At 41.8% G+C, this 60557-nt stretch overlaps 2 protein-coding genes across 2 annotated transcripts; both read left to right on the plus strand.

Moving 5' to 3' along the window:
* The first annotated feature begins 2042 nt into the window (after positions 1 to 2042).
* Positions 2043 to 49558, plus strand: LOC121582463 (myosin-IIIb). Its single transcript, XM_041898265.2, has 30 exons — positions 2043 to 2386; positions 5960 to 6025; positions 6362 to 6492; positions 13848 to 13950; positions 22966 to 23068; positions 23301 to 23457; positions 24751 to 24853; positions 25150 to 25275; positions 28402 to 28510; positions 29061 to 29177; positions 29308 to 29408; positions 34907 to 34993; positions 35723 to 35788; positions 35897 to 36010; positions 36625 to 36736; positions 37153 to 37196; positions 37386 to 37451; positions 37652 to 37771; positions 38958 to 39043; positions 39182 to 39229; positions 39371 to 39418; positions 41436 to 41527; positions 42325 to 42504; positions 44046 to 44167; positions 44477 to 44670; positions 44774 to 44863; positions 45022 to 45187; positions 45435 to 45806; positions 48808 to 48880; positions 49177 to 49558. Exons 1-30 carry the CDS (start codon positions 2285 to 2287, stop codon positions 49182 to 49184), a joined length of 3306 nt encoding a protein of 1101 aa, XP_041754199.2. The 5' UTR covers positions 2043 to 2284; the 3' UTR covers positions 49185 to 49558.
* A 154-nt stretch (positions 49559 to 49712) lies between these two features.
* ccl27b (chemokine (C-C motif) ligand 27b) lies at positions 49713 to 52328 on the plus strand. Its single transcript, XM_041899494.1, has 3 exons — positions 49713 to 49887; positions 50087 to 50204; positions 51880 to 52328. Exons 1-3 carry the CDS (start codon positions 49833 to 49835, stop codon positions 52001 to 52003), a joined length of 297 nt encoding a protein of 98 aa, XP_041755428.1. The 5' UTR covers positions 49713 to 49832; the 3' UTR covers positions 52004 to 52328.
* The last annotated feature ends 8229 nt before the right edge of the window (positions 52329 to 60557 follow it).

Below are 60557 nucleotides of genomic sequence, written 5' to 3' on the forward strand. Positions count from 1 at the left end.
ACCTCCACAAGTCTGGTTCATCCTTGGGAGCAATTTCAAACGCCTGAAGGTAGCACATTCATCTGTACAAACAATAGTACGCAAGTATAAACACCATGGGACCACGCAGCTGTCATACCGCTCAGGAAGGAGACGCGTTCTGTCTCCTAGAGATGAATGTACTTTGGTGCGAAAAGTGCAAATCAATCCCAGAACAACAGCAAAGGACCTTGTGAAGATGCTGGAGGAAACAGGTACAAAAGTATCTATATCCACAGTAAAATCAACTCTCAAACTGGTCTCAGAGTTATATACTGTGTATATATATATATATATATATATATATATATACATATATATATATTTATTTATTAAAAAAAAAAAATCAACAGGCAATGACCCAACACACCTCCAGGCTGTGTAAGGGCTATTTGACCAAGAAGGAGAGTGCTGCATCAGATGACCTGGCCTCCACAATCCCCCGACCTCAACCCAATTGAGATGGTTTTGGATGAGTCGGACGGCAGAATGAAGGAAAAGCAGCCAACAAGTGCTAAGCATGTGTGGGAACTCCTTCAAGACTGTTGGAAAAGCATTCCAGGTGAAGCTGGTTGAGAGAATGCCAAGAGTGTGCAAAGCTGTCATCAAGGCAATGGGAGGCTATTTAAAGAATCTCAAATAAAAAATATATTTTGATTTGTTTAACACTTTTGTGGTTACTACATTATGTGTTATTTCATAGTTTTTATGTTTTCACTATTATTCTACAATGTAAAAAATAGTGTATATATTATACATACATTGTAAACTGTTCAACTCTCTTTTTCAAGAAAATCTACACACTTATATCCCTTTCATACACAGACCAAAATCCCACTAATTTACCATGCCTGCTTTTTTTATATCAGCTTTTGTGTATATCTGAAAGCGGTAGGGGGTTAAAAACCATGGTAAATTAAAAGCCACCTAAAGACCTAGTCATGATTCCTGCATTTTCACAGACCCTGTAACCAAAATACAGGTATCAGGTCTGTGTGAATGGTTCTCAGCTTTTTTTACAGGTAAATTCATTAACCTTTCCATTGTTTAACACCTCCCTAACTTGAAATGCAAACAGCCCCCATGTTTTAACAACACCTCCCAATTTGCCAGTTACCCACTGACATCTATAAAAGGGGTATACCTGCAAGAAAGTGGTAAATAAGGCTCTGTTCGAAAGGGGGTCATATAAATATTGCCTTATATTTTTTACAGGTAATATACCGCATCATATGTCTAAAATTGGTATTATTCATGTTCACATTACAATGTCATGTTTCAAATTCATTATTTTTCAAACAAACATTTGGTATGGACATTTTCTTGCAAATTATATGAAAAAGTCAACTGTTTGCCTCAGTTTGCTTCAGTGATTGTTTTGCTCCGTGAAATCTAAAAAAATACAATTTACGATTTTTGTGCTCCCAAAAATCCCTTGCAGATTATAGACAGATTAAACAAAATATGTACTTTAGGTCTCTAAATATACAAACACAGACAATATTCCCCAGCTCAAAGGTTTCATCGAGGCCCTGGTAGTGTGGTGGCCCATGTTTTTAAGTGTTTCTACCCCCCACCATGAACTGTTTCACTGAGCCTCATCCCCCAGCCATACAAGGTTCATTCTGCCTCAGTGGACAATTTCATTGCTTTGTCCTCAGTGACGTGCACACGATGGCAATTACTATGTACAAAATGGAGGTGACATAGACATTTTCGTTATATGAGAGAATATAGATTTTATATAATGTTGTTATGTAATGCTGTAAGCAGCTTTGGTCATACATGATTATCATCTATAAACATTTAATCTGGAAATATATCCAGATATTCTAACATGTTAACTCTACTGCCATGCAGTATGGTATCACATATAAACTACATGACTGCATTTGAGTAAATCTCAAATAATAAAAAAGTCACTTTTAATGCTGATGACTGACGCATGCAGAGCATGGGTGTGGAGAGGCAAGAGTTAACTTCTCTCTCTAATAAAGGGGAGGGGAGAGGGAACCCTTGCTTTGCAAGCCTTTTAATTTCAGTACTCCCCTGGGAATAGAGTAAACTCAACTCAGATACGCTGTGTGCACTGCTGTCATAGTGTTTTTATTGTATTTTTTACGGCACAACCCTGTCGTTTTTAGTATAGGTTGGATTTAAACGCCAGAAAAACACGGAAGTCAGTTGGTTTTATCAAGCTTCAGAATTGTCCAGTACATATAATATTCCACCCACGTTTTATTGAATAAACACGATTTAGAAAGACATGGAGGTGCTCCTCCACGATGATTTGGCAGCCTTGTCAGATTTGGATGAACAAAGTTTGTTGGAATCCCTGAGTCAACGGTTCAAACAAGATCGCATCTATGTAAGTAAAAATTGAGATTTATGTGCATGTGACTGCTGTGAAAAAGATACAAATATCCACGTAATGGGTGGACAAATTGGATCTGAACTATGATTAAATGTAAACACTGATATTGTTTTGTTATTGTGATGAGGCCATTGCTGTGCTTCAGGTTATATCACTTTGACACTACAGTACAATCCCTGGAAAGTACAACCCCCCATATTCTACCACGTCACCCATGTGTACACGGGACTCTGCACTCTGTAAAAATCCCTGTAATTTCATGTATCTTATTCAGCAACAAATCCCAACCAATCAAATACCTCAACATACAGACAGAACAGATAGATTATCTAAATCTGTTTCAATTTATTTTATTGCTTGACACAGGCAGTACACTCAACAATGTTGAAGGGTTGGGATCTATGAACAACACAAATATGCAGTCCAGTGGAGGCTGCTGAGGGGAGGATGGCTCATAATATTGGCCGGAATAGAGGGGATGGAATGGTATCAAACACTTTGATACCATTCCATTCACTCCATTCCAGCCATTGTACACCATTCCAGCCATTATTATGAGCCGTCCTCCCCTCAGCAGCCTCCACTGATGCAGTCATATATCAACATGCCATTTTCATTCATGTCATTGTTGGCTGTCAGAACAAATACCTTTGTGCAGTGACACTGGAGTGGTGTTTGTCTTTGAATGTACAGTACAGTACACATGAATTAATGACTGCTTCTAGAATAAATGAGGCCAAACAATCAGTCAGCCTCAGCTCTTCATAATACAATCTCCACAGTTTTGCTTATAGTTTAAAGAGTAGATTACGATAGAAATTGCCAGATTTCTTTTTTTAAAGATGTTTCCATTTCCAAGTAAGAAAAACAGGTTTACTCTGCTAATTTGTGAGGGAGGTTTCGTTAACAGTGGAGGCTAACAACATGAGTTCACTCCATGTGGCGATTGTGGACTACAGGAAAAAAAATAGGACTGAACACGCCCCCATTCTCATCGACGGGGCTGTAGTGGAACAGTTTGAGAGCTTCAAGTTCCTTGGTGTCCACATCACCAACAAACTATCATGGTCCAAACACACCAAGACAGTCGTGAAGAGGGCACGACAAAGCCTATTCCCCCTCAGGAGACTGAAAAGATTTGGCATGGGTCCTTAGATCCTCAAAAAGTTATACAGCTACACCATCGAGAGCATCCTGACTGGTTGCATCACCGCCTGGTATGGCAACTGCTCGGCCTCCGACCGCAAGGCACTACAGAGGGTAGTGCGTACAGCCCAGTACATCACTGGGGCCAAGCTTCCTGCCATCCAGGACCTCTATACCAGGTGGTGTCAGAGGAAGGCCCTAAAAATTGTCAGACTTCAGCCACCCTAGTCATAGACTGTTCTCTCTGCTGCCGCACGGCAAGCGGTACCGGAGCGCCAAGTCTAGGTCCAAAAGGCTTCTTAACAACTTCTACCCCCAAGCCATAAGACTCCTGAACAGCTAATCATGGCTACCCGGACTATTTGCATTGTCCCCCCCACCCCACCCCCTCTTTTACACTGCTGCTACTCTCTGTTTATTATCTATGCATAGTCACTTTAACTCTACCTACATGTACATATTACCTCAATTACCTCGACTAACCTAGGCCCCCGCACATTGACTCTGTACCGGTACCCCCTGTATATACAGTGAGGGGAAAAAAGCATTTGATCCCCTACTGATTTTGTACGTTTGCCAACTAACAAAGACATGATCAGTCTATAATTTTAATGGTAGGTTTATTTGAACAGTGAGAGACAGAATAACAACAACAAAATCCAGAAAAACGCATGTAAAAAATGTAAAAAATTGATTTGCATTTTAATGAGGGAAATGAGTATTTGACCCCTCTGCAAAACATGACTTAGTACTTGGTGGCATAACCCTTGTTGGCAATCACAGAGGTCAGACGTTTCTTGTAGTTGGCCACCAGGTTTGCACACATCTCAGGAGGGATTTTGTTCCACTCCTCTTTGCAGATCTTCTCCAAGTCATTAAGGTTTCGAGGCTGACGTTTGGCAACTCGAACCTTCAGCTCCCTCCATAGATTTTCTATGGGATTAAGGTCTGGAGACTGGCTAGGCCACTCCAGGACCTTAATGTGCTTCTTCTTGAGCCACTCCTTTGTTGCCTTGGCCGTGTGTTTTGGGTCATTGTCATGCTGGAATACCCATCCACGACCCATTTTCAATGCCCTGGCTGAGGGAAGGAGGTTCTCACCCAAGATTTGACGGTACATGGCCCCGTCCATCGTCCCTTTGATGCGGTGAAGTTGTCCTGTCCCCTTAGCAGAAAAACACCCCCAAAGCATAATGTTTCCGCCTCCATGTTTGACAGTGGGGATGGTGTTCTTGGGGTCATAGGCAGCATTCCTCCTCCTCCAAACACGGCGAGTTAAGTTGATGCCAAAGAGCTCGATTTTGGTCTCATCTGAACACAACACTTTCACCCAGTTCTCCTCTGAATCATTCAGATGTTCATTGGCAAACATCAGACGGCCCTGTATATGTGCTTTCTTGAGCAGGGGGACCTTGCGGGCGCTGCAGGATTTCAGTCCTTCACGGCGTAGTGTGTTACCAATTGTTTTCTTGGTGCCTATGGTCCCAGCTGCCTTGAGATCATTGACAAGATCCTCCCGTGTAGTTCTGGGCTGATTCCTCACCGTTCTCATGATCATTGCAACTCCATGAGGTGAGATCTTGCATGGAGCCCCAGGCCGAGGGAGATTGACAGTTATTTTGTGTTTCTTCCACTTGCGAATAATCGCACCAACTGTTGTCACCTTCTCACCAAGCTGCTTGGCGATGGTCTTGTAGCCCATTCCAGCCTTGTGTAGGTCTACAATCTTGTCCCTGACATCCTTGGAGAGCTTTTTGGTCTTGGCCATGGTGGAGAGTTTGGAATCTGATTGATTGATCGCTTCTGTGGACAGGTCTTTTATACAGGTAACAAGCTGATATTAGGAGCACTCCCTTTAAGAGTGTGCTCCTAATCTCAGCTCGTTACCTGTATAAAAGACACCTGGGAGCCAGAAATCTTTCTGATTGAGAGGGGGTTAAATACTTATTTCCCTCATTAAAATGCAAATCAATTTATAACATTTTTGACATGCGTTTTTCTGGATTTCGTTGTTGTTATTCTGTCTCTCACTGTTCAAATAAACCTACCATTAAAATTATAGACTGATCATTTCTTTGTCAGTGGGCAAACGTACAAAATCAGCAGGGGATCAAATACTTTTTTCCCTCACTGAAGCCTCCCTACTGTTATTTTATTTTACTGCTGCTCTTTAATTATTAATGATTTTATTTTTTACTTATCAATTTTTTACTCCACTTATTTTTCTTCTGCATTGTTGGTTAAGGGCTTGTAAGTAAGCATTTCACTGTAACGTCTACACCTGTTGTTTTCGCCGCATGTGGCAAATAAAATTTGTTTTGATTCTGTTTGAAAAGAAAACACTTGTAAACCAGTTTAACCTCGTCATTGATGGTAAAATCTCTCACACTCTCTCTTTCTTCCCCTGCCTATCTCTACCAGACCTACATTGGGGACATCTTGGTGGCCATAAATCCATTTAAATATCTTCCTCTCTATGAGAAAGAGGTAAGTACTCCCACAAGACAAATAAGCATTCAGCTGTGCTGGCAGACTTAAAAGCTGCCCTAGCTATCCAATGACTCACTATGACCTGGCAAACATAAAAGTTGGCAAATCAAAATTAATACAGTCACTTCAACCCAGAATAGAACTTGTTTTCTTGGAATAGAACTGGACACTGAAACTACATTGTTTTTTGGACTTTAGAAAAGCTCCACCAAGCACTTAAGCTTGCCTTACGGACTTAACCGACATAACTTACCAGTCATCTTTAGAAAAATCGACTAAACTGTTTGTTTGTAGACAGTAGCTTTAGAGATGTTCCTCATTGTATCTGTTCAGGTATCAGAGAGCTATAAGTACCATGAGAAGACCAAGCTACCTCCTCACATATTTGCTGTGGCAGACAGGGCCTACCAGTCCATGCTGGGACGGTTGGCCACAGGACCCCGAAACCAATGCATTGTGATCAGGTGAGTCCATTAACAGTCTACTGTAGTACTTTACTGAGCCAAGCTGCACTGCACCAGCCTGGTCACACATCCACTATAATAGTTGCTGGAAACATGTTGTAAAGGACAATGTGAACAAAAAATATCCATGCCAGCACAGTTCAGTTTGGGTTGGCACGATTGTGTCTAAAGGGTATAAGGTTTCCTGAACACCACCCCAACAAACGGCAACAAACACCAGTGTCAGGTGTGTCTGCTTTGCTCAGGTCAGCGGTTCTCTTTTCTCTCACATTGACATGCCAGTCCCAGTCCAGCAGCAGTGCAGCTGCTTAGCTGTGTTAGCCTGTGTTTGTTGTGCCTGCAGACTAGCAGGCCCAGGCTTGCGTCATGTCAGCATGACCCTGCTGCTTCACACTGTAACAGTAAATAGGTCTTGTGTAGCCACCTGGTGAGAACAGTTTTCCTTGTCTGCCTCTGGTGACCTTCATCTAGCGTGGAATATGGCACCCTTTTATTGCAGAGGGAAGAAAATCATACACATCTCATTCCAAAATCATGGGCATTAATATGGAGTTGGTCCCCCCTTTGCTGCTATAGCAGCCTCCACTGTTCTTGGAAGGCTTTCCACTAGATGTTGGAACATTGCTGTGGGGACTTGCTTCCATTCAGCCACAAGAGCATTAGTGAGGTCGGGCACTGATGTTGGGCGATTAGGCCTGGCTCGCAGTCGGCGTTCCAATTCATCCCAAAGGTGTTCGATGGGGTTGAGGTCAGGGCTCTGTGCAGGCCAGTCAAGTTCTTCCACACCGATCTCGACAAACCATTTCTGTATGGACCTCGCTTTGTGTGCATGGGGGCATTGCCATGCTGAAACAGGAAAGGGCCTTCCCCAAACTGTTGTCAAAAAGTTGGAAGCACAGAATCATCTAGACCAGGGGTGGGCAAACCTTTTGGCTCAAGGGCCACATTGAGTTTTTGAAACCAAGTGAAGGGCCACATACTATATGCGTGACAAAATACGCCTTTACTCATTTTCACATTGACACGCAACTACGAGTGTACTGTAGGTGTACATATGCTTGCAGAACAATTCTACCCTTGTACCATCTCTACCCTTATTTTTTGTGAACACATTTTCCACACATTTTTCACCAAATTGATATAATTTATAACATCACAGACACAGTCAAACACACACAGATCCTGCATCTCTACCCTTGTAAAGTACAATCAAACTTAGTCACAATATGCAAACTTAAAATATATATATATATATATATATATATATATATATATCATATATATTATATATATATATATTATATGATATATATATATATATATATATATATATATATATATATATATTATATGATATGACTGGAGACATGCAAAATGTAACAGCAAAAAAACAGCAAAAAAACTATTCTAAAATTTGAGTGAAACATATGGCAAGAGCATCCGTTTGGAATGGTCTGTTTTTTTAAAGCATATTAAGGAACAATTTTCATCTCCATTGTGAGCCATATTTACAGTTATCCAATCTCCTCAGCCTAAATCTGACGGATTAGTTATTACCTGTATCCAAGTGCATTGCTGGATAATTCTCACTGCATAACAGTCACCATGAAAAAGCATAATCCTTGCCTACTCCAGACCGTTATTCGAGTCTTAATGTGAACAATGGGTCTGGTCACCTCTCTTGGCAAGGGCATCAAAGTCTGGTGTCATCTTTGATGTAGGGATTCTCAGAACAGCTGACAAGTGGTCATTTGTTAAATTTGACCTGTGACGGGATTTGTTGTAATTCATGACTGAGAACGTTTGTTCGCACACATATGTGGACCCGAATAAAACAAACATCCTTTGGGTGTGCTTTTTAATGTTTGGAAACTTTGTTTCATTCAGTGAGCCATAGAACTGGTCTATTGTTGCTGTTTTGTACTTCTCCTTCAATGTCGATGAGCTCCAATTGTGTGTCTGGTGGTGCTTTCTCACTGTCGAAAGACAGGGGGCATGATACAAGCTCCAGCTCAGTCTCAATCTTGGTGTCTGAGAAGCGGCGGGAAAACTCAGCATGCAGGTCGATCAAAGTGCTACTGTATGTCTCAGTGCGGTACTGCGATGTGGGCACGTTCAGTGCGGCCAGTGTTGGAAAATGAGCGAGAGACCGGCTTCTCATTTGTCTGGAGAACAACATAAGTTTGGCCTTGAATGCTTTCCGTTGGAATACAGTTCATGCACAAAAACACAATTTCCTTGCAGTTTCACATTTAGACCGTTCAGATGCCCCAATATGTCCACACCGAAAGCAAAGTCGCCCAGCCAGTCTGTGTCTTTCAACTCGGAGAAGTCATTAGCTTTACCAACCCTATCAAGGAACATACCTATCAAGGAACATACCTAATACTTTTCCCAGGCTTAGCCAGCGCACATTTGAATGGTACAACAAGTCCTGATGCTCTGCCTCTGTGTCATTGAGCAGCTGAATGAACTGATGATGGTTAAGCCCCCTTGCCCATATAAAGTTGACAAGTTTTACAATCACTTTGACAACATTTTCCAGCTTTAACACACTTATAGCATGCTTGCTTGAAAAATGACGATTGAGATTATATTCCTTAAAAACGGCAACACTTTCTTGCTGTCCATTCTTCTTTAAACACAAGACATTCAGAGTCCACTTTTCTCATTTTCTCAGCACTCATTTTTCACGTCAAAAGTCGTCAAGCAATGAAGTGGCTATGATGACTGAGCGCATTCTGAATCTGACTGTAAGCCCAAATACAGAGCACGCCGCTAGGCTACAGTGCCATCTATTGGAGGTTGTTTGTATATCATGAAATGAGTAATTTTAGGCCAAAAATCGTAACTAAAATATAATCATATTTAATACATTTAAAAAATGTATTGCGGGCCGGATTGAAGTGCCCGGCGGGCCGCGGGCCGTACTTTGCCTCCCCTTGATCTAGAATGCCATTGTATGCTGTAGCGTTATGATTTCCCTTCACTGGAACTAAGGGGCCTACCCCGAAATATGAAAAACAGCCCCAGACCATTATTCCTCCTCCACCAAACTTTACAGTTGGCACTATGCATTCGGGCAGGTATCGTTCTCCTGGCATCTGCCAAACCCAGATTCGTCTGTCAGACTGCCAGATGGTGAAGCGTGATTCATCACTCAAGAGAACGCTTTTCCGCTGCTCCGGAGTCCAATGGCGGTGGGCTTTACACCACTCCAGCTGATGCTTGGCATTGCGCATGGTGATCTTAGGCTTTTGTGTGTGCGGCTGCTCGGCCATGGAAACCCATTTCATGAAGCTCCCAACGAATAGTTATTGTGCTGACGTTGCTTCCAGAGGCATTTTGGAACTCTGTAGTGAGTGTTGCAACCGAGGACAGACAATTTTTTATGAGCTTCAGCACTCGGTGGTCCCGTTCTGTGAGCTTGTGTGGCCTACCACTTCGCAGCTGAGCCATTGTTGCTCCTAGAGATTTCCACTTCACAATAACAGCACATACAGTTGACCGGGGCAGCTCTAGCAGGGCATAAATTTGACGAACTGACTTGTTGGAAAGGTGGCATCCTATGACGGTGCCACATTGAAAGTCACAGAGCTCTTCAGTAAGGCCTAGGGTTGAATGGTGGAACCCGGTTACCGAGATTTACCGGGATTTACCGCCCAAAACCACTCTCTTTTCCCGGGATAAATAGCTACGAGAAACCGGTAAATGATAATAAATGTATTTATATGAACAGCATGGCGTGAAATGGAACTGTTAAATTATATGCAATGTCTAAATCTGGCTTCTCTACGGCCTCTGCATGATGAATCATCAAAGCTCAGAGTGGGAACAGACAGCCCATCTCAGTATGGAGCGCAGTTCACAATGCATCATGGTGACTTTATTTATTGTGACAGGTAGGCCTGCATTTGCTGCAGTATAGTCTATGCTACAGTAATATAATGACTGAATGCGCGTCTAATTTACCCATCTCTATCTGGCTTTCAGGGGTCACCTTATTTTTTTATTGTAAAGAGATTTTTTTTTTAATTGCAGCTGCAGAGTTTTAAAAACAGCCTGTCACTCGAATATTGTTGCTTTAATTCAGTGCACGCTTGAGCACTCTCTCGCAGTCGCTCTCTCTCCATCAACTCCATTCAAATTGAATCCAAAATAGATAATCCTGTTCTAGATTGCTATATAGGCCTATATATAGATGTCCTAGCCTACCTCTTTCAGGTAATAAATTCAATGCAGTATTTAGCTTATATTTAGCTAATTAATTATGGATTATGCATAATAAGCTTCTAACTTACAGTATAGCCTCTGTCTCTTGCACAATACGCACGCACCTGTGCTCCGCAGGCCTCTCTCCTTAAAAAACGATCCTTAGCTCTTGGAGTCCCATGCAGGAAAAGCTAGACTAGAATAGCTTGCTGGACATAATGTTTGTTTTTTAGCATTTCTTATACCAATAGACTATTAGAAGAGGGACGCAAGCTCTTGTTTTCTGAATGTTAAATACAGCAGCCAATAGACCTCACAGGTAGTGTGAAAGAAGAGCGAACACGCGATGATGGTAGGGAATAGCAATTATTTATTCAGACCCATAACCATTCAATCTTCGTGAAGAGAAGTGAAATCCTTTTGCATCTAATGGTGAAGATAAGAGAAACAACTTATTTCATTTAACTGTTGAACGTGACGAAGGAATGAAGCAACAATCGAGGGAAAGAGGTAGGCTAATAACATTAGGGGAAATATTGTGAAAGGTATATATGCGTCACCCTACTAATTATACAAATAGGAAATATTATATTTCCAAATTAAAATCAAATTCGCTAGCCTATATTTGTAACTTTGTAGGCCGCATGTGCTGCACCAGAATTACATGTTCTCTTCTGCTTTATCATGGTTTGAACGATGTGCGTAATTCCAGTCCATATAAAACACTATAATACAATACAGTACAGTAATACAGTTCTCACTCAAAGATTAGCCTACTGGAGATGGTTTCATGTATTTACCCAAGAGAGCATATTGCTAGTTACATCTATGGGCTTTTATGCTTTTCTGTCGTGCGTAATATGCAGTAGCCTATATCATATGTGTATTGGATAACGGCACAATCATTTGGGCTTGGGCTCATTAAATGTCTTTAATGTAGGGCTCATAAAATTTATTTAATGTATGGCTCATCAGGCTCAGGTAGCATCAGGCTTGAATTTTCGATCAAAGCTCTAATCAAATCCAGACATGGGCCTATTTATATGCTTTATAATGCTTTTGAATGACACTTCCGGTTTTGGCGGGAAATACCGGTTTACCCGGGAGAAAATGTATTTATTCTTTGGATGGAACATTTGCAAAAATACCAGGAAAATATTCAACCCTAGTAAGGCCATTCTACTGAGAATGTTTGTCTATGGAGATTGCATGGCGGTGTGCTCGATTTTATACACCTGTCAGCAAAGGGTGTGGCTGAAATAGCATTTGAATGTGTGACCACCTACTTTTGTATATATAGTGTATTTCTGTTTCATTCGCTCTCCGTTTCTTTCTTTCTCTCGCTCCCTCTCTCTCTCTGCAAATCCCCTCATCAGAGTATTTCTCATAACACCCTCTCCGCAGGAGTCCTATGTGGTATCCTAGATTTCTGTAGTTATCACAAAACAATCTCCTGGAAAAGATTTTTGAGCAGATTTGGGATCCATAATTACAATACCACTATAGCAATGGAGCATGGTCAGATCACTGCAGCCTGTGGTATCAAGCTACAGAGGTTTCCACTACAGTAATGTGGATCGCTCCGTAAGGAATGAACTTACACTGAAGGTCTGCCCCGGCATAAACCTACAGTAAACTGGATTCTCCTCAATGTGTTTAGCAGAAGTTTAGGAGTTTAACTGTAATGTAGTCCTGTCAATCATTCCAGTGGAGGATATTTTGTACTGTACTTTGCGGATGTTTGCTCTCCACTGCTGCAGGCTACAGCGTCTCCCTGTTTTTTTTAATGTAGGTGTAGGGATTTTAATATTGTAATTTCAAACACTTTGTCATTTCCATCAAAGTGAAACATATGCAACCTTTGTGTTAATGTTTATCATTTAAAACTTTTCAAAAGCCACTTTTTATCCCTTTTATCTGAGATAAAATGTTCTTGAAATTTCATAACATACAACTTTAGACTGAAAAGTAACATCAGCAAACCGGACCATGGATTCTAGTATTGCAGACATCTACAGGATGTACACGGAGTGTACATAAAATTAGGAACACCTTTCTAATATTGAGTTGCACCCTCTTTTGCCCTCAGAACAGCCTCAATTCGTTGGGGTAAGGACTCTACAAGATGTCAAACGTTCCACAGGGATGCTGGCCCATGTTGACTCAATGCTTCTCACAGTTGTATCAAGTTGGTTGGATGTCCTTTGGGTGGTGGACCATTTCTTGATACACACAGCAAACTGTTGAGCATGACAGGTTGATGGATAAACTTTTGTTGAAAACATATAGAACCTACAATAAAAGTGAGATGTTGCTCTGTTTTACATCCACAGAAGCTTGTGGATCCATCTGGAAAGAGGGGTGCTTATATGAATGGAAGGACTTGTGTACTTTTCCTGATCCATGCGGTTGTTGGTTGTATAGTATTTGGCCATTTGTTTTTTCAAGGGCATGCCTTCCCAGCAGCCTCCGCAGTGGTTGAATGGGGCCAGTCGTCCCGGGTTACAGCGCTGTCACTGATGAATGAGCTGGTCAGCCAGTCGGGGTGGGAGGGGCTGAATGAGGCCGATAGTTGCTTGCGGCAACAAGGAAAGAATGTGAACAAGGAAAGACAACCTACTATACCATGACCTATACAATGACAGGGAGAGAAAACACCCACCTAAATGCGTAGGTATACCCACACAATAGCATGTAAATAACACGTCTATTTTTAACAATGAGAAAGGGTCAGACAAAGGGGAGGTACGTCTCATAGGTAATATATCTATTAAATTACATGGGCGTTTGTCTTGCTTCATTGGAGGACAATAAACATGCTATAGAGTTGCAATGGAGCCTAGACTCTGTAAATGGGGATAAGAAAGAAATTCATTCAACAGCCAGGCCTTATCAGTTCTCCCAGGATTTTGAACTATGAATGTTGTTATTGGACTTGCAGTTGGTGAATGTAGAGAGTTCTGAAGCAAACATCATGCAGAAAGTCAAGACTGATGGTATAATGGACTATAATGCACTGCTTTTTTTTTCTTCTATTAATTTGAGAAATTGATAAAAGGTCTATATTCAATGTCATACTACAGCCATAGCTCAAATGATACACTGCCAGTTATTTATAATGGACTCTTTTACTGTGTCCGTAGTGGGGAGAGTGGAGCAGGAAAGACTGAGAGCACTAAGCTGCTGCTCAGACATATCATGGAGCTGTGCAGAGCCAACTCTCAGCTGGAGCAACAGATACTACAGGTAAGACCGCATACCTACCCCAACATATGTCATGAAAGAAATCTGTCATTCTCATATTATCTAATGCTACCAGGGAGCAACAGATATTGCCAGTAAGATAGAGCTCTATTATATCTATAATAATGCTCACTTACACTGAGTATAGCAAACATTAGGAACAACTTCCTCAGAACAGCCAATTCGTCGGGACATGGACTCTACAAGGTGTCAAGTGTTCCACAGGGATGCTGGCCCATGTTGACTCCAATGCTTCCCACAGTTGTGTCAAGTTGGCTGGATGTCCTTTGGGTGGTGGACCATTCTTGATACTACACACAGGAAACTATTGAGCGTGAGAGACCCATCAGTGTTGCAGTTCTTGACACAAACCGATGCACCTGGCACCTACTACCATACCCCGTTCAAAGGCACTTAAATCTTTTGTCTTGCCCATTTACCCTCTGAATGGCACACATACACAATCCATGTCTCAATTGTCTCGAGGCTTAAAAATCCTTATTTAACCGGTCTCCTGCCCTTCATCTACACTGATTGAAGTGGATTTAGCAAGTGACTTCAATAAGGGATCATAGCTTTCACCTAGATTCACCTGATCAGTCTATGTCATGGAAAGAGTTCTTCATGTTTTGTATACTCATTGTATATCAGACAAATGACTAATAACAAATTGGGTTGGGTGCTGCAGGTATGGGAGACTGATACTGCAGCTAACAGAGTAGACTGATTTCGACACAAGCCTTCTACCACACCTCAGGCTTGCTCTCATACCTCAATTTTAATCAACATGGAATGGAACATTCGTCTTATTGCCACTGCCTCAAGCATAGCTGAATGGGCGTTGGATGAAGTTACCCCTAGACACTGATCCAGTTTGTCAACTTACAGTGCATTCAGAAAGTAATCAGACCCCTTGACTTTTTCCACATTTTGTTACGTTACAGCCTTATTCTAAAATGGATAAAATAAAATCCTCAGCAATACCCCATAATGACGAAGCGAAAACAGGTTTTTAGAAATGTTTGCACATTTATTAATGAGACTCGAAATTGAGCTCAGGTGCATCCTTTTTCCATTGATCATCCTTGAGATGTTTCTACAACTTGATTGTAGCCCACCTGTGGTAAATTCTATTGACTGGACATTATTTAGAAAGGCTCACACCTGTCTATATAAGGTTCCACAGTTGACAGTGCATGTCAGAGCAAAAACCAAGCCATGAGGTCGAAGGAATTGTCCGAGGTGCTCCAAGACAGGATTATGTCGAGGCACAGATTTCGGGAAGGGTACCCAAAACATTTTTGCAGCATTGGAGGTCCCCAAGAACACAGTGGCCTCCATCATTCTTAAATGGAAGAAGTTTGGAACCACCAAGTCTCTTCCTAGAGCTGGCCGCCCGGCCAAACTGAGCAATCGGGGGAGAAGGGCCTTGGTCAGGGAGGTGACCAAGAACCCGATGGTCACTCTGACAGAGCTCTAGAGTTCCTCTGTGGAGATGGGAGAACCTTCCAGAAGGACAACCATCTCTACAGCACTCCACCAATCAGGCCTTTATGGTAGAGTGGCCAGACAAAAAGCCACACCTCATTAAAAGGCACATGCTAGCCGCTTGGAGTTTGCCAAAAGGCACCTAAAGACTCTCAGACCATGAGAAACAAGATTCTCTGGTCTGATGAAACCAAGATTGAGCTCTTTGGCCTGAATTTCAAGCGTCATGTCTGGAGGAAACCTGGCACCATCCCTACGGTGAAGCATGATGGTGGCAGCATCATGCTGTGGGGATGTTTTTCAGCGGCAAGGACTGGGAAGAGTAGTCAGGATCGAGGCAAAGATGAACGGAGCAAAGTACAGAGAGATCCTTGATGAAAACCTGCTCCAGAGCGCTCAGGACCTCAGACTGGGGAGAAGGTTCACCTTCCAACAGGACATTGACCCTAAGCACACAGCCAAGACAATGCAGAAGTGGCTTCGGGACAAGTATCTGAATGTCCTTGAGTGGCCCAGCCAGAGCCCGGACTTGAACCCGATCTAACATTTCTGGAGAGACCTGAAAATGGCTGTGCAGCAATGCTCCCCATCCAACCTGACAGAGCTTGATCGAGGATTTGAAGTGAAGAATGGGAGAAACTCCCCAAATACAGGTGTGCCAAGCTTGTAGCATCTGAATAGGGGTCTGAATACTTATGGGTCTGAATACGTATGTAAATGGGGTCTGAATACTTATGTAAATGTGATATTTCCTTTTTTTTATTTATTATAAATTAGTAAAATATTCTAAAAACCTATTTTTGCTTTGTCATTATGGGGTATTGTGTGTAGATTAAGGGGGGGAAAAAAACTTTTAGAATAAGGCTGTAATCTAACAAAATGTGGAAAAAGTCAAGGGGTCTGAATACTTTCCGAAGGCACTGTATATGCAGAGTGTGCAGCAACAGTAGCACTGGCACATGAAGAATGTGTGATCACACCTTGATGACATCACCACCTTGATACTCATTACTGTGTGCAGTTAAATACAGGGGTGGCCGGGGACTCGTGACCTGCTCATAACACTCATTCCAACGTCTGTGAGTCAGCCATTTCTGTGAGTCACAGAGTGGAAAACGGGACATTTATCGTCCTACTTTGTTCTTTTATGGTCCCACCTTCAGGTTGACATGGCTTTTATGTGAGAGAAACAATTACATGTAATGATTGCATTAAAGAAAGGGTCCGGCTTTTCTAAAAATAAATGCCTTGATTGTTATATTCCCATAGGTCTGCCCACTGCTTAGTCAGAAGATGTAGCAGTGATAAAGACGTGTGTGTGTGTGTGTGTGTTCTAGAGGGTATAATAATCTCGAACAGGTTAGATTACCTGAGTCCCAGGGTTCACCATTCAGTTCCAACAAACAGAGCACACCATGCTCTATGCAGAGACCCACACTTGGGAAAATAACCAATTAGCATAGACCTCAATTCATTGCACACCTCTCGTAGGCACTAGTCTCGGGTTGCTTATTATTTGCCGCAGGCAAGACTCGGCAAGTTCAGTTGGCCCTAAGGCTGCGTTCACACACGCTGCCCAATTTAGACTTTTTTTTTCACTAATTGGTCTTTTGATCAATCAGATCAGCTCTGAAAAAGATCTTATGTGAAAAGACCTGATGTGATTGGTCAAAAGACCAATTTAGTGGAAAAAAATGAAGAATTGGGCTGCCTGTGTAAACGCAGCTTAAGTCAAAGACATAACTCAATAACACCAAACCATGTTTTTCTAGATGGACGTGATGAGACAACACAGTGGAGTATAAAGATTTGAACCCACCCATGGTAGCCCAGTCAAGAAATGCTACACATTTTGACAAACCATAGGACCTTTTCTTTGGATTGTGTATAGAAATGAAAGGAGGAAACCCTCGAAGTCAGAAGGAAATGAGGCACTATAGAGATCCCTAGATAAAACTGGACTGTCTTTTATCTGTCTTGTCTGGCCTGTATTAGCTCAAGGTTCGTTCCAAGGCTAAAGAAACAAACTCTGAATTCCCCTATTCCTCTACTATTATCTTATTCCTTTATATGAGAACATAAGTGGAAGAGCTGTGTAATTTCTCAATTTCAGCACAGTTGACTGTTTAGGCAGCTTGAGGTATAGGGGACAGGAGTGATGGTCTCTCTCTCTCGCTCTTCGCTGTTGTATCCCCTCATACAAAGTAATGTTCAGCAACAGATACTTTGAAATTATCATATAGCATCAATCAAACATTACTACCATAACCCGATCTAATGGCTACAGGATGATGGTTTTGGACTTTCATTCATCAAGGCCAAAGGTCATTATCTGCTTTGATGTGATTGATATTGGAGTAGTAGGCTGTAATGCTTCCCTTTGAAATGTCATAAGACACATTGAGGACGGTCCTTTTGAAATATGATTGTGACATAGTGCTGCGCTTGTTCTTACTGTAATACAGAATGGTATTCTGTATTGCAGTGGTTCCCAAACTTTTTAGCATTGTGAGACACCTAAAAGCTTTCAAACTTTCTCATGACCCGCCAAATAAATGAAACAATTTTTCTGGTTTTCTGCCACAACCCAAGAGAAACGTCCTTCCCACCATTTTGGAAACACAAATGAAATATCATAACACCATGGATGTTTTACTTTTTCCTGCTTGTGTTAAATCCTCTTGGTATTCCGACTGTGATGAGTATTATGGTAAACAGACGTGACCGATGTCTTTCTCTGGTCTCTCCTGTCTCACGGCTCGAGAAGCTCTCTGTGGGAGATGAGAAGAGATGTATTGAGACCGACAGTCTTGAGAAACTCTAGGAAGTGTGGGAAATTCTGCCAGCCTTTCTAGGGAATTGTATCACTGGGACTTGGTGGGAGTAATTGGCTGGCTCCTTGGCTATGAGCTAGGGTTTAGAGAAAGCCTGTGTTTGACAACACTTTATATTACACTGATGCTATTTCAGGGTACATACAGTATGGATGTGATTAGAGTAGATATGGAGTTGATTATCTTGTATGGCTTAAGTCAGTATTCTGTAATGTACTATGTCCATGTACATTCACTACTTATTCTCTTACAAAAAAGTGTTACAGCTGCATGTTCTCTCTCTAGTATTCTACACCTTTTTGGAACAGTGGAAAATGTAGTTTAACTGACCACTACTAGACAACATCCAGTAAGAATGGAAATATGCTTTGCAAGACATGGCCACATGTTCAAAGTCACTACTTTCTCTATGCCAGCAGTGTCTGCTGAGCAGAGCAGGGAGAACTGTGAGCGCCAGAGAGGGAGCAGTCAAAACAACATACAGTTGAAGTCAGAAGTTTACATACACCTTAGCCAAATACAGTGGGGAAAAAAAGTATTTAGTCAGCCACCAATTGTGCAAGTTCTCCCACTTAAAAAGATGAGAGAGGCCTGTAATTTTCATCATAGGTACACGTCAACTATGACAGAAAATCACATTGTAGGATTTTTAATGAAATTTATTTGCAAATTATGGTGGAAAATAAGTATTTGGTCACCTACAAACAAGCAAGATTTCTGGCTCTCACAGACCTGTAACTTCTTCTTTAAGAGGATCCTCTGTCCTCCACTCGTTACCTGTATTAATGGCACCTGTTTGAACTTGTTATCAGTATAAAAGACACCTGTCCACAACCTCAAACAGTCACACTCCAAACTCCACTATGGCCAAGACCAAAGAGCTGTCAAAGGACACCAGAAACAAAATTGTAGACCTGCACCAGGCTGGGAAGACTGAATCTGCAATAGGTAAGCAGCTTGGTTTGAAGAAATCAACTGTGGGAGCAATTCTTAGGAAATGGAAGACATACAAGACCACTGATAATCTCCCTCGATCTGGGGCTCCACTCAAGATCTCACCCCGTGGGGTCAAAATGATCACAAGAACGGTGAGCAAAAATCCCAGAACCACACAGGGGGACCTAGTGAATGACCTGCAGAGAGCTGGGACCAAAGTAACAAAGCCTACCATCAGTAACACACTACGCCGCCAGGGACTCAAATCCTGCAGTGCCAGACGTGTCCCCCCTGCTTAAGCCAGTACATGTCCAGGCCCGTCTGAAGTTTGCTAGAGTGCATTTGGATGATCCAGAAGAGGATTGGGAGAATGTCATATGGTCAGATGAAACCAAAATATAACTTTTTGGTAAAAACTCAACTCTTCGTGTTTGGAGGACAAAGAATGCTGAGTTGCATCCAAAGAACACCATACCTACTGTGAAGCATGGGGGTGGAAACATCATGCTTTGGGGCTGTTTTTCTGCAAAGGGACCAGGACGACTGATCCGTGTAAAGGAAAGAATGAATGGGGCCATGTATTGTGAGATTTTGAGTGAAAACCTCCTTCCATCACCAAGGGCATTGAAGATGAAACGTTGCTGGGTCTTTCAGCATGACAATGATCCCAAACACACCGCCGGGCAACGAAGGAGTGGCTTCGTAAAAAGCATTTCAAGGTCCTGGAGTGGCCTAGCCAGTCTCCAGATCTCAACCCCATAGAAAATCTTTGGAGGGAGTTGAAAGTCCGTGTTGCCCAGCGACAGCCCCAAAACATCACTGCTCTAGAAGAGATCTGCATGGAGGAATGGGCCAAAATACCAACAACAGTGTGTGAAAACCTTGTGAAGACTTACAGAAAACGTTTGACCTGTGTCATTGCCAACAAAGGGTATATAACAAAGTATTGAGAAACTTTTGTTATTGACCAAATACTTATTTTCCACCATAATTTGCAAATAAATTCATTAAAAATCCTACAATGTGATTTTCTTGATTTTTTTTCTCATTTTGTCTGTCATAGTTGACGTGTACCTATGATGAAAATTACAGGCCTCTCTCATCTTTTTAAGTGGGAGAACTTGCACAATTGGTGGCTGACTAAATACTTTCTTTCCCCACTGTACATTTAAACTCAGTTTTTCACAATTCCTGACATTTAATCCTACAACAAATCCCCTGTCTTAGGTCAGTTAGGATCACCACTTTATTTTAAGAATGCGAAATGTCAGAATAATAGTAGAGAGAATGATTTATTTTATTTCATTCATCACATTCCAAGTGGGTCAGAAGTTTACCTACACTCAATTAGTATTTGGTAGCATTGCCTTTAAATTGTTTAACTTGGGTCAAACGTTTCAGGTAGCCTTCCACAGATTTCCCACAATAAGTTGGGTGAATTTTGGCCCATTCCTCTTGACAGAGCTGGTGTAACTGAGTCAGGTTTGTAGGCCTCCTCGCTCGCACACGCTTTTTCAGTTCTGCCCACACATTTTCTATAGGATTGAGGTCAGGGCTTTGTGATGGCCACTCCAATACCTTGACATTGTTGTCCTTAAGCCATTTTGCCACATCTTTGGAAGTATGCTTGGGGTCATTGTCCATTTGGAGACCCATTTGCGACCAAACTTTAACTTCCTGACTGATGTCTTGAGATGTTGCTTCAATATATCCATATAATTTTCCTTCCTCATGATGCCATCTATTTTGTGAAGTGCACCAGTCCCTCCTGCAGCAAAGCACACCCACAGCATGATGCTGCCATCCCCGTGCTTCACGGTTGGGATGGTGTTGTTCGGCTTGCAAGCAAAACCCTTTTTCCTCCAAACATTATGGTCATTATGGCCAAACAGTTCTATTTTTGTTTCTTCAGACCAGAGGACATATCTCCAAAAAGTATGATCTTTGTCCCCATGTGCAGTTGCAAACCGTAGTCTGGCTATTTATGTCGGTTTTGGAGCAGTGGCTTCTTCCTTGCTGAGCGGCCTTTCAGGTTATGTCGATATAGGACTTGTTTTGCTGTGGATATAGATACTTCTGTACCTGTTTCCTCCAGCATCTTCACAAGGTCCTTTGCTGTTGTTCTGGGATTGATTTGCACTTTTCGCACCAAAGTACGTTCATCTCTAGGAGACAGAACGCGTCTTCTTCCTGAGCAGTATGATGGCTACGTGGTCCCACGGTGTTTATACTTGTGTACTATTGTTTGTACAGATGAATGTGGTACCTTCAGGCGTTTGGAAATTGCTCCCAAGGATGAACCAGACTTGTGGAGGTCTACAATAATTTTTTTGAGGTCTTGGCTGATTTCTTTTGATTTTCCCATGATGTCAAGCAAAGAGGCACTGAGTTTGAAGGTATGCCTTGAAATACATCCACAGGTACACCTCCAATTGACTCAAATTATTTCAATTAGCCTATCAGAAGCTTCTAAAGCCATGACATAATTTTCTGGAATTTTCCAAACTGTTTAAAGGCACAGTCAATTTAGTGTTCTGACCCACTGGAATTGTGATACAGTGAATTATAAGTGAAATAATCTGTCTGTAAACAATTTTTGGAAAAATGACTTGTGTCATGCACAAAGTGCATGTCCTAACCGACTTGCCAAAACTATAGTTGGTTAAAAAGACATTTGTGGAGTGGTTGAAAAACGAGTTTTAATGACTCCAACCTAAGTGTATGTAAACTTCCTACTTCAACTGTATTTTCCAGACTTTCACATCTTCCCTTTCCTCCTGCTGTTCTCTTGCGTTCTTCTGATGAGTTTAAGACTAACTTCGGTTCACTGAGTCCAAATAAACATGCATAATGCAAATTATACTAATAATGCAAACTCTTTTTCATAAATCACTGTTCACACCATACAATTATGTTTCATAAAGGTGCTCCCTGGAACAACTAAATGGTATTGACAATGTCACTTGACTGATCCAAATATAGTACAGTTTCTACCCTCTGACTGTCCTCAACAGTTGGCCGTGTAGTTGAAAGGATGGGGGAAGTGAACATTTAGAAGTAAAGTTATAAGGGTGACATACTGTATGTTAAGAGGATATCCTGTGTCATTGACTATAACTCATATCTCAGCATGCGATCCCTTCAGTGTGGGGACAGCCAGCCAGGACATTGGTTGCATTAGAATTTGTTTTACAATGTTGTCGAAAAACAAGTATATTGCTCTTACTGCATTCTTCTGTATGTTTGCAAATGTTGACTGTTAACTTTTGCACACAGGTTGATAAGTCATCACCACCACATCAATTCCAATGGCCTGTTAGATTTCAACACACTGACATGACTTGTAATATCAAGTAGAAGGAGATGTAAAAAACAAAAAACAATGAGCCTGCTGTTTGTCCCTGAATAAGAGCATGCATTGTCTTCCTCTTTCAACGTCCACTTCCGCTATTCTCCTGAGGTGTCAGATATAATTAATTTCCTAATTAATCCAATGACCTTTGACTTGGGTATTAATTTCCTCTATGCAAAGTCTGGAACTCTTAATGTTGCTCTGATGTAATGTCGTCAGGCACACGGCTAGTGAATTACTCTAATACTGTAGATGCCTCATGGAAGGTTGCACATTTATTAGATGTCAAGAATCTATTTATGTCTTTTATGATTTGGGCTTGGTCACATAAAACTCCTGGCCCCATTTAGGATCACCATCATGTAAGTTATGGCACTGTACTAATCTTGTACTTAATGGTATTTCAAGGTGAATCCTCTGCTGGAGGCCTTTGGCAATGCCCAGACTGTGATGAATGACAACAGCAGTCGCTTTGGGAAGTATATTCAGCTGCGCTTCCACAACTCCTCAGGTGTGTGTGTGTGTGTGTGTGTGTGTGCCATTTATTCATCATCTACTGTGTGTGCTTATGTTAATTTATTTATACACTTGCAAGATAAAGTATTTCCTGTGAATTACGTGATGATTACATTCATACGACAAAGACATTAGATGCAGCATGACTTATTTGAGCGTTTAATGTGTTGTAACACTGAACCTGTGTGTGTCTGCATGTGTATGTGTGTGGTGCTGTGATCTAACAGTAAAAGGAGCTAAGATCAATGAGTACCTCCTGGAGAAGTCTCGTGTGGTCCACCAGGATGAGGGCGAGAGGAACTTCCATATCTTCTACTGCATGCTGGCGGGTATCTCCCCGGACGACAAAGACATGTATGGACTCCTGGACCCCACGCAGTACAGGTGGGTCCCACTGTGATGTCATCACTTTGCAACGTTTCCTCAACAGGTAGCAATACAGTGGCTGTGGTCTGGGAATCAGTTAGAAAATACATTTACATTTTACATTTTTGTCATTTAGCAGACGCTCTTATCCAGAGTGACTTACAGTTAGTGAGTGCATACATTTTCATACTGCCCCCCCGTGGGAAACGAACCCACAACCCTGGCGTTGCAAGCGCCATGCTCTACCAACTGAGCTACAGGGGACTACATTCCACTCTAGACTTGACATTGTTTACAATGCTGACAGATGGGTCTATAAAGAGGTACAGAATACATATCTAGCTGAACCAACCACAGAACCACTGAAAGCTCCTGCGTGTCGGTATCTTCACTAGTTGTTCCTGGCACCAAACCTGTAAACAATCATGTTCAGTTGAACTTCAGATACCCACCTGGATACCCTTCTGCTGGAAACTTGGCAAGAAGATACACACAAACACTAAATGTTTCAACAGAAGTCAAGGGGTACATTTAAATGTGGTAAAGGAAAAACAAGGTCTGAATAGTGGTTTCTAAAAATCAAAAGTAAGGAACAAGTTGTTTATCACATTGAATATGAACTTTGTAGTAGAGTGCTTGTTAAAAATCATACAATCATACCACACTGTCATCAAGGTGTCATAGGTCACACACTCTCTGTAATCACTAATAGTGTGATGCCCTCTTACTGTGACAGTCTCAGCAGGGTGAGATACTGACTTGCTCTGTATCTTCCTGTAATAACCCGTATAATATTATGCAATATGCCGTATTTTCCTCTTGTCACTTCCTTATCACAGTTTCAAGCTGTAAGTAGGTGTGTCTAAGTAATTCATTACCTTTCCTGGCATAAACCAAGGTGTTTGTTTTGGAACTCTGCTATCTAGGCCTAATGTTCCTGTCTTTTTTGGTTCTTATGGCTTATACAAGTAGCGACCACATAGTTCTCAGTGTATGCTACTTGTATTTCACTTCTTCTTGACAGTTGAACAGGCCTGGAGTGAAATGCTAGGTATTTAAACAATGTGGTGTTTGTAGAGCCCTACCATACAGTGCAGTTGTTGTGCCGTATGATAGTGGGTGCCCTACTATGTTGTAGAGCCTTTACGATACAGTGCACCAATGTAGAAGCCTCAAAGTGTTTGTCTATCAGATATGCATAATGTGTTGACCATCATGCCTCCTTCATATGTAGCCTGTGTGTGTGTGTGTGTAGTTATCTGTGTTCACCCATTAGATCTGTATAAATGTGTTTCTGTGGCTGTCTGTCAGGTATCTGAATGGGCGGTACGGCTCTGAGGACATAGTGAGGAAATGGGGGGAGAAGTACAGTGAGGTGTGTAATGCCATGGACATGGTGGGATTTGAGGAACAGGTAAGACCTCTCATTGGAAAACTATCTTTCTCATCCTCTTACAGTATGTCAGTCATAAAAGCAAACTCATATTGTCCCATATTGTCCTGGGATTTCACATGTTCTCCAGGAGTAGAACATCTGAATGTACTTTAATGTTAGACTAATTGGTTGGTTGACTGATAAACGAATGGGTTGATGGATAAACTGATTAACCAAAAGATAATTGACCAATTTATTTGATGACGGTATGATTGATTGACAGATGTATTGACTGACAGATGGACTGATGTATACTGTATATGTTGTGTCATCAGGAGAAGGTAGACATGATGACTATCCTAGCAGGAATCCTGTCTCTGGGAAACATCATGTTTGAGCCCACAGAGGCCGACGCTCTCAGGGTCACCGAGAAGTCCATGGGCTGGCTCAAAGCCACAGCCGTGAGTCTACTCTACAGCCTTCTCTTTCATCCTTATTTTACTTAACAAGAAAATGGTTTAGATCAGAGCTCTCCAACCTTGTTCCTGGAGAGATACCCTCCTGTAGGTTTTTCGCTCCAACTCCAGTTACTATGACCTGATTCAGCTTACCAACCAGCTAATTATTAGAATCAGGTGTGCTAGATAACCTACAGGACGGTAGCTCTCCAGGAACAGGGTTGGAGAGCCTTGGTTTAGATACTGTGGCAATTATTACCAACATTAGGCGATCTCTTTTAAGCTTATGGATTGATGAATAATCAATGAAAATTCACCTTTGTCCTTTTTATCAATTTATTCACTTTTGTCCTTGTTTGTTAACAGTTCCCATTATCTGAAGTACAGTAATTACAGAAGCAACATCTGTTAACATTTACAATTTCCTTATTGACCTGTGGGTGTTTTCCAAATAGGCAATTAACATCTTGCTTGCTTTCCAACAGTAGAGGAGTCCGTCTGTTGGAATAATAATCATAATAGAAGTATACTGAACACGAATATAAACGCAACATGCAACAATTTCAAAGATTTGACTGAGTTACAGTTCATATAAGGAAATCACCCACTTGGGAGCCAGGTCCACCCACTGGGGAGCCAGGCCTAGCCAATCAGAATGAGTTTTTTTCCCACAAAAGGGCTTTATTAGAGACAGAAATACTCCTCAGCACCCCCTCAGACGAAGCCGCATGTGGAGGTCCTGGGCTGGCGTGGTTACACGTGAGGCCGGTTGGACGTACTGCCAAATTCTCTAAAATGATGTTGGAGGTTATGGTATAGAAATGAATATTACATTCTCTGGCAACAGCTCTGGTGGACATTCCTGCAGTCAGCATGCCAATTGCACGCTCCCTCAACTTGAGACTGTGGTATTGTGTTGTGTGACAAAACTGCACATTTTAGAGTGGCCTTTGATTTGTCTCCAGCACAAGGTGCACCTATGTAATGATCATGCTGTTTAATCAGCTTCTTGATATGCCACACCTGTCAGGTGGATGGATTATCTTGGCAAAGGAGAAATGCTCACTAACAGGGATGTAAAGAAATTTGTGGTCAACATTTGAGATAAATAATATTTTTGTGCATATGGAAGATTTCTGGGATCTTTTATTTCAGCTTATGAAACATGGCACCAACACTTTACATGTTGTGTTTATATTTTTGTTCAGTATATTTTATATAGTGCCTTTCATTACAATTTTTTACAAAATAAACAAATATAGCATTCTGGCAGTTATTGGACGATGGTCTTCCACAGCTTCAGATGAAAGGGTGAGGCAGTTCAGAAGGGCAGTAGGCCTAGCTTGAGTGGAGGGAGCTGCGATGGTAGCGAGACGGAGGGAGATCAGTCCGGTCTGGAGCTCTTCATCAGGCACCTTGTCTCTGCTCCTCCTCCTCCTCCGTAGGTAGGCTGGTTTGTTAACTAACGAAAAGATAGCAACCAGCTGGGTGATGCTTCGGCAACTGTTAAAGCGGCAGAAGACTAGGCGAGCCTCATCTCCTCACACCGCAGGCCACAACCTTCCAGAAACCGGGGCAGATGGCACATAAAGCCGGTGCTGTGTTGTTGCATCATTTAAAATGATTGCGTAGCCAGCCAGCTAGCTAGGCAATCCAAACAAACAAACTGATTTGCCATTAGTCCAGCAACTCCATTAGTCAAGACCACCTGTCAGATATTTTAACTTGACAACAGTCAAGAAGTTATATATTTACATATGTACAGGAGCTCTCTGCTTAGGCTGCTTCACGGCTCTATTATAGCGGTTTAAACAGCAGAAGAGAGGGGTTCAATGACTAAGGTTGGGGGAAAACCTGTAGTGCTGCCAGTCCTGAGCATACATAGTAAAATAAACAAGGGGATTGTTGAGCCAATTGCTACAGTCCTCTCCTCACACAATGACCATTGACCGTTCTAATGTGGGCAGCTGCTTGCTCCTGGAGACACAGTGTAGACACTTTTAGCAAAAAGGTTGTGTGTGTGTGTGTCTTGGTGTGCTATTCAACTAGTTTGTGTGTGTGTGCATGATATTTAAACGTTCTACTGTGTCCGTTCGTTTGTGTATGCATAGATCCACAGGTGATAGTGTATGTATGTATGTGTGTGTGTGTGTGTGTATGTATGTGTGTGTGTGCATACATGTGCCTTCTATTTAAACAGGTGAATGATTGCCCCTTCCTCCACAGTAACTCCCCCATAAGCAGGCCTCCCAGGCAGGCAGACGGTGGTGATGGTGGGCTGAGCCAACATCTGGCCAGCTCAGATAAGACACAGTGCCTGTAAAAGGTCACGAGGGGCTATATTTGGAGTTCAATGGAGAGGTATTGCTCACAATGCTAGGTGTACTTCCAACTGACGTAGGTTCAGCTGCCCTTTGCCCTGTTTTAACCGTTATCATTATGAGCAAAACAACGTCACAGACCCTGGTCATTGAGGTGATTGGCAGGGGTGATTAGAGCATTCTGGCAGCAGGGGTGATTAGAGTATGCTAACAGCAGGGGTCCAACCACTGTAAGTGTTTCTCCTTTAGTGATGCTAATGCTAAACTGTTGCTAATATAGACAAACCCAAAATGTTGTGTTGCTGACTCTGGTCCACTGACTACTACTGGGTATACAGCTATGAGCCAAATGTATAGTTTGGTTGAACTATACCTTTTTGAGGGCTAATAGTAGTAAAGTAGGACTCAATTGTGAAATCTATAGCACTAGGTCGGTTTCCCCTTTTTTGACATTGATTAATTGAAAGTATCGCTGTCTGAGGATGGCCTTTGTTTGATGTGTGGCAGGTTTTTGCATGCCTAGCATTGCCATGACCTTAGCTTTGTATGTTCAGTAGGGCCATGTCTGGGTTAAAGGAGCCTTGGGGCTGGGTTAGCATGGAGGTTGTTTTTGGTTGAAATGTGAGTGTCACTCACTATACTTTATACCAGTGTATCACTTTATATCAGTGGTCTAAACGTTTAAGCGTGGATTTATGAACCTGGCAGTGATTTTGTGTGTGTAAACTATAAGCTTGTGTGCTTTGTGCGCTTTCTGTGTAGGCCTATGCTTTTGTGTGTTAATATTTGTGTGTGTTTGCCTTCTCAGGGTCAGTTTGGGGTGCAGGAGGAGGAGTTGCTGAGGAGTCTGACCTGTACTCTGTCTGTGACGAGAGGAGAGGCCATTCGCAGGCTGCACAACCAGCAGCAGGCTGAGGGTAAGGAGAAAAACACTCAAGCACTGGTCTTTCCCTACCACCATCACCTTAGCCATTAGGAAGAAGGGCATGGGTCAGTATTAACCACCATGGATACTAACTGTTCCATGGTGGTTAATACTGGGCCCAGTTTCCTCTTTCATTGAGTCTTTCCATGAAACTGGAGAGCACAATATTTATGTAGCTACATACCTGACAATGCTAGAACACAAGTATGAATGAACATAACAGGACACGGTTGCATACAGTAAATGTGCTGTGTCTTTAGCGCTTATTACTAGTGCCAACCAGGCATGTCCTTGAGGTACTTGGACAGGTTTGAGTTTTCACCCTAATGGTTAAGGTTTGGATTTAGGGAGGGTAAGCTGACCACAACTTCCTCCTAGAGTTTAAATAAGGCCCATGTCTGGCTGACCAACTAGTGCAAATAGAGACTGCTTTTAGCATCAATGGGTGAGAAAAAAAGGAGCGGAAGCTGAATATGGAAATGCTATTAATAATGTTTTCAAGAGCGCTTGACTCCATTAATATGTTGTGTGTTTATCTGCAGATGCCAGGGACTCCATCGCCAAAGTGGCTTATGGGAGAGTATTCGGCTGGATCGTCAGTAAAGTTAACGAACTGCTGGCTCCCAACGTTGACTTTGACATTGAGCTCAGTGAAATAGGTGAGTTTCAAGGGAAACTTTAAGGCTTCAAAAGTAATACAATTCCTAAACTCTTCATATGTTTTCTTCCTCGCAAGCAGAGATGGTCGATGTCAGATTGACCATTCGATTTTCTTGTTCTATAATACAGGTATCCTCGATATTTTTGGGTTTGAGAATTTCGCTGTGAACCGTTTTGAGCAGCTCTGCATCAACCTGGCCAATGAACAGCTGCAGTACTTCTTTAACCATGTAAGTGTAAATATCAGTGCCACAAGGAAGTACAGTGGGGAAAAAAAGTATTTAGTCAGCCACCAATTGTGCAAGTCCTCCCACTTAAAAAGATGAGAGGCCTGTAATTTTCATGATAGGTACACGTCAACTATGACAGACAAATTGAATTTTTTTTCTCCAGAAAATCACATTGTAGGATTTTTAATGAATTTATTTGCAAATTATGGTGGAAAATAAGTATTTGGTCACCTACAAACAAGCAAGATTTCTGGCTCTCACAGACCTGTAACTTCTTCTTTAAGAGGCTCCTCTGTCCTCCACTCGTTACCTGTATTAATGGCACCTGTTTGAACTTGTTATCAGTATAAAAGACACCTGTCCACAACCTCAAACAGTCACACTCCAAACTCCACTATGGCCAAGACCAAAGAGCTGTCAAAGGACACCAGAAACAAAATTGTAGACCTGCACCAGGCTGGGAAGACTGAATCTGCAATAGGTAAGCAGCTTGGTTTGAAGAAATCAACTGTGGGAGCAATTCTTAGGAAATGGAAGACATACAAGACCACTGATAATCTCCCCTCGATCTGGGGCTCCACTCAAGATCTCACCCCGTGGGGTCAAAATGATCACAAGAACGGTGAGCAAAAATCCCAGAACCACACGGGGGACCTAGTGAATGACCTGCAGAGAGCTGGGACCAAAGTAACAAAGCCTACCATCAGTAACACACTACGCGCCAGGGACTCAAATCCTGCAGTGCCAGACGTGTCCCCCTGCTTAAGCCAGTACATGTCCAGGCCCGTCTGAAGTTTGCTAGAGTGCATTTGGATGATCCAGAAGAGGATTGGGAGAATGTCATATGGTCAGATGAAACCAAAATAGAACTTTTTTGGTAAAAACTCAACTCTTCGTGTTTGGAGGACAAAGAATGCTGAGTTGCATCCAAAGAACACCATACCTACTGTAAAGCATGGGGGTGGAAACATCATGCTTTGGGGCTGTTTTTCTGCAAGGGGACCAGGACGACTGATCCGTGTAAAGGAAAGAATGAATGGGGCCATGTATCATGAGATTTTGAGTGAAAACCTCCTTCCATCAGCAAGGGCATTGAAGATGAAACGTGGCTGGGTCTTTCAGCATGACAATGATCCCAAACACACCGCCCGGGCAACGAAGGAGTGGCTTCGTAAGAAGCATTTCAAGGTCCTGGAGTGGCCTAGACAGTCTCCAGATCTCAACCCCATAGAAAATCTTTGGAGGGGAGTTGAAAGTCCGTGTTGCCCAGCGACAGCCCCAAAACATCACTGCTCTAGAGGAGATCTGCATGGAGGAATGGGCCAAAATACCAGCAACAGTGTGTGAAAACCTTGTGAAGACTTACAGAAAATGTTTGACCTGTGTCATTGCCAACAAAGGGTATATAACAAAGTATTGAGAAACTTTTGTTATTGACCAAATACTTATTTTCCACCATAATTTGCAAATAAATTCATAAAAAATCCTACAATGTGATTTTCAGGAATTTTTTTCCTCATTTTGTCTGTCATAGTTGACGTGTACCTATGATGAAAATTATAGGCCTCTCTCATCTTTTTAAGTGGGAGAACTTGCACAATTGGTGGCTGACTAAATACTTTTTCCCCCCACTGTAGCCCTATAATCTAGGGTGTTTCTCTATTTAAGTTCCCTAAAATGACAGCCTGTAAGATTTGTTAACTTAAGATCCAAACACTTAAAAGAAACACGTGGCCAGCTTGTTTCTTTATTTAGTATTAGTAGAGGAACAGGAAAATTGTGAACAAAGTCTACAATAGGTTCTGCTTTTTGAAATGGCTATAAATGCCTATTCAGTGAAAGGCTTCAGAAAAATAATGAATTAGGTCAGAAAGTATTCATACCCCTTGACTATTTCCACATTTTGTTGTGTTACAGCCTGAATTTAAAATGGATTACATTTAGATGTTGTGTCACTGATCTACACACAATACACCATAATGTCAAAGTGGAATTATATTTGTGAATTTTTTTAATAAATGAATAAAAATAAATTAAAACGTTTAAAAACTGTTAGTTTAATGGCTGTGATGGGATAACTGAGGATGGATCAACAACATTGTGTTTACTCCACAATACTAACCTAAATGACAGAGTGAAAATAAGTAAGCCTGTAAAGAATACAAATATTCCAAAACATGCATCCTGTTTGCAATAAGGCACTAAAGTAAAACTGCAAAAAATGTGGCAAAGAAATGTACTTTATGTCCTGCATACAAAGCCTTATGTTTGGGGCAAATCCAACACAACACATTACTGAGTACCACTCTCCATATTTTCAAGCATAGTGATGGCTGCATCATGTTATGGGTATGCTTGCAATCGTTAAGGACTGGGGAGTTTTTCAGGATAAAAAAAGAAACGGAATGGAGCTATGCACAGGCAAAATCCTGTGAAAGCTCTTAGAGACTTACCCAGAAAGACTCACAGCTGTAATTTCTGACAAATGTGCTTCTACAAAGTATTGACTCAGGGGTTGTGAATACTTATGTAAATGAGCTATTTCTGTATTTAATTTCTAAAAACAATGTGTTCACTTTGTCATTATGGTGTATTGTGTGTAGATGGGTGAGAAAAAAACATATTTAATCAATTTTCAATTCAGGCTGTAACACATCAAAATGTGGAATAAATGAAGGGGTATGCATACTTTCGGAAGGCGCTGTACATATGCATGTGATGCTGGAGTTAAAGACAGCCTATTTTTACTAGTCATGCTGCTGTGGTTTGGAGCACCACGCTCTACTAGTTAACATTACACAATTTACCTTGTGATCACTGAGTATATTGATTCAAAGATACTGTCCACACGTCCAACAAACATCCACAGGTATTTGGTCAAATGCCATAGGAAGAACAAAAACCACAAATACCCACAAACCTTTTTGAGTATATTTCCTGATATACTTGACTTGCACATTGATACACATGACACCAGATCAGGAAGAGCAGGCTTTACTTTCTCCCTTAGGCCTGAAACGTGAGGCCTCATCACCGCCAGCCATCAAATGTCCCTGTACCGCTTTTCTTTTTGGCATACAACATTTTTATAGGAAAGGGGATCTGTTTTTAATCTCTTGTTCCGCTTTCTCAAAAGGCAGCACATTTTCCACTCTCATTTGCAGCTTTTGAGTGCTTCGGTGGGGTGGGGGTAGAAATCTGCTTCTGATTATTTACCATTGTCGGATCACTACACTGCATTATACGCTGAGTGTACAAAACATTTAAGAACAATTTCCTAATATTGAGTTGCAACCCCCCCTGCCCTCAGAACAGCCTCAATTCGTCAGGACATGGACTCTACAAGGTGTCAAGCGATCCACAGGGATGCTGGCCCATGTTGACTCCAATACTTCCCACAGTTGTGTCAAGTTGGCTGAATGTCATTTGAGTGGTGGACCATTCTTGATACATACGGGAAACTGTTGAGTGCCAAAAACCCAGCAGTGTTGAAGTTCTTGACACAAACCGGTGTGCCTGGCACCTACTACCATACACCGTTCAAAGGCAATTAAATATTTTGTCTTGCCCAATCCCCCTCTGAATGGCACACATACACAATCCATGTCTCAAGGCTTAAACATCCTTCTTTAACCTGTCTCCTCCCCTTCATCTACAATGATTTGAAGTGGATTTTAAAAGTGACATCAATAAGGGATCATAGCTTTCACCTGGATTAATCTGGTCAGTGTATGTCATGGAAAGAGCAGGTGTTCTGAATGTTTTGTGCACTCATTGTATAGTCATTTTATTGGAGTGGACTACATTATTTACACTGAACAAAAATATAAACGCAACATGCATCAATTTCTAGTTTTTAATGAGTTACAGTTCATATAAGGAAATCAGTCAAATGAAATAAATTCATTAGGCCCAAAGCTATGGATTTCACATGACTGGGAATACAAATGTGCATCTGTTTGTCACAGATACCTTTAAAAAGTAGGTGCATGGATCAGAAAACCAGTCAGTATCTGGTGTGACCACCATTTGCCTCATGCAGCGCAACACATCTCCTTTGCATAGAGTTGATCAGGCTGTTGATTGTGCCCTGTGGAATGTTGTCCCTCTCCTCTTCAGTGGCTGTGCGTAGTTGATGGATATTGGCGGGAACTGGAACACGCTGTCGTACACGTCGATCCAGAGCATCCCAAACATGCTCAATGGGTGACATGTCTGGTGAGAATGCATGCCATAGAAGACCTGGGACATATTCAGCTTCCAGGAATTGTGTACAGACCCTTGCGACATGGGGACATGGGGCAGATGAATGGCACGACAATGGGCCTCAGGATCTCGTCATGGTATCTCTGTGCATTCAAATTGCCATCAATAAAATGCAATTGTGTTCGTTGTCCTTAGCTTATGCCTGCCCATACCATAACCCCACCGCCACCATGGGGCACTCTGTTCACAACGTTGACATCAGCAAACTGCTGGCCCACACAATGCCATACACACTGTCTGACATCTGCCCGGTACAGTTGAAACCGGGATTCATCCATGAAGAGCACACTTCTCCAGTGTACCAGTGGCCATCGACGGTAAGCATTTGCCCACTGAAGTCTGTTACGACGCCGAACTGCAGTCAGGTCAAGACCCTGGTGAGAATGACGAGCACACAGATGAGCTTCCCTGAAACGGTTTCTGACAGTTTGTGAAGAATTATTCGGTTGTGCAAACCCACAGATTAATCAGCTGTCCGGGTGGCCGGTCTCAGACGATCCCGCAGGTAAAGAAGCCGGATTTGGAGGTCCTGGACTAGCGTGGTTACATGTGGTCTGTGGTTGTGAGGCCGGTTGGACGTACTGCCAAATTCTCTAAAACGACGTTTGAGGCGGCTTATGGTAGAGAAATGAACAGTCAATTCTCTGGCAACAGCTCTGGTGGACATTCCTGCAGTCAGCATGCCAATTGCACGCTCCCTCAAAACTTGAGACATCTGTGGCGTGTTGTGTGACAAAACTGCACATTTTAGAGTAGCCTTTTGTCCCCAGCACATGGTGCACCTGTGTAATGATCATGCTGTTTAATCAGCTTCTTGATATGCCACAACTGTCAGGTGGATGGATTATCTTGGCAAAGGAGAAATGCTCACTAACAAGGATGTAAAGTAATTGGTGCACAACTTTTTAGAGAAATGGAGACTAATAATATGGAACATTTCTGGGGTATTTTGTTTCAGCTCATGAAACATGGGACCAACACTTTAAGTGTTGCATTAACATTTTGGTTCAGTGTAATTAAATGCATAAGGCTTCAGGGCTTCTTATGGCGATTTTGTGACTGAAGGCCACACAATTGATTGTGCCATCTTCTAATGAAATTATTGGGCAAAGCAGATTGATCCTATGAAAGATGTTCTCCTGTGACCAAAGCACTTATGAAAGAAAATGTGAATACCTGCTGTAATTTTGTTTTTTGTTCATACGTCTTCGTATGCATTTGTTGTCCTGCAGCACATCTTTCTGATGGAGCAGAATGAATACAAGGAGGAGGGCATCGAGTGGGAATCCATTTCCTTCAAAGACAACAAGCCTATCCTGGTAAAAATACATTTCCTCTCGTTTTTCCTCATCACTTAGTACTCTTTTTCTCTCTCAACCTTTTTTTGTCCCCCTTTTACACCCGCTGTCTCTCCCTTTTCCTCCCCTCTCGCTCAGTAATAGCACAGACAGGTTGTTTAAACACAGTGTGAGTCTGCCAGACAGAACAGAACAAAGTGACCGAGACCCCAGGAAGGGGTAATGCTGACAGGGCAGTGTTCAGTCACATACCAGGAGCTTAATGGGCACTTCTGCTTTTAGCCTGTGGCCACTGGTTTCATTTGGCAGAGAATAGTGTCCCTGTCCATGACTGAAGGTATGAGTAGAGCCAGTCTGTAAGCTATGGGATAAGATGGACATATTAGGAATTGTGGGAAGGATTCTAACGCGAGTTAGGATTGGGCCTAGGGCGAGTAATGCACAACCTGGATCCACAGGTCCTGTTCTGTGTATCCACTCAGTCCTAATGCCTACAGAGAACTATAAAACTTCTAGAGCATTTTACAGTGTAGGGGCCATAGTCAATAAAGATCGGGGAACATGGTTTTCAGGATAGGACTGTGAGAAGGCATGTTTTAAAGTCATGTAGTTGTGTACCATGTTTCACCCAGTTAACAGTTGGCGAGATTAACCCAAATATGCATTTTCACAGTAGAAGAATGTATTTGTTTAGGTGTTTTTCCTTGTCTCATATACAGCTGATTAATTTGATGTGTTTCTCTCCTGCAGGACCTGTTCCTCACTAAACCCATTGGAATCCTTTCTCTCCTGGACGAGCAGAGTGCCTTTCCTCAGGTACCTAAGTGGTCTCAATACAGTTTTTTTAAAAATTCCCCTCCCCTACATCTTTGTATTAATGTATATGTATTCATTCTAATCTCTTTTCCCTATTTGTCCCCTCAGGCGTCAGACAGAGACTTTGTGGACAAGTTGAATAGTAAATTTAAAAGCAGTCCCCATTATGAGGTGGTCCGTAGTCATAGCCCCCTCTTCACTGTGGTTCACTATGCTGGGAAGGTGAGGTTACATTCATACATGCCTTTATAACAATACTTAATGTAACTGTCCAGTGTTACCAGTTTTCTATTAAATATGACCTATAATTAATTACAATGAGTGAAATAGTTTTCCTTCCACATTTAGTAAATTAAGTATGTTAAAAAGCAGCTTTTCTGACAACAGAATGGTGTGGGCGTACCCCAACAACAGAATGGTGTGGGTGCACACTGGTCTTTAAAAATAGTCATGCAAATATTCAGGTCGACCGCTGATTGGCCAGCTCATCCTCCTCAGGAGGATGACATCGTCCTCTATGAGGACATAGCAATCATTTTTTTAACTGTCTGTTTGAGATACACGTTTGAGATGGGTTTTTTGAAGGGTACCCCCCCACAAATACTAGTATATGATGAGTCAACAACATTATTTGGGTATGAGTTAACATAATATTAACTCTTAAAAGTTAGATTTTCACTGGACAGTTACTTGTATAATGCATTATGAGTTATTATGTGTGTTTATAACTACATCTATACTACATCAGGACTGCATTATAACTCATTATGAGTGTGGTTAGGAAGCATATGGGCTTCAAATAAAGTGTAAGTTAATTCTCTCCTTTGTGTGTCCAGGTCCAGTATAATGGAGTAGGTTTCCTAGAGAAGAACAGAGACACCATCCCAGCCAGCATCAGAAGCCTCTTCATCAACAGTGTCACCCCCCTACTCAGTCTCCTCTTCGCAGGTACATGAGGGAATCTGAATGTTTCTGTATTCAACAGCTCTGCACTTTGCCAGAAATGACCTACGTTTTTATCACTGCACAATCGTCGATTTATGTACGTCTGTGTACACAGTGATTTGTTAAACTGTAGCTATTAAATCAGTTCTGTAAACATGCGTAACATGGATCAGAGCTCATACACAATGACGTGGGCTGGTTTCCAATGAGGATTTGTGGACAAATACACCCCCTGACCTCTTCTTAGAAAACAATGTAGGATTTTAAAAATAATTTAATGGTTACTGTTATCTGAACACACCACCATAACATTCACAGACTCTGGTCAGTTTGAGAATTGTTCTAGTTTAAAACATTGATCACTGTCTGGCATCTCGCATCTAATATTCACATATGATTCATATTTGATGTCTTTTCAGCCACAATCTCCAGGACAGGGACCTTGATGCCACGCAAAGCCAAGGTAGGCACTGTAGATCATAGTCCAGTTTGAAATAAATTCACGAAGTGCAACAGAATATGATATACAGTAGATTCTGTAGAATAAATTACTTTTGGTTCCAAACAGCCAGGGTCATATTTGGACCTTTCTTACAGGGCAAATCAGAGCCAGAATGTGGGTTTAAACGATGTTTAATCATTTTTCTTTTAGCTCATGCAAAAGGCAGATGACAACTTTAACTCAACTAGGAAACAGTCTGTGGGGGCCCAGTTTAAGGTAAGGCATACGTTGACTTTATGTTACACATCTGGATTTATAAACCTCTTATTTCTGAGCGTTAGATTTCATAATGATGTCTGAGTACTAAATATGAACAATACTGAAAATATGCCTACCAATAGACTGAACTGCTGTAAAATAAAGATGCACAGATAATGATTAGTAATCTCCACTATGTGTATGTGTCATACGTTCAGCACTCTCTGGCTGTACTGATGGAGAAGATGTTTGTGGCCAGTCCTCACTTTGTCCGCTGCATCAAACCTAACGGTAGCAAGCTTCCTGACCAGGTGGACAACAAAATAGTAATGGACCAGGTGAGAACCAATATTTAATATATTATTTTAGATGTACTGTACTGTACTGTAGGCATGTCTACCTTACATTGGAGATGAAAAAGGTAGCAGCCAAAGCTTCAGTATTTCCCCTAGCTAGATTATTTCCTAGGCAGGGTGCACAGGCCTGAAATAATACCAGTCCTTTTGTGCATTTAACGTTTGACCCCTTTTTCAGAATAATCAATGCTTTCAAAAGCTAAGCAAATGGTGCATTACAAAAGCTATGTGAACAGTGCATAGTTGTCAGTGCTGAAAGTTATATGTATAACGCAGTATCAATACATTGTGGGGATTGGGCCAACTTCAGAGTCAGGGTTGTGTTCAATAGGCACGAAATGGAAGAAAACGGACTGAAACTATCTGAACTTGACCAATAAGAAACGCTTGTTTTCCTTCTCCTTTACAAAGCGTTTTGCTTCAGTGTGCCCTAATGAACAAGACCCAGTCCCCAGTATGCTAATCAGTGGTTGGCTAAGCAGCAGCATCTAGGTACTAGTTTAGTGGGTCAGTGTCTGACTGACTGACGGGGCGGTGTGTTCATAGGAAGTGGATTTGGCCCCAGAAGAGGGTTAGTATGAAACAATGAAGCTGGTTAATACCCTGTCGTCAGTGAACACTGCTGTCTAGTCTGACAGTAGGGGGCTTTCTTCCCTCCCCTCTCCTCATCCACAATCAATGCTTTTTAAATGTGATTGTCTAGGCCTGAACTGATATAACACTGCAATGCAGTATTGGCGGGTGGGTAGACAATGGTTTAACTGGAACTATGGTTAATAACTGTGAAATTGTGCTGGATAGTCTATGTTAAAGCTGTGCTGTAGCTCTATTGCCCTCCATAAGCAAGACTAGGTTAAGACTAGGTTAAGACTAGGTTAAGATTAGGTTAAGATTAGGTTAAGACTAGGTTAAATAGTTGTCAATCCAAAGCTTTTTGACCATCCATATGTGCTTTTTAAACAATCCCGCCCCCTTATCATCATCATCATCATCATCATAACTGTGCCTTATGCTACATCGCCACCTGCTGTTCAGCTTTGACATTGCATTTAGTTGTTAAAGTAAGTCCAGTAGGTATCTGATATGGGCATCAATTACACCTGATTCTGCTTGGGGTATGTGGAACATATTTATATGATAGCAAAGGATTATTTTATTTTTTTTCCAGCTAAGATACAACGGCCTGCTGGAAACCATCAGGATACGAAGAGATGGCTTCTCCTGGCGACCATCGTTCAAAGAATTTGCTCAGAGGTGTGTGTGTGTATGCATTACTTGTAACATGGCTACTGTAATCTTGGCCAACACACAAACGTGGATGCATGATATTGCTGTGCACTGCAGTTTTATTTTCAGTGCACCATGCTAAAATCTTCTGTTTCCCCTCTTCAGGTACAACATTCTGCTGATAAAGCCAGATTTACCACTAACCAAGGAAAGGTATAAAGACACTTGCACTCATTCCTGCAATTAAAAAAAGATGACATACACCAACATCATGTTGAGTGATTTCATAGACATTTGTACAGCACTTTGTTCCATCTTATTAAATGTAACCTGTGTGGTTTGTGTCTTTTTCAGCTGCATGTCTATTCTCAACACAACTGAGATACATGGCTGGAAGTGTGGGTAAGGCTTCATTAGTTGCTCTTGTTGTGTTAAATGAATTGGCTAAGAAAATTATTTGCCACAATCAGTCTGAGAAGACGAATTTCCTTACTGCTGAATCTTCCTGTAACAAAGCTTTCATAACTTCATCAAAGCATGTTTTTATGCTGGAAAGAACAAGTCAGTGAATAGTTATAATATAATATAATAATATGCCATTTAGCAGACGCTTTTATCCAAAGCGACTCACAGTCATGCGTGCATACATTTTTGTGTATGGGTGGTCCCTGGGATCGAACCCACTACCTTGGCGTTACAAGCGCCGTGCTCTACCAGCTGAGCTACAGAGGACCACAGTTGATTTAGATTTCAGTTTCAATACATTTGGATCGCTGCCTCCATTGAGACATGGGAACACTCATCACTAATAATTATCCCAGGTTCCAACTCGCCTAGTTCAACATTCAATTTGAAGTCTTCTAAAACTATCAACTGCTAATCAGTCTGCCAAAAACAGCTCATTCTTCAGTTAACAGCTCAGTGTTGTCTTTGGCTTGTGAGGACAGCTCAGGGTTTATATTGAGTAAGGATCTTTATCTCAATTGCACTCTTTCACCCTCTCGGTCCCTGCTCTTGCTTTCTCCTGCTGTGTGGCTCTTTAGAAATGTCCTAAAATTACACTACATGACCAAAAGTATGTAGACACGTGCTCGTTGAACATCTCATTCCAAAATCATGGGCATTAATATGGAGCTGGTCCCCCCCTTTTCTGCTATAACAGCCTCCACTCTTCTGGGAAGACTTTCCACTAGATGTTGGAACATTGCTTCGGGGACTTGCTTCCATTCAGCCACAAGAGCATTAGTGAGGTTGGGCACTGATTTTGGGCGAATAGGCCTGGCTCGCAGTCGGCGTTCCAATTCATCCCAAAGGTGTTCGATGGGGTAGAGGTCAGGGCTCTGTGCAGGCCAGTCAAGTTCTTCCACACTGATTGCGACAAACCATTTCTGTATGGACCTCGCTTTGTGCATGGTGGCAATGTCATGCTCAAACAGGAAGGGCCTTCCCTAAACTGTTGCCACAAAGTTGGAAGCACAGAATCGTCTAGAATGTCATTGTATGCTGTAGCATTAAGATTTCCCTTCACTGGAACTAACCATGGAAAAACAGCCCCAGACCATTATTCCTCCTCCACCAAACTTTACAGTTGGTACTATGCATTCAGGCAGGTAGCATTCTCCTGGCATCCGCCAAACCCAGATTCGTCCGTCGGACTGCCAGATGGTGAAGAGTGATTCATCACTTCAGAGAACGTGTTTCCACTGCTCCAGAGTCCAATGGCAGCGAGCTTTACCCCACTCCAGCTGACGCTTGGCATTTTGCATGGTGATCTTAGGCTTGTGTTCGGCTGTTCGGCCATGGAAACCCATTTCATGAAGCTCCCAACTAACAGTTATTGTGCTGACGTTGCTTCCAGAGGCAGTTTGGAACTCGGTACTGAGTGTTGCAACCGAGGACCGATGACTCAGCGGTCCCATTCTGTGAGCTTCTGTGGCCTACCACTTTGCGGCTGAGCTGTTGTTGCTCCTAGACGTTTCCACTTCACAATAACAGCGCTTACAGTTGACCGGGGCAGCTCTTGCATGGCAGAATTTTGACGAACTGACGTGATGGAAAGGTAGCATCCTGTGACGGTGCCACGTTAAAACTCACTGAGCTCTTCAGTAAGGCCATTCTACTGCCAATGTTTGTCTATGGGGATTGCATGGCTGTGAGCTCAATTTTATACACCTGTCAGCAACGGGTGTGGCTGAAATAGCCAAATCCACTAATTTGAAGGGGTGTCCACATACTTTTGTATATATAGTTTTATGAATATGGCTTAATGACAGTACTGAAGTTGATTGGAAATCTTTCTTTCTCGAATGTTCTCTCTGATTTAATAGTGCTGTATGCAACAATTCCCCTTGCAAATACCGCTTAATATCTATAAACATTGTTTTTAAACTGTCTCTCTCGCTGTCTCTTTCTGTGGCAGTTCGTCTCGTATGTTCTTTAAGTATTGGCACCAGGAGGAGTTGGCCAGGCTGTTAGAGAGACTTGGCAAGGCAGCACTTGTCATCCAGAAAGGTAAGGGCCACAAACCATAGTATCTGGAACATAATCTCTCAAATGTCTGTCAAAGTAATTTATTTGGCCTCTGTGAGATGTTGCTGCTTTTAAACTCAGGCCTGAGGGTAAAAACCCTCTCAGGTAGGTAGACTAGGTTATAATCATCGAAGTAAACATTGAAATAAATCACGATGGGACATGTTTAAACAAACATTACCATCAGCAAGTTACATGCAGTGCTACCCTCAGTCTTTGCGTTGCAACCCCCCACCCCCCTGCAAGATGGATGATCGTTTCTATGGCATACTGTCTGGTATCTTGATTTCATGGCCTGTGCTTACTGTAGCATCATTTTGCGTGTAATGTGGTCCTTTATCACAAATACAAATAAAATCACATTTTATTGGTCACATACACGTGTTTAGCAGATGTTATTGCGGGTGTAGCGAAATGCTTGTGCTTCTAGCTCCGACAGTGCAGTAATATCTAACAAGTAATATCTAACAATTTCACAACATATACCCAACACACACAAATCTAAGTAAGGAATAAATTAAGAATATATACATATGGACAAGCAATGTCAGAGAAGCATGGACTAAGATACAGTAGAATAGTATAGAATACAGTATATACATATGAGATGAGTAATGCCGATATGTAAACATTATTAAAGTAGCTAGTGTTCCATTTCTTTAAAGTGGCCATTCATTAGTAATGTTTCTCTCCTCCCTATGTCTCTCTCCTTTCTACGTCTCATCACTGCATCTCTCACTCTCTCTCTTCACATTCTCACTGTTGCTGTGTGTTTGCAGACTACCGTTCACTGCGCTGCAGGAGGAAGTACCTGTCCCTGCTGGCGGAGGTGCACAGACAGAGGCAGGCCCAGAGAGAGAGGGAGGAGAGAGAAGCCAGGGAGTTGGAGGAGAAGATGAGGAAGCAGGAGCTGGAGGAGGAGATGAGGAGGCGACTGGACATGGAGCAGGAGAACAAGAGTAAGGACACAGAATATCGTTTTCCTTCTATCTCTTTCTCCCTCTCGTCTCTTACTCACCAACCGTGCATTCGGAAAGTATTCAGACCCCTTCACTTTTTCCACATTTTGTTACGTTACGGCCTTATTCTAAAATGGATTACATTTTTAAAAGTCAGCATCAATCTACACACAATACCCCATAATGACAAAGCGAGAACTGGTTTTTAGAAATATTTGCAAATGTATTAAACATAGAAAACAGAAATACCTTATTTACATAAGTATTCAGACCGTTTGCTATGAGACTCGAAATTGAGCTCAGGTGCATCCTGTTTCCATTGATCATCCTTGAGATGTTTCTGCAACTTGATTGGAATCCACCTGTGGTAAATTCAATTGATTGGACATATAAGGTTCCACAGTTGACAGTGCAAAAACCAAGCCATGAGGTTGAAGGAAATGTCCGTAGAGCTCCGAGACAGGATTGTGTCGAGGCCCAGATCTGGGGAAGGATACCAAAAAATGTCTGCAGCATTGAAGGTCCCCAAGAACACAGTGGCCTCCATGATTCTTAAATGGAAGAAGTTTGGAACCACCAAGACTCTTCCTAGAGCTGGCCGCCCGGCCAAACTGAGCAATCGGGGGAGAAGGGCCTTGGTCAAGGAGGTGACCAAGAACCCGATGGTCACTCTGTGGAGATGGGAGAACCTTCCAGAAAGACAACCATCTCTGCAGTACTCCACCAATCAGGCCTTTATCAGGCTAAGCTTGTAGTGTCATACACAAGAAGACTCAAGGCTGTAATTGCTGCCTACTTGTTCTCTCTCTCCCTACCACTGTTAAATTTTTGTTCTTTACCTCCACCCTTCTCCGAACTCTTTCTCTCTCTACCCCTCTATGTGCACGTTGACAAATACATTTCAGTATGACTTAAATAAAGAATTCAGCATTCAAGAATGTGTAAGGATCCTTGTCACTCACTGTATGTATACACTGAGTGTACAGAACATTAAGAACATCTTCCTAATATTGAGTTACACCCCCGCCCCCCCACACTTTTGCCCTCAGAACAGGCTCAATTCGTCGGGGCATGGACTCTACAAGGTGTCGAAAGCGTTCCACAGGGATGCTGGCCCATGTTGGCTCCAATGCTTCCTATAGTTGTCAAGTTGGCTGGATGGCCTGTGGGTGGTGGACCATTCTTGATACACAGGAAACTGTTGAGCATGAAAAACCCAGCAACGTTGCAGTTCTTGACACAAACCGGTGCGCCTGGCTACCCCGTTCAAAGGCACTTAAATATTTTGTCTTGCCCATTTACACTCTGAATGACACATACACAATCCATGTCTCAATTGTCTCAACGCTTAAAGATCCTTCTTTAACCTGTCTCCTCCCTTTCATCTACACTGATTGAAGTGGATTTAAAAAGTGACATCAATAAGGGATCATAACTTTCAGCTAGAATCACCCATGTCAGTGTATGTCATGGAAAGAGCAGGTGTCCTTAATGTTTTGTACAGTCAGTGTAGCTTTAACCGGGGTGTCTGTGTGTCTCAGGGCCATTCTCTCCACCCGTGCCCCTACCCAGGAAGAAGAAGCCACAGCCCCGGCCTCGCTCCATCCTGCCCACAGCTATCCACCTGGCCCCTGTCCCACGGCCCCGCAGCAAACCATTTGAGGTGAGCCACACTCAAGAGTCTACACTGGTAACCTTTATTTAATTGAGAACTGTAAGAAGTAATTTGCAGGAAGGAATCTCATGTTGTCTCTCTGTTATAAATATCTCTGGTGCTAGCAAGCACTGGCTAGCACGCAGACAGCATGTTAGTGGGAACCATGCTATTGACTGATCTTGTACCCTACGACAATCGCCCTCCCACTCTATACCCTGACATCCACTCCCAGTCTTTGATGACTAAATTTGACCCTAAACTGAGCCTTAAATGACCCTAAGATTTACCCTATACGGTTCCCTCTGTCTCTCCCAGGCCACTCCCTTTGACAACCTGGAGGTGCACATTGAACTGGCTGAGTTGGTGGGCCAGGCAGGGGGAGAGGAGCGGGCCAGGGAGAGGAGCAAGAAGAGGAAGAACACCATCCGCTGGTTCAAGGAGACGCAGGCCCGCAAGGTGGTCCACAATGGAGCCTTCCCCTGCTGGTTCCATGGCATGATCACACGCAGGTCAGTAAGAGAGGATGCCAAACACACATGCACATGTACGCACATTCTCATTCAGATTTCGTTGTGGTTTTAACAAGTCTTTCTGTGTATGTCTCCTCTACAGACAAGCAGAGGATCTTATGACGGACAAGCCTGTGGGCTGCTTTCTGATTCGTGTGGGACAGAGCCGGGAGGGCTACACACTAACATACAAGTAAGACTGAGGATGACAAACTGGATTTAAACATATGTGTCATTTGGTGGATGAATCTAAGACATTAAACCCCTAACCTCCCGTTTGGCCCTAATCCTTTGTGACCTATGTGTACCCTTTACCCTCTGACCTTGGCCTCTCCGTCTATCCGCTGTCAGGGGTGCGAACCGCTGCAGGCACTTTATGATCGAGATGCAGTCCAACGGGAAGTATGTGATCCTGGGGGAGGATAAGGCTCACCCCTCCCTGCCTGACCTGGTGCAGCACCACAGCCGGGTGGGCATCAAGCCCTTCAACGAGCTGCTTACCACCCCCTGCGGACAGGTCAGCATCGGGTCAAACACCCTTTAGGGTCTGGCTCCTGTCAAATACTGTCTTGAATATACCCACAGTTGTAACAGGGTCTGCCAGGATCTGTGTGTAATATTAAACAATAAGAATGCATCATCAAACATTTATGCATTTGATGTAGTCTGGGAAGAGCCATGAAAGCTTATAGCAAGTGTTCTACAATCTACATGCATGCACTGTTCCAGATTTAATGTAAGCTAATTTTAATCTGTTGTTTCAGACATGTGACCAGAACACAGACTACGAGGACTTGAAGGGCCTGGACCTCCTGGCTTCAGCCGACCACGGGAGCTCCAAGTCTGGGGAGGAGGAGGAGGGCGAGTCGACCCCCGTCCACCTGGAGCTACAACGGCTCTTCCTGCCCCCGGGGCAGAGCCCCAGCCTGGAGTCCCAGAGACCCCCTGTCCTCAGGCGGATATCTGACCGCAGACACCGGGCCGAGGCTAGAGGAGGGGAGGCCCGCGGAGGGAGGGACAGGGAGAGAGGAGAGTGGGAAGAAGAGGAGGACAAGAGGGACCACAAGAGCAGGCCCGTCCCCCGGTTGTATCCTTCCATCCGATTGGCTATGAGGGAGATCCAGCAGATCCAACAGGTGAGAGGCAATGATGAGGAGAGGGAAGAGGGAGAAAGGATGGATAAATGGAGGGAGAGATGTAGAGGCAGACTTAATGTGATTGGACAGATGGTGTAGAGTTGAATGGCCTATGTATTAATGCTGGATCCAGGTTATCATTGTTTCTCAATGAAATTACACACATCTTCTTGAAATGTCAGTCTATAGAACTGGTTGGGTACATTTTGGTCTATTGCTAGAACTGGTGTAGGTACATCTGCGTATAGATAGCAGTCAGGATATGGTGTTGTTGAACCATTAAAGGGTGTCTGCACATCCTGATTTGGCCTTGTTTTTTATCATTGCTCATTAAGAAATGCTAGCGGCCATGACTGAAGGCAAACAAGAGTTGTCTTGGGGGGTGTGGTTTGATGTGGGTGTTTCTTGGGTGTTTTTGCCATTCAATCACGACACAAGGACAGTAGCTAGCCAGTTTGAGTTGAAACATTGTTGAAAGCAAGCTGGCAACATGCGTCAAACGTCGTCAGGTTTGCGTGATTATGAGCTAGCTAGCTAACGTTAGCTACCAGGGAGCAAACCTGTCTTCAGGTACAATGTTAGCTATGCAAATCTTCCTCTCAAATTGCATGTTAGGCACATGTATTTAGCTAGTTACATCACAGTATTATAGGCTATGCCGCTATGATACTAAGCTACCAAATAATGATGTAGCTAGCTAGCTATAAACAAAACTTCTCTACTTACCTGTGGTGTATTGGAGGGTATACGCCATATACCCACTTATTTTTCTGTGGGCACTGCGTATACTCACATGAACTCCCTTAATGTGTATCAAAGTAGTATAGTGGAGATACAGTGTATACGCCATATCAATTAATAAGGCTGATGGAACAGTTCAGAATGTTTAGCTTAAAATGTTGATCAACTTTGTTCACATTTTAGGCGCAGCAGTGTGCACACGGCGGTAGACCTGCGTGTGAATGTTCCAAAATTCAATTTGCGGGAAAATACAGTTCTAAAATGCACACCACACATGCGAGCGGTTTCATGGAAATATCCGTTAGAAATGTAGAAAGAAATCAAAAAATGCAACAACCATCAAGGTTTGCTAATATGACTAGGATAATGCCTTTGGCTGCTAGACAATGAAAGAAAGTTGAAAGAAACCCAATAGAACAGGAGAACGCATACGAGGAAGTCTTTATAAAATAATTGTCTCCACGTTTCTATGGTGCATTTTGGCTATATAGGGTACTTTGAAGAAAGGTAAGACATGCCTCATAATATGAAGTAAAATGTCCAGGTTTCAAACAGGAAAAGGAACAAGAAAATATAGCAATGCTAATGATAGACCCAACAGTCTTCTGGTAGATGGAATGGCTTTCCCAAAAATCTTCTCAATTAAGTGTTAACTAGCTACAAAGTAGCCTATGCCTTCCTGGCAGAATGAAATTATATCATGATTATTTACATCAATCCAGTGGCCATTTGTTTAGCAAGCTCCATCTCATGTGCTACAGAAACACTGCTAACCAAACAACAGTGCTAGGTGTCTGTGCACTTGAATTAAAGGGTAACTCAAATAAACATTTCTTAGATTTTACCCAGTCCTCAAAAGTGGTCTACTGCATTGTTATGGACTTAGAACATCCAATGTTGTTTTTCAACAAAAAAAAAAAGTGTGACCTTGAGAGCAAAAACCTGAAAATAATTGAATAAATCTGAAACCTGTGTATTTCTGACGGAGTTGACAGCCTTCTAAATCTAGCTACATATTACACTTCCATCCTCTCAGGCCAGAGGCACAATGTGTGAATTAATGGTTGGATCAGAATTGCCATTATAATCATTGGCCAGTACGGAGAATTAAGTAAAAGTCCAAATCCCTATCTCCATCCATGGCTAATGTAGGAAAGTGCCAATTTTAGCTAGCTAGCTAGCCACTGGAGGACAGCAACACAACGAGATGCAACAATTCAAGTTGTTTCTGTCAATGACGTATGCGCTCGATGCGATTTGATAGGAGCAATGCCAAATCCAAACTGGCTTCCCTTAACACTTTTTTTTGGTGCGCCAGGACCTTTCACAAAACAGCTCACTCAGTTTAGCTCAACCCTGATTGGTTACTATCTAATACTTTTTTTTTATCAAGGGAGGCCAAATGCTCGCTGGCTTCCCTTGCATTCAATGCTACAGGCGGCAACAATGTCATACTCTTTATGACCAGACAGCATCAGATAGATGGCTTACAGAGACAGATAGACGCTGTTTCGCTCGCTTGGATGCTTTCTCCGGTGAGATACATTCAGCCTCTTGCGAATTGAAGGAAATTATGTAACACTTTTTGGGGGAAGCCTGGCTTCCCTTGGCTCCATGAATGCACACCACTGTTTATGACCAAAATTATACTATTTACACTTTGTAGTCAATTTTGAAAGAATAATGAATGTTTCTGATTCATATTGATGCCACATAGGCTGTTTAAAACCAGATAAGTTGGTTCTAAGGAGCAGTTGACCTTTAAAATAACTAGACTGTAGGCCTAGTCTCTAAAACATGGTTTCCCAAACTCGGTCCTGGGGCCCCCCCTGGGTGCACGTTTTGGTTTTTGCCCTAGCTCTACACAGCTGATTCAAATAAACAAAGCTTGATGATGAGTGCTAGTGCAAAAACCAAAATGTGCACCCGGGGGGGCTCAGGACCGAGTTTGGGAAACCTTACTCTAAAACATGTCAGTACAAGCCCCATCTGAAAGATCACGCAACATACCACCTAACTATTCACGATTGCCAATTGGCTTTTTGAATTGATACACTGTAGGTTGAACCGTCTTTGTTTTTTTCCAAACCACCCCAGATCATTTCTGGGAATCATGGTTGATTTTTAGGAGCTGACTTTTTAATGAGAAAACAAGATTAGCCAAACTGACACAATTAATGTGCCCCAAGTGTTCATTTAATATCCATTAATAAAGAAATGTGGATGAATTTGTGATGTTGTCTGTCTTGTGTCTCTGCAGCATTTTCCAGATGGCCAGGATCAGAGCCCCTCTGTCTCTCACAGTACCCCCAACCCCTCCTGGAGAATGACGGGTAAGTCATAGTTCTGGCCTGCAGGGCATAACATTGTGTAATATATTGTGTGCAGACATGTCTCTGTCATGTGTAATAGGGAATTATGTCAGCTCTATTAATTGACATTTCATTACTATACCACGCTGCCTCCCACAACCCAACACACCATAATTTTGCCTGTCTGAGTGTGCATGCCGTTGTTCTTGCATGTATTTTTATATACATATAAATAACCAACACCTTCTCAAGCAGAATCAAGTATTTAGCCAAGCAGTGGTTTACACTGACTTATGCTATTTTTGTGTCTGTTGCAGATTCATAACCCATGGGATGGAGGGAGTTAATGCTATTTGTTGTTTTTGCCAAACTGAATGAGTTAACTGGACCATATTCTGTCAAAGCTATATCCAGGTTTTATGAACAAATTGTAAGGAGATCCTTCCTTGTTTACTAGTATTTTATTTGTTATGTTTTATTTTGTAACAAATTTAATTTAAGGGTGTTAAAGGGTTTTATGTTTCTTAATGTATTGTTGTTTTATATGTTTATTTAAATGAAATTATGCAGTGGGAATGTTTACATTCACTGATTTACAGAATATTTTTTATTTTTAACATTTTAGTTATCTGGTTGTCCTCAAGTTTTTTTTCCCCCATCATAATAAAATCTGCATGAAAATGCATAGGTATTAACACATCATGGCTTTCTCTTTCTCTTTCACTTCACATATCAGTCATCAGTGAGTTTTTTGCCGTTAAAGAATCAGCCAATAGGCATGCAGACCTGTAGAGAGGAGTGTTTTTTTTTTTTTTTTTTTTTTTGCTGATATTAGCAGCCAGTGACCCCATTCAGAGTAGTAGATGGATCAGAACAGGCAAACAGGAGTCTGGGACAAATATCTAAATCAACCAGATTAGACAGTGGCATAGATCTAAATCAACCAGATAGTGTAGGACTCCAAATCTCATTGATGGATCTCAGGGTTCTGGCTCTTATGCTGTGTGTCACCATCTACTCCATCCAAGGTAATGTGATGCTCCCTTGAAAATGTTATTAATATACTGTGTGCACAACTCCAGTCCTCGATGGGTGTGGTCTTGCTGGTTTTTAATTGCTCTGGAATTTAATTGATTCAGTATTGATGGATTTTCATTTGGCATTTTTTGGGATTGGTTATTCTGTATCTTTGTGTAGCTCTGACATGGTTATAACTGCCTCTTTCAGGAGCCATTCCAAAATGTTGTGTTGGGACATCCAGGAGCATTCCTTTAAGCATACTAATGCGAGTGGAACGATATGACGTCCAACACAGCCATGGTGCATGTGAGATCGACGCTGTTGTGTGAGTCCTCACTACTTGTCCTGTATTGTCACAATTTCGCTAAAGAAAATAGTGCATATAGATTGCATGGAGGTAGTGGTGGAAAAAGTACTAAATTGTCATACTTGAGTAAAAGTGAAGATACCTTAATAGAATATGACTCAAGAAAGTCACTCAGTAAAATACAACTTGAGTAAAAGTCTACAAATATTCGGTTTTAAATATACTTAAGTATCAAAAGTAAATGGAATTGCTAAAATGTACTGAAGTATCAAAAGTAAAAGTAAAAATAATTTCAAATTCCTTATATTAAGCAAACTAGACGGCACAATATTTTCATATATATTTTTTATTGACGGATAGCCAGGGGTACACTCCAACACTCAGACATAATTTACAAACAAAGCATTGGTGTTTAGTGAGTCCACCAGATCAGAGGCAGTAGAGATAACCAGGGATGTTCTCTTGATAAGTGTGTGAATTGGACCATTTTCCTGTCAAAATGTAACGAGTACTTTTGGGTGTCAGGGAAAATGTATGGCGTAAAAAGTACATTATTTTCTTTAGGAATGTAGTAAAGTAAAAATTGGCAAAAATATAAAAAGTCAAATACAGATACCCCCCCAAAAAACGACTTAAGTAGTTCTTTAAAGTATTTTTACTTAAGTACTTTACACCACTGCATGTACGGCAGGCTACCGTCTTTGCTAATACAACAACCCCCATAGGCATGCCAACAGAGATTAGTTAGACAAGCTACTCAATCTTGATTAACCTGAAATGGCTTGGTAGCTAGTTATTAGGTTGGGAGATTGATAACCTATCTAGCTGACTAGCTAAAGCAACTTCATAAAATTGCTAGGTGGCTGGTATTATAGAGAAACAACATGTATTTATATTTTTTATTTATTCATCACGAATGAATAAATAAGCTACATAGCTTGTTCAAACATACCTCCTGCAAGTCCTGCCCATCACCGGCAGCTAAAATCAAATCAAACTCTTTCTCTTCCTCCACTGATGATACTGTCTGCACTACAGGAGGCTGCTGAAGGGAGGACATCTCATAATAATAGCTGGAATGGAGTGAATGGTATTAAACACATGGAAACCATGTTTTTGATGTGTTCGATACCATTCCATATATTCCTTTCCAGCCATTACTATGAGACCGTCCTCCCAAATTAAGTTGCTACCGGCCGCCTGTGGTCTGCACACACTAGAGTGTCTAGTGTCCTGCCTACCATATCTTTGCTCCGTGATGCACCTAGGAAGGAACCACTTACTAGGAAGAATGGGTAGGGGGGTTACTCTTTGCCTGGTCCAGTCAGTGGGCCCCCTCCGCAAAATACCGCTGACAGATCTTTTTTTATAAACAATTATAAAATGTGGGCTTAAAAATGAAGTTTAGTAATTCATTTAACATCTGGAGAAAAAAAAAAAAAAATAATTCTGAGCAAATCTATGGGAATGACGCCTCTGGTCTTATCTTTCAAGATTCCCTATCTACTTTTTCTGTTACACAAAAACATATGCCAATAAGACTGTCATGGGGTGCGTTCCAGATACACATTTTCTACACAGATTAGAGGACCATTATCATATTAATGTGGTTGATTAGATGCAAAATACTTCTCCAGGCATTGTAAAGATCTGAAATGCACCCACAATGTCCCACTCTCTTCTTGTACTGTAGATTACATGCCAATGGGAGGAAGTACTGTGCAGACCCAAGAGTGAAGAAGATCGTGAGAGCTGCCATGCGAATTAGGCAAGCTCAGCTGATGAGGCAAAAACTTAACTCAATCATGAGAAGATGAGGATATCCTGCCAGTTCCATCCAATGGAGCCACCGTGACAACTTTGATTTATGTGTTTTAAATTCTCATCTTTTTGTTCTGTTTACACATAAAACATCTGTTTTAAGTTGTCTTTTTACTATGTTCATATTTCACAGAAGTATGACTGATTTAATCATTAATAAATTAATTGTGATTTTCAATTAAACCTAATTACCTTTTGCTTTATTAGCCAACTCCAATGTGGTGAATGACCAGCAATGACAACTCAAAATTGGTGAAGCTGAAGAAAATGCACATGGATAGAAAAAACAGCTTGTTGATCAGTAAACTACTTCCTCTTCAACATTCAGTCCTTTTAAGTGATTAAATGAGTCAGTGGTCGGTGATCTGATCCAGGGTTTCCACTCAAGCAGCATACTTTGTGTTAATTAATTACTCTCTTTAGAAGGCACTGCATTCCCCGAAACGTTGATTATTAGGTTTACCATTTAATTATTGAGATTATATGTAGAGTATGTGACTTTTTTTTTTTTTTTTTTACAATTAATAATTATCCTCGGGTTTAGAGGGAAGACTCTCCTCAAGTGTAAATGTGACAGCTTTTGGAACTACTCAGGGTGCTAGAGACAGGAGAGAAAGGTGACATGAATATCAGCAGGCCTACATATATTTTGTGTTCATCAAACATTAAATAACACTTACTTATATTTTGCACAATACATTTTTCATTCCATTTTCACGTATTAACTATATCAACTGGGTCTTACCACATATGGACTTACGTACGTAATATTCATCCTTATGGGGACCCTGGTCCTGATCTGCCTCAGAGGGCCAGACAACTAGACAAGCTGATCTGCCTCAGAGGGCCAGACAACTAGACAAGCTGATCTGCCTCAGAGGGCCAGACAACTAGACAAGCTGATCTGCCTCAGAGGGCCAGACAACTAGACAAGCTGATCTGCCTCAGAGGGCCCGACAACTTGACAAGCTGATCTGCCTCAGAGGGCCAGACAACTAGACAAGCTGATCTGCCTCAGAGGGCCAGACAACTAGACAAGCTGATCTGCCTCAGAGGGCCAGACAACTAGACAAGCTGATCTGCCTCAGAGGGCCAGACAACTAGACAAGCTGATCTGCCTCAGAGGGCCAGACAACTAGACAAGCTGATCTGCCTCAAAGGGCTCAAGAACTAGAGAAGTAGAAAAGTAATACCTTTTTGATAGACATTTTGTATCTTACTACACAATATAAAAACCTATCTAAACAATACTTATAATTTAATACTGTAATTAAATTTAACACTATAATCCTTAATTGAAGCAATAACAAAGCAGTGACCCCGCCTCTGTTTTTGGTCAAAAGCTGAGGGATGGGCCTGGAGAAATGTAACCACTCTCAAATGCATAGACGGAGCTACAGTGCCCTGCAAAAGTATTCGTCCCCCTTGGTGTTTTTCCTATTTTGTTGCATTACAACCTGTAATTTAAATGGATTTTTATTTTTATTTCATGTAATGGACATACACAAGAGTCAAAATTGGTGAAGTGAAATGAAAAAAATATATTTTTTCAAAATATCCTAAAACATAAATAACAGAAAAGTGGTGCGTGCATATGTATTCACCCCCTTTGCTATGAAGCCCCTAAATATGATCTGGTGCAATCAATTACCTACAGAAGTCACATAATTAGTTAAATAAAGTCCACCTTTGTGCAATCTAAGTGTCACATGATCTCAGTATATATACACCTGTTCTGAAAGGCCCCAGAGTCTGCAACACTACTAAGCAAGGGGCACCACCAAGGAAGCGGCACCATGAAGACCAAGGAGCTCTCCAAACAGGTCAGGGACAAAGTTGTGGAGAAGTACAGATCAGGGGTTGGGTTATAAAAAAATATCAGAAACTTTGAACATCCCACGGAGCACCATTAAATCCATTATAAAAAAATTGAAAGAATATGGCACCACAACAAACCTGCCAAGAGAGGGCCGCCCAGCAAAACTCACGGACCAGGCAAGGAGGGCATTAATCAGAGAGGCAACAAAGAGACCAAAGATAACCCTAAAGGAGCTGCAAAGCTCCACAGCGGAGATTGGAGTATCTGTCCATAGGACCACTTTAAGCCGTACACTCCACAGAGCTGGGCTTTACGGAAGAGTGGCCAGATAAAAGCCATTTCTTAAAGAAAAAATATGCAAACACGTTTGGTGTTCGCCAAAAGGCATGTGGGAGACTCCCCAAACATATGGAAGAAGGTACTCTGGTCAGATGAGACTAAAATTTGAGCTTTTTGGCCATCAAGGAAAACGCTATGTCTGGCGCAAACCCAACACCTCTCATCACCCCGAGAACACCATCCCCACAGTGAAGCATGGTGGTGGCAGCATCATGCTGTGGGGATGTTTTTCATCGACAGGGACTGGGAAACTGGTCAGAATTGAAGGAATGATGGATGGCGCTAAATACAGGGAAATTCTTGAGGGAAACCTGTTTCAGTCTTCCACAGATTTAAGACTGGGACGGAGGTTCACCTTCCAGCAGGACAATGACCCTAAGCATACTGCTAAAGCAACACTCAAGTGGTTTAAGGGGAAATATTTAAATGTCTTGGAATGGCCTAGTCAAAGCTCAGACCTCAATCCAATTGAGAATCTGTGGTATGACTTAAAGATTGCTGTACACCAGCGGAACCCATCCAACTTGAAGGAGCTGGAGCAGTTTTGCCTTGAATGGGCAGAAATCCCAGTGGCTAGATGTGCCAAGCTTATAGAGACATACCCCAAGAGACTTGCAGCTGTAATTGCTGCAAAAGGTGGCTCTACAAAGTATTGACTTTGGGGGGTTGAATAGTTATGCACGCTCAAGTTTTCTGTTTTTTTGTCTTATTTCTTGTTTGTTTCACAATAAGTGGTAGGCATGTTGTGTAAATGAAATGATACAAATCCCCCCAAAATCCATTTTAATTCCAGGTTGTAAGGCAGCAAAATAGGAAAAATGCCAAGGGGGGTGAATACTTTTGCAAGCCACTGTATGGATGCAAGGACTGACCATCCATGATACCATGTTTTGAGGCTATACAGTGTCTGTTTACATTTACATTGCTTACCAACATTGGAGTAAAACAAGCTTATATTTTGGGTTCTGATAGGGTACGACAGTTGAACTAAGCTCGTGAGGCATTCATAAATTATATTATTCAACAATCAATAGGTATATATAATTAATTTATAAGTAAAAAAATATATAGATGTAACAACTAAGGATTCTAGCTTGAAAATAGAAACATTTGTGGTGTACCTTGAGGTTTATCCTTAACTTTCACAGTCTCAGCCTGAGGTGGACTGGAATCAGTTTGGGCCTCGTTGACAGGGATGTTGGCTCCATCTCTCATCTTTTCTTGTCTGCCGATTGAGGGAGGACTTGACACTAAATAATATTTTTTTAAGCCTGTTGCACAATAATTTTGGATTTAATAAACTAAATTAATGTACAAATGTTTTAAACACAGCAAAAAATATATTTCTTGTAGGCCTAAATATTATAGTGATTGCACAGTCATTTTTTAATTTTTTATGTTTTAAGCCTGTTACACAATCATTTCTGATTGTTTAACAAAACTGATGTACATTTATTTTTAAATATAATTAAATTAGTATGTTGTGATACATGGTTTTTACACAAAACAAAAACATTAAAAGGTCAATCTGCATTTCAAACAACAAAGCGGTAAACAGTTTAGCAGTAAACAAGAGAAACACTTTAACGCACCACTATTAGCTCTCTATCTCCCTCCTGTGGTTAATAATGATATATACAGTATCTCACAAGTGAGTACACCCCTCACATTTTTGTAAATATTTGAGTATATCTTTTCATGTGACAACACTGAAGAAATGACACTTTTCTACAATGTAAAGTAGTGAGTGTACAGCTTGTATAACAGTGTAAATTTGTAAGTCGCTCTGGATAAGGGCGTCTGCTAAATCATGTAATTGTAAATGTAAATTTGCTGTCCCCTCAAAATAACACAACACACAGCCATTAAGTGTCAATATTTTGTGTGGCCACCATCACTTTCCAGCACTGCCTTAACCCTCTTGGGCATGGAGTTCACCAGAGCTTCACAGGTTGCCACTGGAGTCCTCTTCCACTCCTCTATGACGACATCACAGAGCTGGTGGATGTTAGAGACCTTGCACTCCTCCACCTTCTGTTTCAGGATGCCCCACAGATGCTCAATAGGGTTTAGGTCTGGAGACATGCTTGGCCAGTCCATCACCTTTACCCTCAGCTTCTTTAGCAAGGCAGTGGTCATCTTGGAGGTGTGTTTGGGGTCGTTATCATGTTGGAATACTGCCCTGCGGCCCAGTCTCCGAAGGGAGGGGATCATGCTCTGCTTCAGTATGTCACAGTACATGTTGGCATTCATGGTTCCCTCAATGAACTGTAGCTCTCCAATGCCGGCAGCACTCATGCAGCCCCAGACCATGACACTCCCACCACCATGCTTGACTGTAGGCAAGACACACTTGTCTTTGTACTCCTCACCTGGTTGCCGCCACACACGCTTGACACCATCTGAACCAAATAAGTTTATCTTGGTCTCATCAGACCACAGGACATGGTTCCAGTAATCCGTCCTTAGTCTGCTTGTCTTCAGCAAACTGTTTGCGGGCTTTCTTGTGCATCATCTTTAGAAGAGGCTTCCTTCTGGGACGACAGCCATGCAGACCAATTTGATGCAGTGTGCGGCGTATGGTCTGAGCACTGACAGGCTGACCCCCCACACCTTCAACCTCTGCAGCAATGCTTGCAGCACTCATACATCTATATCTATTTCCCAAAGACAACCTCTGGATATGACGCTGAGCACGTGCACTCAACTTCTTTGGTCGACCATGGCGAGGCCTGTTCTGAGTGAAACCTGTCCTGTTAAACCGCTGTATGGTCTTGGCCACCGTGCTGCAGCTCAGTTTCAGGGTCTTGGCAATCTTCTTATAGCCCAGGCCATCTTTATGTAGAGCAACAATTCTTTTTTTCAGATCCTCAGAGAGTTCTTTGCCATGAGGTGCCATGTTGAACTTCCAGTGACCAGTATGAGGGAGTATGAGAGCGATGACACCAAATTGAACACACCTGCTCCCCATTCACACCTGAGACCTTGTAACACTAACGAGTCACATGACACCGGGGAGGGAAAATGGCTAATTGGGCCCAATTTGGACATTTCCACTTAGGGGTGTACTTACTTTTGTTGCCAGCGGTTTAGACATTAATGGCTGTGTGTTAAGTTATTGTGAGGGGACAACAAATTTACACTGTTATACAAGCTGTACACTCATTACTTTACATTGTAACAAAGTGTCATTTCTTCAGTGTTGTCACATGAAAAGATATACTCAAATATTTACAAAAATGTGAGGGGTGTACTCACTTTTGTGAGATACTGTATATATACACTACCGTTCAAAAGTTTGGGGTCACTTAGACATTTCCTTGTTTTGGAAAGAAAAGCAATTTTTTTGTCCATTAAAATAACATCAGTTGTAAAGAAAAAGCCATATCCCAGACTGGCCAATAAAAATAAAAGATTAAGATGGGCAGTCTGAGATATGGCTTTTTCTTTGCAACTCTACCTAGAAGGTCAGCAACCTGGAGTCGCCTCTTCGCTGTTGACGTTGAGACTGGTGTTTTGCGGGTACTATTTAATGAAGCTGCCAGTTGAGGACCTGTGAGGCACCTGTTTCTCAAACTAGACACTAATGTATTTGTCCTCTTGCTCAGTTGTGCACCGGTGCCTCCCACTCCTCTTTCTTTCTTTCTGGTTAGAGCCAGTTTGCGCTGTTCTGTGAAGGGAGTAGTACACAGCGCTGTACGAGAACTTTAGTTTCTTGGCAATTTCTCGCATGGAATAGCCTTCATTTCTGATGAGTTTCAGAAGAAAGTTATTTGTTTCTGGCCATTTTGAGCCTGTAATCAAACCCACAACTGCTGATGCTCCAGATACTCAACTAGTCTCAAGAAGGCACGTTTTATTGCTTATTTAATCAGCACAACAGTTTTCAGCTGTGCTAACATAATTTCAAAAGGGTTTTCTAATGATCAATTAGCCTTTTAAAATGATAAATTAGCAAACACAACGTACCATTGGAACACAGGACTGATGGTTGCTGATAATGGGCCTCTGTACGCCTATGTAGATATTCCATTACAAATCAGCCGTTTCCAGCTACAATAGCCATTTACAACATTAACAATGTCTACACTGTATTTCTGATCAATTGGATGTTATTTTAATTGACAAGAAAATTGCTTTTCTTTCAAAAACAAGGACATTTCTAAGTGACCCCAAACTTTTGAACGGTAGTATGTATGTATGTATGTATGTGTGTGTGTGTGTGTGTGTATACAACTGCGGAAAAAAATAAGAGACCACTGCAAAATTATCAGTTTCTCTGGTTTTACTATTTATAGTTATGTGTTTGGGTAAAAATAACATTTTTGTTTTATTCTATAAACTACTGACAACATTTCTCCCAAATTCCAAATAAAAATATTGTCATTTGGAGCATTTATTTGCAGAAAATGACAACTGGTCAAAATAACAAAAAAGATGCAGTGTTGTCAGATCTCGAATAATGCAAAGAAAATAAGTTCATGTTCATTTTTAAACAACACAATAGTAATGTTTTAACTTAGGAAGAGTTCAGAAATCATTATTTGGTGGAATAACCCTGATTTTCAATCACAGCTTTCATGCGTCTTGGCATGCTCTCCACCAGTCTTTCACATTGATGTTGGGTGACTTTATGCCACTCCTGGCGCAAAACGTCAAGCAGCTCGGCTTTGTTTGATGGCTTGTGACCATCCATCTTCCTCTTGATCACATTCCAGAAGTTTTCAATGGGGTTCAGGTCTGGAGATTGGGCTGGCCATGACATGGTCTTGATCTGGTGGTCCTCCATCCACACCTTGATTGACGTGGCTGTGTGGCATGGCACATTGTCCTGCTGGAAAAACCAATCCTCAGAGTTGGGGAACAATGTCAGTGCAAAGGGAAGCAAGTTTTCTTCCAGGACAACCTTGTACGTTGCTTGATTCATGCGTCCTTCATAAAGACAAATCTGCCAGATTCCAGCCTTGCTGAAGCACCCCCAGATCATCACTGATCCTCCACCAAATTTCACAGTGGGTGTGAGACACTGTGGCTTGTAGGCCTCTCCAGGTCTCCGTCTAACCATTAAACGACCAGGTGTTGGGCAAAGCTGAAAATTGGACTCATCAGAGAAGATGACCTTACTCCAGTCCTCTACGGTCCAATCCTTATGGTCTTTTGCTTTTTTCTTGCTTTGCACGACTTCAGCCCAGCCCCTAGGAGCTTGTTTCGAACCGTCCTCGCCGTGCACTTCACCCAAGCTGCCGTTTGCCATTCTTTTTATAGGTCACTTGATGTCATCCTACGGTTGTTGAGTGACATTCAAATGAGTTGGCGGTCATCCCGGTCAGTAGAGAGTCGTTTTCGCCCTCTGCCGGTCTGTAGCTTTGATGTCCCCAATGTCTGCTGCTTGACCTTGTTCTTATGAACCGCCGTCTTTGAAATTTTAAGGATGGAAGCAACCTGACGCTCACTGTATCCCTCTGCCAGTAAAGCCAGAATTGAACCCTTCTTTTTCTCACTCAAAACTTTCCTTTTCAACTCTTTTGGCATGGTCAATAGTTATTTTTTGATTAATATTACTTTTGAGGTACTATTAGCACTGTTTTTGCCATCCAGCTGGTCCTATTGCAAGAGGATAGTGATGACCACAGCAGTGGTTTTTATACTTTTCCTCGTTAAATAAGATTTGGTTCATGTGATCACCTAATCAGTACCTAATTCAGTAGAATGAGGTGTGCCTGTGTTGGAATTCAACAGACACTGGAATGGAATGGCTGTCATACATGAAGAAATGCTTATTTAAGAAAAATGTGCAGTGGTCTCTTAATTTTTTCCACAGCTGTGTATATATGTATGTATGTATGTATGTATGTATGTATGTATGTATGTATGTATGTGTGTGTGTGTATGTATATATATATATATATATGTATATATATATTCACCAGTATCTAATAAATGATCTGCTTACACTTGTTGCACCTGTTACGCAGCAGGTGTGTCTCCTTAATTTGTTTTTACAGCACTGATTAAGGCATAAGGCCGAAACCTATGCAAAAAAATTATAATCTTTATAGCCCCTTACACTTTCAATTTCTTTCGAGAATGGATTAAGTATATACTTTTTTTGCATTTCGGCCTCCCTGATTTATTATTTTCCATGGTTTTGAGTGTGAGTACCTTTGAACTCAACAGATATTTTTTCTCCTATGCACCAGCAGCCTTCCATTCTAGCCTGAGCGCAAACCCTCATGCTGAATTTCACCTGATAATGATAAAGGCCTATAGCCCACACACCTTGTTGGTGTCATTATCACAGCAGGTGGTGGCACTCAGGACAAAACAGTACAGAGTCTAGAAGTTGGCCCCAATATTTTATTCCATTAGAAAAGATCCAACAGTGTAGCTTT

Source organism: Coregonus clupeaformis, chromosome 15 (genome assembly GCF_020615455.1).
Source record: "Coregonus clupeaformis isolate EN_2021a chromosome 15, ASM2061545v1, whole genome shotgun sequence".
In the NCBI taxonomy this organism is placed as follows: Eukaryota; Metazoa; Chordata; class Actinopteri; order Salmoniformes; family Salmonidae; genus Coregonus; species Coregonus clupeaformis.

Excerpts from the sequence above, each read along its gene's own strand:
- LOC121582463 (XM_041898265.2), top strand. The coding sequence starts at position 2,285 with ATGGAGGTGCTCCTCCACGATGATTTGGCAGCCTTGTCAGATTTGGAT. Across the intron at positions 41,528-42,324 it reads AGCACTTGTCATCCAGAAAG|ACTACCGTTCACTGCGCTGC; the intron begins GTAAGGGCCACA and ends GTGTGTTTGCAG. Across the intron at positions 45,188-45,434 it reads TTACCACCCCCTGCGGACAG|ACATGTGACCAGAACACAGA; the intron begins GTCAGCATCGGG and ends CTGTTGTTTCAG.
- ccl27b (XM_041899494.1), top strand. The coding sequence starts at position 49,833 with ATGGATCTCAGGGTTCTGGCTCTTATGCTGTGTGTCACCATCTACTCC. Across the intron at positions 49,888-50,086 it reads CACCATCTACTCCATCCAAG|GAGCCATTCCAAAATGTTGT; the intron begins GTAATGTGATGC and ends TGCCTCTTTCAG. Across the intron at positions 50,205-51,879 it reads TGTGAGATCGACGCTGTTGT|ATTACATGCCAATGGGAGGA; the intron begins GTGAGTCCTCAC and ends CTTGTACTGTAG.